The following is a 72,089-nucleotide window of genomic DNA, read 5'->3' as shown; positions in this document are numbered from 1 at the left end:
GTAAACATTGAATTCTAGGCCATTTTTACTCGTATAACCCGTAAAAGAAATCCTTAAGAAGATTTTTACATAGCATGAACCGAAGTGCAGTTCAAAAATATGGCGAACGGAAAATCTACAGTTTGTTTGAAAACTCTTTGCTATTTAAACAAATATGAAAAGTAACAATTTCTACACGCAATTCCTAGTATTTGTTAAAACATGCACTAGTTTCATTTTGTTTTGAAGATAGTAATGTTGGCTTCGCACACCTTTTCCCAACACAATACCAACTTTACGGCTCCAGGAAATGTGGAAAACTGTTTGCATACTACACCAGCAACTCGTCAGCTTTTCCACTGGCACCACCCAGTTTTCCCCGGAAGTTGAACCAACCCTTTTCCATCCCTTCGTCTGCTGGACATAACAAGCCAATATCGATTGCGGCAAGCTGGTTCAAATGGATCCTTACCGTTCACGCACTACTACAAGCCAGTGCACCGTTGACACACGGATACACATACCACTCCGACCAAAGCAAACATCCCCCAGCCTCCAATAAATCAATTGCATTCAGCCTCCCGGCCACCAATCGAAGTGCAATCTTGCGTAACTTTCTGCCATTGTGATGTGGCGCAGACGAGCCGAAGTGTCCTTTTGACAAAATGGCGCACAGAACCATTCCGGTAGCCGGACGGTATCCTTGAGCTGGTCCTGGGGCAACCGGAATGGGGTGAACGTGCATAAATAAACGTTCATACCTCGTCAGCCATAGAACAAAGCATGAAGATTATTTGAGACCGGTTCTTTTTGCAAAAGCAATAACTTTATGTACCGGAAAGTGCTGAAGTACTTAACTTGTTGATCCATTTAATTTATGTTTCTTTTGAATACTCAACCAATAGAAAACGAGAAATAAATTATTTTATTGGGTTGAAAACATATCAAATTCAAAGTAAAAAGGATTGATTTTGTGTTATATCACACATAAAACAACATTGGAAAAACCTACACAAACGCCGCTCATTTATCACGACGAGCGCAAAAGTCTCTGCTCCGGCTGCCAATAGAGTAATTTACGCCAACGTGTTAAATAAACATTTCCCATCAAACGCCCACCCGGCGTTTCCCGGCGGACACCAGGATTCCCGGCCCTTCGGCCCTTTAGCTGGCGCGCAACCCGTCGACCAAAATCAACATTGAAAAATTAATCAAAATTTTAATTCATGTTTTTCTAGCGCCTTCCGGTTGGTTTGGTTTCTCGCTTCACTCGGATCGATTATCGAACTGGCTTTCAATTCCGCCGCCGCAGTTTTGTCACGCTTCGGGCGTGACCCCTTCATTTCCACCCCGTTTTCACCGCTTGCCGATTTGGCGAGAAGTGGTGACCCGTTTTTCACCCCTTTTGGCCCGCTTTGCAGACGAGGTCGACGGATGACTCCGGGAGGTCGAGGTGTGTCTCGGGCGTGATTCGTGGCGGCGGACACCTATTTGCGTTTCTAATCCTGCACTCCACGAACGGAGCGTGCCTTCCAGGCCTTTCGGCCTTTTCGCCTTTTCCGGGTCCGGCTCTGTAAGCGTGTCGGTATGCACTTGTGTGTGTGTGTGTGTCTGTTTGGCCACGGTTAGCCAATGCCGGGTTGGCTCCGACGGATGACGAACGGCTGACCTTAGTGTTGGGCAAGAGTTGAGTTCTTTCTTTTGTCAAAACCAACACCGGTAAATCTTGCACCCGTTGTGTCCTTTTCCCACCACCACACACACACACAGACGATGAAGTAACTTTCCCCGTGTTTCCATTTCCACCGATGGCTTGCGCTGCGGGTTCCCTCTTCGCACCCCACCCCTAGACTTTCCGACGATGGCAATTGTTTTGCTTTAATTTTAAATATTTGAGAAAGGAAAACACTCGTTACGCCGGGATTTGCGACGGAACGGAGGGTTGCGGCCGAAGCGACGTGGATCATCTTGAACGCGCCGGACGCCGATAGAAAAACATTCGATGGGAAAACCCGGCAACTGGTCCCGCTGTAAAAATGGACACTGGCAGGGGAGTACTGTTTGTTGTGTTGTGGAAGCATTGTAGCTAGATTGTGTGAGATTGTGTGAACTCTTTGTCAAGCAGGGAGTGAAGAATAGGGAAAACATGATGCAGTACAAGTAGAAAGGAAAATCGCATTGATGTAAGAAGCCCACGTTCGGTTTATTCAACTACGATAAAAGGACCATGTGCGGATTTGATAAAACATGTACAAAAACATCAGTCTATTCTTTGCAAAACTGTTATGTTAACACACGTTTTCTGAAAGTTTGATTTCAATAAGTTATGGTCAATAAAGTCACCAGTTTAAACATTTAAGAAGTAGTGCGCTGGTGCCTTAATTGCCAAGCTGCCACAAACATAGAAAATTGCGTAAAAATCTCTGCATCATTGATCAAATAATTGTAAACTATTAAAGGGAATAAAGTGTTAGGAAAATAAACACTATACTTGGTGAAGAAATCATAAATCATACATATTTTATGGTATAAATTATACTAGAGCTCTAATAACTAGATCTCTCACAAAGCACATCATCTACTTAAAATATATAAAAAATCCTTAAATGATTGACAGAACCCAATGTAGTTTAAAACACACAAGTACGTTATGAGAGGAAGTAGACATGCTGTGCATATGCATGAAGAAAAATTCCTAAAAAGGAGTTATTGGGTGATCTAATGCGTAATGTGAAACAGAACATAAGCTAAAACTTTGTTCCCATCCCAGGGCTAGCTTAAATGGGGTCTTTAGAAACTCTTTCAATGTTTTTAGGTTATTCATATTCGTAAACGAATTTGCAAACCACATAGAAAAATTTGACTTAGAACAATACTATTTGTTTATTTTCTCGCTTAATTTAACGATATATTACAATATTTTACTATTTGCTGTTATTAGATTGCAATGTAATTTGTAACAGTATTCCCATTGTAGGCTCATATACTAAATACTTCCTCTAACAAGGCCATCTTCAGTTTGAGGTTGTCCGTGTTTACTTTATATATTTTATACTCAAATATCTTATTATGTTTGGATATAATTTTCAAGCTAAATACATTCGAGGTCTTTTAAAGAAATATAAAGAGTTTAAAGACTATAAGTTTGTGAGTATAATTAATGCAAACTTTTAACTAAACTGAAGGTTTGCCAATAACAAAACATCGAAAAAATTGATAACAACAGGAAACAAAAACGTGTTAACAGTAAGAATTGTAAACTGTGTTGAGCATGAGATAAGGAATGGTTAGTTTTTTTATTGCATGTTTTGAAATTGTCTTCAGCTACTAAAGATGTCTCGGGATTTCGCAGTAAATCCGCCATGTTATATCAATGCCTACCTGTTCCCATTCTGCGCGGCTGCCAAATGAGTTTGAAATCCACCGTGAGCCAGTTGTTGCCGGAGTGGCTTCACAAGTCGATAAAATTCCAACACAGCGCTGCCTCGGTGTTTCGCCAGGATCAGCAAATTACCCTCACGAACGGTGTGACTTTATTCGCACATCAATCACATACACACACACACAAACCCACACACAGTCTCACGTGCAATCAATTTGAAACTTTCTTTCGAGTCGACATAGGGAAGCACTTGGTTTGACTTTTGTTTGCCAGCGGTGTTCGACAGAAAACGGGTAACAATCTGTTTCGCAATGAGGAGTAAGGACAAAAACCAGGCGTAGCACTCGCAATGTCGTTCGCTCGATCACAATCTAGGCTGAAGGCTCCTGACACTCTCCACACCGAGCACCGATGGGGCCTTTCGTTTCGTTCCTTTCCTCAACGCGACACACCACACGATGGAACGATTGTTTGACCAAACCGCACACATTAGACACCCGATAAAAAGGGAGGAACTCACATCACACGGCCGACACTTGCATTATTCCTCAAATTCGGCAGGGCCAAAACGTCAGTTGTTCACGTGGTCCTTCCACCTTCAGAGGCAGTTTCCCGGCAACGATGGCTATCTTTGCGACTTCGCAAACGACTGAACCGTACACCCCAAGGACCCCGCAATAGAACTCCACGACGGACACACGGTCTCGTTCATTCTCTCCTACCCGAGGAACTCTCTCACAAGCCTTCACACGTCGTACGGAACGTTCCCGTGTGATCCGGTGACAGCGCGCGCGAACCTACTGGCGACTGGCTGCTTGCGATGAAAGCTGCTTACCGACTGATGTCAAAATTGACTTCATCGTAGTTCACATTGGCTGGTTGGCTAGGTTCCACCCGTGCGCTACTTCATCTAGCCCTCCCTCCACACGGTAGGGATCACGGGTGTGGTGTGAGAACTCATCCCCCGAACCGGCGTGTACTCCGCACGACGGAAGGCGTCAGTCGTTAGCTTCATGTCCTTCCGGTGCCCGCACACAGTGACACACTTGAACATCGCACCCCCTCGATGAAGGGTCGAGTCGGTGCGAACGAAAGGGAAGATCCCATCCAATGTCGACCGGGTGGCCTTATGTTCGGGGTGTCCACCCTCACCCCTTCGCTGTCTTGCTGCACATCCGGGAATGGGTCGTGTATCACGTCGAGAGACCAACCAACGGGTCCGGACGAAGGAGTCACTTCGGCATCGTATGTCAGTTTGTAGCTTCAGTGGACTCTCGACTCCCCGCACGAACTCCAGAAACAGTCCCCAATGCGACCGGACCGATTGTTGTGTAGCATCAACCACAGTTCTTCCCCCTTCTCCCTCCCCCGCATCGGCCCGTATTCCACAAAATTGACAAAAAAGGGCTCAGTTACAAGCGCTACACTCCGCCGCAAACTCTCCACCGGAACCAGAAATGGCGGTCCGGTGCAACTTTGCTGAAATGGGCATGAATTATTGCGACACCTCTGCCACCTGCCGCCAGGTATATACCGCCACCGGTGGAAACGGCCGCCATATCCTTTCACCGTAGGAGGGCGTGGCCTAGGACGGATGAAATATGCACACCGGCTCTCCCTTTCCCAACCACCAACACCAACACATCGGTATCGGCGGGGGGCGTGGCATTGCGCTGCTTGTGTACTTTACCGTACGCTCGAGTGTATCCTTTTCCGCGTACACACGCACACCAGCGCAATCTCATTCATTCATTCATTCGTTCGTTTGCTCGCCGTGGCATGTTTTCGCTACCTTTTCTACGCCGTTGTGTTCATTCATTTACGCACACACGCTCGGCGGCAGGACTCGTTTCGTATCCTTCTGGTATCTGAAATTTTCAACATGCCAAACACAACCACACATACACACACGCTCAACACTTGGGCACAGCTTAATCACAGCGACATACCGCAGTATGGAGCGGCATCGGTTACTTCGTCGCCGTAAAGTCACGCTTCCGAAAGCTGAACGATTGTTTCACGCAAAGCACGCGTTGCTGCTACGGTTCGACCGATGGCTGGTTTTTCGGGTGGCTTTTTTACCTACACCGACCACGGAACACGGTGCGACCCGGTATGGTCGAAAGTTGATTGATGTTGGCTCACTTTGTCACGATTTACGCTGTGGGTGAGATTAGGGGCAATACAGAAGGAATATGGCTGAAGAATGATGGCTTTTCAAGGCTTCAGCATCTTCCCGGATGCGTGTGAACACGATCACGTGCGGTGCTTTGTGAATTTAATATTCACGTTCCGTTTCCCTGCTTGAAGTCAGTAGCGCGAAACATATGCGAAACAATTGTAGAATAGTTTTAACTATTTAGTGAATATCGTCAATATTTTCAGAGTCTTGATCAAATTGGTATAAAGCCCATGAAAATGTACCAATATATAGTTGAATAATCACACACCCACGTTAAAAAAATATATTTCCATATCTCCCAATAAAGCGGTTTAAAAAATCTTTAGCCTTTCAACAACTTCACCAGGCGCCTCCATTAGTTGAAGTGGCAACTTGTTTCTGGCCGCGAATAAATCATAAGAGCCTGAGCCTGAACGAAAAAAAGACCACCTCTTCCTGATTCCGCATTCGTGACGCGGCACTAATTGAGACGATATGTACCACCGGAAGGAGTGTCCTTCTTTTTTTCGCGCCCACCCGAACCTGCGCTTCCTCTATTAAATGTGTTTTACATTTTATTTTTCCTTCCCGCGTCGTCGTCGCCAACCGGTAACGAAATGGTGCTGAGTTTAACGTTGTCTAACGCCACTCCATGGGTATTCCCAATGCCGTGGCTTACCCTGGCCCCCACAAACACCCACCCACTCTGTCGAAGGATGTGATGGATGCGCCCGACGGATCCGAGCCGGAGGCAAAAAAGCACTTTCGTTGCCTGGCGTGCACTTTCTGATGACAAAATTGACGGTATCACGTCACATTAAGTGGAGGTGACAATTTTTTCCCTCGCCCCATGCTCGTTTCCCTTTGCCGAACCAAGCGGGGCTGAAGATGATTGATTGATATTGATTTGATTGTCCGATTATTGCTGGGCCATTGGAAAAGGTATTGGAACAGCTAACTTTTTCCATTGGAAAGTTATAATATATTTTTATAATTTTATTTCCTAACTAAACGTGTTAAAAGCTTGATGGTTTTATGAAGTTTCACGTAATTTTTGATAATTTTCAACCACAAAACTATTTCCGTATAGCTAGTCATTAGATTAATTTTACAAAATATAATTCATCAAATATTCTTAAACCAATTTTTCATTTGAAAAACTCTCGACATGGTCAGAACAAGTGAGAAAAAAACACGATAAATAGCATAAAGCAATCACAAATCATGTTTCGCATCCAATGCCATGGCCTTTTACGAAGGATTGTCGGATTTGCCTAATTGAATTTGATTTGATTTGTTTATGCTAATTATGATGCCGGGATTGGGAACCAACCTTTTTTTCCCTTTTGGCAGTCTATGCTTTCGTTTGTTTATTGTTTTTCCCTCTCTCATGCCATTCGCATTGCGATGCTTGAGGACTTCAGCACGAGTTGTCTATCCCTACGAGTGGCACCAGCCGAGATGGTGGTTTTGTAAACAACAGCAGATCATGATATTCTAATGGTGGGGCGCACAATTAAGTCTACGAGTAAAAAAACGCTGAAACGCAGACAGAAACAACAGACTCACCGAACAATCGGCACTTCTTTTCCGGTAATGAGATTCTAATCGTACCTAAAAACATCAATTTTCGCCTAATTGAATTTCGTTCCGGCGTGAAATGAAACCAACGCCAAAGTAACGACAAAAAAGCGCAACTAGAGAATGGGAAAAGTGGGGAGTTGAAAAAACAGCATCAAGCTTAATTCTAACCCCGACAAGTGGCGTGCAGCAAACGCAGGGGGTGGCAAAAAACCCGATGCTCCATCCAACGAGGCTAATTAATTCGTACGAATCCATGTTACCACGCCGCAACCATTTTTCTCACCTCCCTTGCGGTCGGGAGGGTCCTCGTCGGGGGGTCGGACGGATGGGCAGTTGTACAAAACCAGCAAACCTTAGCCACCGCAAAACCGTCCCCTTCGTTCCCGGACCGCAGTCGGTCTGGAATGGTGGCATGAGCATGACGACTGGAAAGGATGTTTAACAATTCATAAGTCCTTGTCCGTGCCGTGGGCGTGGTGAGGAAGGGGGAGGGAATTTTTGGCAAAAAGTTTCCTCATTAAGAGGAAGCTCCCTGATTTTACCACCGCCTGCACCGGCGGAAGGTGTTCCTGTCCCCCGGGCCGGAAGTCGTAAGCTAAGCTGATCCGGGATCAGGACAACACCGCTGTGTGGCGTGTTCGTTGGGCGTGATGAGCCACCATAAACTCCGGTACACCGGGGACGAACGCAACCCACCATGGTGGAACCGGGTCCAGCTGTTTACCATTAATCATTTTCACCTTTCGCTCGGTGAAACAAACAAACATTATAACTTTCGGAAATTCTCTAATCTGCGGCCAAGGAGCTGAGCTGGTGGAGGTGGGCTGCGGGATCTAGATGGCGTGCCAGTGCCTCCTTTTGCTACCGATGCCGATCGCTGTATTGGGCACACTGGGAGATGCGAGATCCTTTCCAGCGGCAGGGAAAGTAAATGAATTCTGGACACAGTTTTCCACCACGACGAGGGCGTGTAGAAAGGTGAAAGAGGCAAAAATAGCAAACGACAGCATCCTGCTTACACTAGGGTCAACACTAGGGCCAAGAAGAATCACTGTGGTTTATTGTTATTAATAATAAAATCAACCTTTAAGAGATGTGGGTGATTAAAATAGTTAACGACGAAAACATGTAAATCCTGTTTATTTTTAATTAAAACAATGTTTTTCCTGAACATTATAAATATCATGATACACTAGAAACTCATTTCGTTAGGGTTAGCACTAGAATACATTGCTTTGGAATCTTATCCCAATGCTTTTTGGCAGGTTATAACTTCCTCATGTTTGAAGATCCGTAATAGTTCCGTATTCGGTTTTTTATGCCCCCTCCCTTCATCATTCCGGTAGTAAGTTGTAAAGCAAAAACGATCAAATTTGTATTCTTTTCAACATTTTATAGATTTCCTCAATGTATAATTTAAAAACTAAACTACTAAACTAAAGCACTAAACTAAACACTAAAAAGCATTCGCGCATGATCAATTTGGTTTTCGAAACTGTTCGAACGGAAAAATCTAGAATTTTGGTTTTAGATGTAGCTTTAGATCTTCTGGTATGTTTTTTTTTACAAATATTCAGTCGTTTTCGGAATATTACAATCGTAAAGTCCGTTGCAGTCTAGTCTTAAAAAGATTAAAAACAAACAAATATGCACTTGTCTCAACACATACTTTTCCGTCATTCAAACGCGAACCAATTGTTGAATCGTTTATGGAAATTTTTTATATGTTTCATTCGTAATACTTTTTTTAAACGTGTCGTTTTGTTAGTACAATAATCATAAAAATGTCCCAACTTCGACTCTGTTTTACATCCTTTTTCTTAAATTATCTCCATTTTTATGGGTTTCAGCTTATGTCCACTTCTTTGCCAACACTTCATCCACTGTCCCACCATGCAATGGAATTACGGTGAAACTCACGGAACGCCAGAAGCATCAAGATGAGCTCATCTCTCACGTCCGAACATCGCAGGTCGGCCGGTTGCCTTTGGGAAAGCAACAACATTTCCACTTTATGACGTTCCTCCCGGGGCTCTATCTACCTTCCCGCTGAGCGGAAGCAATTTCGCTGGTACGTCGGTCGCTTTTCGACCCTGTTTCTGGGGGAAGACAAAAGGATCATCCATAGGCAACGCTCATCCTCTCGATTTACCAGCGAGGGTCGGTTAGTCGTACACACGGGAACCCCCCCACACACACACACCGGCTGATGATGATGACGCCGATACTTGTAAAACATTATTATTATTGTGAGAACTGCAACAACTGGCGTCGTAGGGCGCGAATCGTCCCAAGATGGTACGGCCGGGGGGTACGGAGGGGGTGGATTGTGCCGTTTGTCGGCTTTCTTGGCGCGTTTGTAGCCGTTGGGAGCCCTGACTATTTCAAGCGTGAAACAACTCGCCAACGATGGGCCCGGATGGCTTTCGTGCCGAACAATACTAACCGGCGAAGAAGCTGATGAGAGATTTTGGCGAGCGAACAGTCAATAACGTTGGCCCCGTTGGGACGAAAGGAAACCATTATTTCGTTGGCTCTAGTCCATGCCGCAAAACAGCCAGCTAATGATCCATCCTGCGGTTCCAAAAAGATACTCTAGCAGAATAAATCCATTTCAAGAGGCATCGTTGCTTCTTTGATGAATACAGCTGATTTCAGAGAGTGGAAATATTGGCGTAATAATGATTGAGTACAAGTAAATGTAGCTTATTATCCAGGAAATACAGTAAAAATAGGTTGAAGATGGTTTTGATAATTTATTAGTTTCAAGTAGCTTATAGTATTAATCCAAACCGACTTTGAAAATGACAAAGACATTTATTACTTTATCGAAATGTTTGTTATACTATTCTTATGTTTGTATCGTATACGATGGCGTTCAAATATTTTTTCAAACATTTATGCGGTTTTTGCTTTCTTTTATGACGTTTACAAATGTTTTATTGGCAAATGTTATCTTGCCTATTTTGAAACATATTAAAGAAAACCGTCGCAGAGTGGTGAAAGAGAAGAAAATGAGCATTTCTTTTACCAATTTCAAGCCTAAAAGTTTCTGGTTTTAGTTTTTTTGTTTTATTTATCGATACTGGTTCTAAAAATACGTGATGTCATTGAAATAAACATGGGCCCGTGTTCTTTCATCTTGTACAAATCTCAACTAATTAGCGCCTCTGCGATTAATTCCATTCCCCGCCACCCAAAACCGCAGGCTCGCCACTCGGTGGCACTCGTCTTTCAGCATGGATGAATCGGCAATTTTCTATAATCAATCTACGGAACGAACTCTATTAAAACTCCCCAGTTCTGCCGCCTGGGCCGGGAGCACAACATCTATTACATATCGATTATTTTCTTTACATCAATATTTCAATCGGGTGAAATTTGGAACCTCGAACGCGATGCGATTGCGATACGACATTATCTTCTTTCGGCCGGTGGCACTATCGACTTGCCGCACAATCAATCTCTGCCGCCCTCGGCCGTACGGATTTGGAGGATTTTCTGCCAATGTCATTACTGGCTCCGGATGCTCCGGTTTTCCCCTCCGCTCCATACCGCTTCTAACGATTGCCCGAAAGTGTTACGTCCGAAATGTGTCACCCGAAGTGCGCTAGGGTACGTGGAGCAAAGAAGTTTAATGCCAAACTCCCTAGAGGCTTTGCCAATTTCTAATATTATTGTTAGTGAACCACGTTTCGTAAATAAATTATAAATTGTTTATATATTGCATAGGTCAGTTAGAGTTAAAAATGGATAACACTGAAAGAAATTTATTTAGGAAACCAGAAAACTTCTTAAAATAAATCAGTAAATTTAATCCTTTATCAAAGTATCTGAAAACAAATTTGATGCAACTTTATTGATATTGGATAGAATTTAGTTTTTAGTTTTAGAAAATTAGAAGTAAAATAATATCGATCATAATTGTCAATACTTATCTTTTAGTTTCCAAAAGGTGATGGATCAATTCTTCCACAGTGGAAATCTAAATGAAATGAATGTAAAAAAACCTATCGTATCCTTAGTTTGGAACCATTTCCAGATCCCTTTCAATACTACAACTAATGACAACGGCGAGGCCTCGCCGCATCCAAAGCAACATCAAAGGTAAACAATTTGTCACGTCCACCGAGTTCCCAGGACTCGGTCGCATAGGGCCAAAGATATTGATGATGTCGAACCGCGAGTGAGAGATACAAAAAAAAACCGTAGGTATACAGTGAAAAAGGATTTCCCACCCGATAGCACCTTTTAGCCGCGGAAAACGTTCCACGGAAAACCGTTCGGTGACGGAGGCTCGAAAGGACACTTTTAGAGAATGGCTACGAAAGGTGGGGCTTGCGGTGGGAGAAAGAGAGAGAGATATGTACGATCAACAGAAGGGAAGAGAGACAGAGAGACCTCAAACCTCTGACGGTGAAGAAACGCCGTGACACGACACTGGGGACACACACACAAGGCAAGCGCAAATCACACTCGATGAATATTCAAAATGGATGAATAGACAACCGGCCACTTTCGGGCGGATGTGACCGATCGTCGGAGTGCCGGAGGGGAGACAGGGCATGGCCACTGGTGGCGGAAGGCAGGGGTTGGAGTTCGCGCTAATGGAATTGTCATCTGCTGTTTCTCGCGCAACCGTTTGCGCCACGTTCGGTCGGCTTCGCGCCAAATGGGTTTGGTGGACGTGGATGATTCTTAAGCTCGATTACACATTTGCCACATTTGCCACAAACCGGCTTCGTCTTCGTTGTCGTTCGCCTTTCCCCCCCCGTTTCCGCTAGTTAAAAAGAGAGAGATATATAAAAAGAATTATTCATATTTCGCCACAAAACATCCCCAAAGCTGAATCCCCGTCCGTAATAGTAAGCGAGAAAAATTGCTTTCCCAGATTAGAGCCATCACTCCTCCGAACAAAAGTTGAACAACATAGGAGGCAGTGAATCAAAGAGGGAAATCGAACAACATTTGCTCGGACCAAATTGTGGGCCACGAAAGAAGGAAACCACTCGCAATGGCATTGTGACCCCATCAATCGGTTGACGTTTGTGACGCCAGAAACCGACCGTATAAACATACCAGGAGGCTGGCAGGAAAAGGCACCCTTCGTTTAGTAGGCCCTGGTCCTGTTGACGTAAGAAAAAAAATCAAGGGTTTGCTAAGTGGGTCTTGCGTTTCCAAGGGTGAATGTGAGTATGCTGATTTTAACGAAATTGCCCTAAAGTCGCGCTAAATCCTGCATGCGTGATGTTTCGGTTAAGCAAATAGTGGAATCGCCTGTCTCGGATTACGGAACAGCGATGAAACTGAGTTTGGCCAGCGGGGACCAAAGTGGAAAAGGGTAGAAAGCCTGCTCTAAGAACTCATTGAGGCGAGTTCAAACAACGTTTACCTCCCGATGAAATGAATGTCGGTACGGTTTGATTTGGGCTTGAAAGTGGAAAACTAGAAACCATGAAAAACGAGACATATAAGAAACTCAACTACAAAATTTACATTTGGCGTGCATCGTACGGCCAAAGCATCTGTTAAGATAATTAAAACCCATCGGTCAGATTACTTTAGAACGCGCGGAAACATCCGAAGCGACTTCTGAAGCCCCATTGCCCAAGCTGTTTGGCAATCGTTGTGGGGTATGTTAATAGATTTCCCAACACGCCTCCGGCAACACTTCCGATACTCATTTGGCATGTGTATTAGTATCTGCTTGCAAGGCGTGAAGTAATACGAACACCGTGTCAAACATCGGAAGAACATTGGACGTTTAGATAATTACAGTCGAACATGGTAAAGGTCGATTTATGTTACAGAAATCTTTTCAATACTGTTAAAAGGTTAACTGTATATTTTTGTCAGATATTTAGTATATTCGGAAATTTCATTGTATCTGAATGGCTTCAAAACGGCTAAGAACTACGTTGAGATGGAAAATAAAAAAGAATATAAATTATACGTTTACCTCAATGAAATAAATTAGTCTTTTTCAAAAACATCAACATAAAAATAAATAAACATATGGTTAAACCAATGAGCTAAACGAACTCGTTCTGCATTGAATTTGTCTTTAGTCAGGTTCGACTGTGTTACATTCTTCATTTATTTGCTTTCTTCTTTAGTACAGGCATATAAGGACTTTAATTGCCTGCTGATAAGTTAACTGTGGTTCGTTAAGAAGAAAAGATTGTGAAAACGCTAGCACTAAAAATATTGGCTTAAACGATGAAAGATATTATTTTAGTTTCTTGCTAGGTTGCATTACAATTTTGTTTGGGAATAGAAAATGTTGTAAGAAAAGAAAATGTAGAATGCTTTTGTAGCAAAACTGCGTGGTTATGTGACCTATATCAAATAAGTTATATAAGCTCTCGTATCTTCTATGACTTGTGAAAGTGCGAGTTGTCTTTACTTGCCATCTTGCTTCTTGACGTTTTTCCTCCCATCCATTCGGGTCACCATAGAAAGAGGCATGTTTATCCATCTCGACTTAGAAGCAACCCCGGTGGCAGTTTTAATCACTTCTCCAGCCGCAGCTGAAGATGCCGAAACGACCACGCACAACGACGTGACATAAACGCCCTGGAAGGCAGTAGAAAAAAGGCCCTGCACGGCCCGGGCACCGATCAGTCGGCGATCGTTGTTCGTGGCGTGACGATCGGAGGGCCCAAGCCGTGAAAAGTAAGTCCAAAGGAGCAGCTCCTGGTCCTCCGAAGGGGGGATGTTGTTTCTTAGAAAATCTAATCTCGGTGCAGTGAGTTGGTTAGGATGTAAAGTATCAGTGCAAATTAAAACCGCAAAAACGATCAAGACGAGAGTTAAGATGCAGTGGAACATGTAGCCGAAGACTGATCAGTGCTTATGTCTAGTGTTGCTTTCACGTTCGTGTCCACAAGTGTTTGTTAGAAGTTTTATCAAACCGTTTCCGCGTGGCATGCGGTCGAATTTAGGCTGGTACCCCAAATAAGTGCTATTTATGCTACCGACGTGGTGATAAGCCCGAAACTCGCATCTAATGCCCGCTGTCGGCAACTTATGCTCTTGAGTTGGGCTGAAACTGTGTTTGATAAAGAAAAATAATGCACATCAGGAAGAAACAACCGAAAAGAAAGAATCTCTGCTACCCACCCGAGGAATATGTGCCGCGTTCTAGAATTGGATCTAGTTCAATGGGAGTTCAAGTGATGTTCTACTCTTTCCAGTTGCTTCCCGATACCGTTTGGGAGTGCATCGTAATTTAATCCATTTTATCCGGTTCCTACATAATTTCCCTTTCCTTGTATTCTCCCTGTCAAGTTATGCTAAAATTCTTTTACACGCTATTTTGTGCCTTCTTAGTTTCCTCACGCTTTCCTCATTTCCCTTGTTCATTTTATTTCGCAGTGAAATCATCCGACACCGGAAGTGACCGGGAGGTGAAGTGAAACGTTCGCCATTTTTATTTTCTTCTTCCGTCTGATCTGTACGCCAGTGTATTGTGTGTAGGAGCTGAAACGAAAAAGCAAGCGTTAGCGGGGAGACGGGGGTGTGCCTGAAGAGAGCTGTTTTCCGTGCAGGGTGAGGGGCGCATACGCACACGGCAGCGTTTATGCGCCAGGAGTGGAGTCTGGCCGTCCCGAGCCGCTAGAAGGCATCCGATGCAACCGACACGCGACCGTCTGCCCCACCAGCGTCCCCCCCGCGGGCGCAGGAAGTGGCTGTGGGGTCCGTCGATGGTGGTGCGCCATGGGGCACGCAGTAGGTTAAGTGAAGCAACGATTGTGATTGTGGCCGTCCTGGGCGGCTTGCTGGTGTGCGCGGGTGTCGCTGCCGATCCTGCCAGCAGACCTTCGATGAGTAAGTGCTTGAATTGCTCGCGTATCGTGAGCCTTTTAAAGTTAACCACACATACATCAAAGTCCTGTGATTACAACAAACCTACCAGGAAAAGTTATTTCGTCTCAAAAGAAGATGAAAAATTACTCTGTTCTTATATTGTTGGGGAATTAAATTGATCTTCTGGTTAGAAAAAGGATTTCCTTGTTGAAACTTGTGTTACCGAAACATATAAGCTATCATCCTCGAAAGATTTTTGAAAAAAGGTTAATGTTTTCGTAACGAAAAAAATATTTTAGAAATGTCTGATCCTAAACCAATTTACTAAAAACTACAAATCACTTACAAAAGTGAAAAAAATCGCTAAATCCAATTGTCTTTTAAAAAGTATGAATTTTTCCTACATTGGGCGAGAAGTGTAAAGAACCTGTTGCATAATTTCATTAAGGTATTTCAAGAAAGAAGGTTTATATTTTCTTGGACATCAAAGTTTAAGTTTATATGAACTTACTCAAATAAAACCATATCTATCTTGAATCCTTCAAGGCAAAATAAATTTACAGTTGGTGTGCTCAAATGGTATTAAAAATATTATTTTCAGTTCTGAGTTTTGCTATGTCTCCAGCTTTAATTGTCTTTAGTGAACAGTTTATTTGCATATGATAATTTTAATTATCCATTATTAATCCAACGTCGTAAGAGAGTCTGTCAATTTAGATTCATACCAACTATACAATTGTCGTATCAAGTCATGTTATGCAATCAAAAAACGACTGAATGTTTGAAGTTCATCTTATGCATAAAAGTCGTAAAATACGCGTTTTACGTTTTTTACATTGCCAAATTACATTTTTGTAGATTTTTCTGGTATTTGAATTTATCATATTTAGGATCGAATGTATTGAAAATAACATTTGAATTGAACAGTTCTTATATATTTTTTGTAACCATCTCAAGAGCTACATTTTAAGGACGTGACACTTATTTTGTGAAATATTTTCTTACTTACATATATTCTGATTGAATATTACACAATATCACGAAACGCACCACGATATGCACCGGATGTTGATCGAACAATCAACCCGCTTCGGGTTAAGCTAGTAATCGTGGGTGATTACAACCAGAGGCGATTCTATTCAACCATGATTGCGCTGAACGATCTGGAGCGGCACGTTGTAATCGTAGTAATAATAATGATAATCATGTGTGTCACGCATTAACACCAGTCCTTCCCCGACCGAAGCTGCCACCCGGCCGTACCAGCCGTGGAAAATGCATACGGTTAATCTGCGTAAACACGCGGCCAACATTGGCCGGGCGGAATCGGCAGTTGGCATCGACGTTCGATGGCACGATTCGCCGGCAGGCGGTCAACGAAGGCTTATGGAAATTTATGGGTTTTAAATCATCAGCAGCATCGTCAGCGTCCACCAACTCCAACTGCCATCGCACGGTGTTTGGCCATTTTGCCGCGGGATGGGACAATGAAAGAGTGACACTTTGCACGCTGGCAACATTGTTACATGTTGTAATCGTAAAATGAAAATAAAATAAAAGAACACATGAAGTCATCCCGTCCACCAGCTTTAATGAAAACCGATTTGTTCACATTCGGAGTTCGCAGCTGGTGTGCTCCCACTTAGACGAGTCGAAATAGGTTTGATTACTTTCGTTAATGTACTGTCATTTATCCTGTAATCCTACAAAACTGGTTCATCAGCGTGACTAAAAAGATAAATATTGTGAAAAACGTATAACGAGTAGTTGGCGAGTCCGTTTGAATTTAATATTTTATTTCCTAAGCAAGGTGTATAAAATACAGTAGCTGGATTACTTCCTAAATTAATAATGATCTCTCCATTGGTTAGCAGCAGATCCTTTACACATGTTTTGTTTTTGTTCTCTGGTTCTAGAATTTAAATTTAGAATTGGATTAGCGCTGGGTAGACAGAAATAGTTTATGTTTTGTAGTGTAGACGATTTGTGTTTGAGATGGGTTGATGGCAAATTTGTTTAGTTGAATTTTAATTTCAAGAACTATGTTTTGTGATGCGATCTCTACGACATGGTGCAACTGCATTTGAATTTAAAGCGTACAAAACGCTGGGTGGGGTGTTTTAATTTTAAATTTGAGATTTTAAAAGTATTTCAAATCGATTTTACACATTCCAAAATCGAGGAGGTTTTGTTTCCAAACAATCACTTTAAGAAAGTTCATTTAGTAATCTCACCCGAATGAAAATGATGCTGATGAGTCCCACCGCTTACCCCAACACAGGTTTGAGAATGAAGGAGTTATCTTAAGATATTTGTTACACACTTCAAAGCAAATCACGAAGTGTTGGTATCAAAGTGACCCTTCACGAAAAAGACCAGCCAGCTCTCTTTTCCTTGCGTACAGTGGTTGGCACAACTTCCAAAAGATAGAAATCGTGAAACCACTCTCCGGAGTGCACGGCTAAAAACTGCTCTCAACATATGGAGGGGAGTTACCACTTTCCAGGTTTGGCTAATTAAGCAAATTTTATCCGTGAGACAATTGGTCGCGTCGAAAAAATCATCAATCAGTTCCTACAGAAAGCTAAACTAATGAAAAAAGTAAAACAATTACGAGATGATTTGATACGAATTGCTTTCGTTTTCTCTTATTCAGGATAGATTGTACTTACGTTAATTAAAGTTGAAGTATTTACTTAAATATATGGAACAGATTTTTCTCAAATTCTAAAAATCCGTACGCTTTCAACACTTTCCTATAGTTCTAATGCTTTCTGGTCACCTTCGAGTTTTGTTTAGTATGGAAAACCATTTTGTAATTAATACTTTTTCCTTTGCTTTATCCCCATTGCAGAAGGGCTCGTGGACATGATCGAGCAGTTCGGCATGCCAACGTTGCCGTCCGGCATTTCACCGACGGTCGGTATGTGCAACGGCACGCTCAGCCCCTACCAGACGCACCCGGAGCCGGCCTACAACCTCAACCAGGACACCGTACTCAGCATTCCGACCGCGACCAGCTTCCCGGAGGGATTCCCGGTCGACTTCTCGCTGCTGGTGGCACTCCGAGCCAGCCCGGGCCTCGAACGGGCCCCTCTGTTTGCGATCTACTCATCCGACTCGGACGAAATACTGATGCTGATGGTGGGCCGCGACGTGGCGTTGTACTACTACGACGGAAATCCGGAGGACGACGAGCAGGATCAGTACCAGAACATGATCAGCTTCGGTGTCGGCATCGACGACGAGCGATGGCATCGGCTGGGACTGAGCGTCAAGGGTAATTCGGTAACGTTGATCGTGGACTGTGTAACGCAGATCACGCGGCCGCTGAATCGACGACCCGGGGCACAGTTGGTCACCGACGGGTTGATCCTGACTGGTTTGCAGCTGAACGAGGAGAATGGATTCTTTACGGTAGGTTTCGTGAAGAAAACAATTAAAAACAAGGAACAAATACTGGTATCCACGGATGTTCTTCAATAGGACTGCTTTGATGGTATTTTATCCACAGTCTAAATATGTCAAAGATTTATAAAAGCTTAGTAGGCTATTCCTTGCAAAGAAGTGTACCTAAATAAGTTCCATAACAAGTAACTTCCCGTACCTTGTCGCCTTCTAGGGGGATTTACAACTGTTTTTAGTAGCCAACACTCCGGATGAAGCGTACAACATCTGCACGAAGTATGCCCCCGACTGTCCAGGAGGATCGTCGGGCTCGTTCCGTACCGTTTCGGTACATACCACTCGAACCACGACCAACGGCACCACCGGGACGGTTACGCACACTCAAACTAGCACCAGGACAACGACCAGCGGCGGAGTGGGAGCGCAGACAGCTGGAGCAAACATTCGCGACCAGGTGCTCCGTGAGTCGGTGGCTATTACCGGCGGTGGAGGGAGTTCGGGAAGCGTGCGCGGTGGAGGAAGACAAACGTCAGCATCGTCCTCTTTAACGGCAACCGGAGGAGCTGAACGGGACATTACCGAGCTGTACGGGGATGTCGAAGGGTTAGAGGTGATCGGAGACGATGAGGACTACTACACCAATCTAGAGTTCGGTGGGGATATCAGCCGGGGACGCGCAACGGAAGTGCCCACGGATACCGAACGTAACCAGAATCGTACGGTTGTACTTCCTGGAAGCTACGATCAGCTCCGGCCCGGAGTTCTGCCGCTACCCGATCCGGAGTATGATGCTTCGGCCGGTGGTGGACAAAGACCACCAGGTCGAGGCCCTACAACACGCCCAGGAGGAGACGCAACGAACCGAACACAAACGGACCCAGCGAACGGCTATGGCCCTGAGGCCGAGGAGGAAGAGGTACGAGAGGAGTATTTCCCCCTTGTCAAATATTGTGAGACTAACATTCTCAATCCCTCTGTTTGGATGATTCTAGGATCGTTCGGTTGGATTTCCATCGCAGTCCACGGTCATGATTATTGGTGGTGTCAAGACGGTTCGTGGCCCTCGTGGACCTCCGGGAGAACCGGGACCAAAGGGAGACCCGGGTCGTGATGGGCTGGGCGGTCAATCTGGACCTCCGGGACCTCCGGGGCACGTGTTCATGATGCCGCTGACGTCGGCCGGCAATGAGAAAGGTCCGGACAGCCAAGCGGAGGCACTACGGCAGATGCTTTCCCAGCATATGACGGCAATGCGGGGCGCTGATGGTCCGATGGGCTTGACCGGAGTACCGGGAGCGGTCGGACCACCTGGATCGGAGGGAGCCAAGGGTGAACCGGGCGAAGTCGGTGAACCGGTAAGGTTTGACCATCGTCTGCATAGTTTGAACCATGGTGTGAATTATGTTATCTTCTTTGCAGGGACCCTTAGGACCTCGCGGAGCGGTTGGAGCTAAAGGTAACGAAGGACGTCGTGGTCGCTCCGGACGGGACGGTGAGCGCGGTGCAACCGGACTGCAAGGTGTTAAAGGTGAACAGGGTCCCATCGGACTGCCCGGATTCCCTGGTGAAAAAGGAGAACGTGGTCGACAGGGTATTGTCGGTGAGAAGGGTAGCCAGGGACACGACGGAGCGCAAGGTGAGGACGGCCCACCGGGACTACCGGGGCTGACGGGCGAATTGGGACCCCGAGGCTTTCCGGGACCCCGAGGATTCCCTGGCCCATCGGGAAATCCCGGACTGCCCGGATCGGAGGGCATACCGGGCTCAAAGGGCAACCCGGGACCACAGGGCCAACCAGGTGCACCGGGTCAAACCGGGTCGACGGGACCGGTGGGGCCACCGGGACATCAAGGCAACCTTGGACCACCGGGAATACCAGGTCCACATGGGAAACCCGGCCTTCCGGGACTTCCCGGTGCCGATGGACCTCCAGGACGTGACGGGAACCAGGGTATCGCCGGCCCCAAGGGCGACCTTGGACCACAGGGTGTTCAAGGTCCGATCGGTTTCCCTGGTAATCGCGGGCCGAAGGGCGACGACGGTGAACGCGGAACCACCGGAGATAAGGGCGAGAAGGGTGAACAAGGGCACGACGGCGACAAGGGTGACATGGGACCACCGGGTGAACGAGGCCACCAGGGAGCGACGGGTGTGGCGGGATCGGAAGGCCCGGAAGGACCGAAGGGTTTTGAGGGACCTCGCGGAGAAACTGGAATGATGGGACTTACCGGCGACAAGGGTAAGCAGGGTGTTCAGGGCTTCCCTGGATATCCCGGTCCACCTGGTGATAAAGGCGACAAGGGTTCTGGAGGAATGGGCGGACGACCAGGCGAGAAGGGCGAACGTGTAAGTACACAGGAAGGACGAGCTTTTGAGAACTCCTATTAGAACCTTCAATTCTATTGCAGGGAAATACCGGACTTCAAGGTGAACGAGGCGAAGTTGGACCGAAGGTGAGGAAGCAAGTCAAGCCAAGAATGTAGTCTAAACAAATTGATTAACTCACACCGTTGTGATACGTCTTTCAGGGATTCCGTGGTCCTCGTGGACGACGTGGAGCTGATGGAACTACCGGCCCGAAAGGTGACACCGGACAACCTGGACCACCAGGAGCACAGGGAGAAATTGGCATGCAAGGACCGGAAGGCCCACGTGGTTTTATCGGAATGCCTGGACCACCGGGGAATAACGGCAAAGATGGCCCTCCAGGTGCATCAGGAGAGCGAGGACCGCCGGTAGGGCACTTAAAAGAAACCATGTTGACAACCTAGTCACTTTTCACTCTGAACATTCTTCTTTTTTGACAGGGCGAAAATGGTAATCCTGGACCGATTGGAGCTCCTGGTGTGGTGGGTCCTCAAGGGCCAAACGGTGAACCAGGCCCGGTCGGCGAACCGGGTATCCCTGGACTGCCAGGATTACCCGGTGAACCGGGAGTTCCGGGCGATACGGGCAAGGAAGGACAACCCGGTCCGCCGGGTCCACCAGGAAAGAACGGGCCTCAAGGAGGCCAGGGTCTGCCTGGATTCCCGGGTGAGCGAGGAATGATGGGCATGCCCGGATTACCTGGGCTGAAGGGTGAGCTAGGACTGCCGGGTCTAGCGGGTCCGGTCGGCGACAAGGGACAACCGGGCGAACCGGGTAAGGAGGGACCACCGGGTCCCGAAGGACGCCCTGGTCCACCCGGCCCGCCCGGACCATTCGGTGCGAAGGGTGAACGCGGAGAACAAGGACTCATTGGACCGGTTGGACGTGACGGACTTCCGGGACTACGTGGACTCACTGGCCCCGCGGGCCCCGTCGGACCGCCAGGGGAGGACGGTGACAAGGGCGACAGTGGACCGCCGGGAGAGAAAGGATTCAAGGGTGCCCAGGGTGAAGCGGTATGTGGCAGTTTTTTGGAACAGACTGAACCACAACGAAAGGAGGTACCTTACAACGACTATGTCTCTTTTAATGATTTCAGGGACCCGTAGGATCACCGGGATCGCAGGGAAGTCGCGGAGAACCGGGTGCTACGGGCCCGGCCGGTGAAAAGGGACCGCCGGGAGAGATTGGACGTACCGGACCAAAGGGTGAAGATGGTCCAACGGGACTACCGGGATCTCCAGGACCAGCAGGACCTCAGGGAATGCCAGGACCGCCCGGAATGAAAGGTGGTCGAGGGGATGATGGACCACCAGGATCGGTTGGACCGGCTGGACCCCCGGGCGAACCAGGCCGACGGGGACCTCGTGGTGCCGAGGGAGGTCCGGGTGCACCGGGATCTCCAGGACCGCAGGGTATTGCCGGTGAACCGGGCATGCAAGGACCCCCCGGGCCGATCGGACCCGAAGGCAAGGAAGGCGAGAAAGGTGCAATGGGACCGAAGGGCGAGGAAGGAAAGTCGGGCCCACCGGGACCACCGGGAAAACGCGGCCAACCGGGGCTGGAGGGTCCGAAGGGAGTCGCAGGACCACCAGGTTTCCCGGGAAATCCCGGCGAACCGGGACTGGTCGGACCGAAAGGAGACATCGGTAAGGACGGAGAAGATGGAAAGCAGGGCGAAGCGGGCCAACCGGGCGAGCAGGGTCCTCCGGGAGCACCGGGTGAACATGGACCACCGGGCAAGATTGGTCCGGAGGGTCCAGCCGGACCGCAAGGGACCACGGGGCTGCCGGGAGAGAAAGGCGACCGAGGGCTTGCGGGTCCACCCGGTAACCAGGGACTCACGGGACCTCAAGGCATGCCTGGATCGCAGGGATCACCGGGTCTTCGCGGATCGCCCGGACCTTCGGGCGAAATCGGACCGGTTGGAAAGCCAGGTGAATCGGGCCAACCGGGAAAGGCGGGCGAAGTAGGCCCGAAAGGACCGAAAGGAGATCGTGGTCGTCGCGGACTGAAGGGTCATCGGGGAGAACTTGGACTTGTTGGGCTGAAGGGTGACGCAGGCGAGAAAGGTGACAAGGGTATGCGAGGCATCGCCGGTCCAGAGGGTGCCAAGGGTGAAACGGGTCCACTTGGACCAGTTGGACCAAAAGGTAACGATGGGCCACAGGGAACGCCAGGCAACGAGGGACCACTAGGACCGAAAGGCACGGAAGGTATCGCGGGTCTGCGGGGTGAACCTGGACCACCGGGACCTCCCGGACCGCCAGGACCCCCGGCCGACGCTCCACTGATCCCACCGGAGCTTCTCTTCCGCATGAACGAGTTCACTCTGACCAAGGGCGAAGATCGGCAGAAGCGAGACGCCGGCGATGCCATGCCCGACGACGAGCTCGTTCTCGACGATGACTTCGACGAGGAAATCCTGCGGGTCGAGCCGCGCAAGAAGACCAAAAAGAAGAAACCCAAGTCGAAGCCCTCGGATCTCGGGCCGAAGTTCCTCGACATGTACAGCTCAATCTACTCGATGCGCCAGGAGCTGGACCGCATCCGGAAGCCGGTCGGTACGCGGGAAAACCCGGCACGCACCTGTCGCGACCTACACCACGGCCACCCGCAGTTCAAGGACGGTAAGTGAGATAAGGCTCGCTAGGAGTCACTGCTCCTCCTGACTTGTACCACTTACTCCTCCCAGGCTGGTACTGGATCGATCCGAATCTCGGCATGGGCGACGACGCGGTGTACGTGTTCTGCAACATGACGGCCGAAGGCGAGACGTGCGTCTACCCGGACATCCACAGCTCGCAGATGCCGACCATTCCGTGGCGCAAGGAGAACGACAAGACGGACTGGTATTCGAACCTTCGTGGCGGCTTTAGGGTGAGTACGATTGCACTTGAAATAAAGACTGATTTGTTTTTTTGGCTCTCTTCAGAATTTGTTTTTTAGCAAAGTTTAGTGATTCAAAGATCCACTTCTTATAATATTATTTATTGCAAATTTAGCCAACTTTTATGAATGTTTATACAACTAAACATAGTTAGAATTAATTGTCAAAAAAATGCCCACGGATTCTGGCTAGTTCCATGGTATACGATTTCTCCTTTTACCGATCTTAGTTGCTATGGTTACCCACATATTTTTCTCTTATCTTGTGGTTCATCTACAGCTTTTTTTACCATAGCAATCACCCTTAAATTTATCAAACTACTCGGTTATGTCATTTCTGCATATTTTACAATCTCCTCCAATTATCCACAAAATGTAGACAGAAGAAAATGCAAATCAACGCAAAATGAAAGTAACAAATAACCTCATGCCACTGGCTTCCTTGCAGATATCCTATGAAACCATCGGCACGGTACAGATGACCTTCCTTCGGCTTCTATCGCAGGAAGCGTATCAGAACTTCACGTACGCCTGCATGAACAGCGTTGCCTGGTACAGCACGCAGGACGAAAGCTTCGACAACGCACTCCGGTTTCTGGGCGAGAACGAAATCGACATCGGCTACGAGCACTCCAAGATCAAACCGACCGTCCTGGTGGACGGATGCAAGACGGGTCGCAGCAAGAGCGAGACGGTGTTCGAAATTCGCACCCCGAAGCTGCAGTATCTGCCCATCATCGATTTCTACCCGGTCGACTACGGACTACCGCAGCAAGCTTTCGGTTTCCAGGTCGGACCGGTTTGCTTCAAGTAGCGAAAATCCATTCCCAGCGGAAAAAACACAATAAATGGAAAAGTACACGACGTAAGCACCGTTATGGTATCCACTGTATAGGCGTACTTGGCTAAGCTAAAATAAGGATAGGAATATGTATACGCAGCACACACACACACACAAATTTGCGCGCGAAAAACGAAGAGGAATAAGGTAAGAAACGTAACGATTTTAAAATTAACATCGTAGAAACTACACTTAATTTAAGGAGCAGAGCAGAGCGTACACATACCATTGGACTGAGTACATCGTTAGTCAGGAGAGGAATCGAAACACGCGAAGTCGAACATCGTTATTGTTGTTAGCTTTTCTTAGTTGTAAATAGGACCAAAGGACAAGGGGCGTACGTTGTTTGTATGAAGGCATAAATAAGCACACACACGCGCGCGTTCGCGTGTATTGAAAACGAAAAAGGATACAAGTGCATCGATTACCAGAGCACTCCAGCAAACCCAGCTGTAAACTGCCAAAGAACGTTTGTTGTTGATGAATAAAAAATAATTGAGAAGAAATTCAATGTAAACAGGTCAATAATTCAATTCGGGACGATGAAGACAAATTGTGAATATTTCGGAGGGTGTGCATTTTCACAAAAAAAATATTAGCAATCTGAATTTGCGGAAAACAATATCAGTTCGATTAGTTTTTCCATCCAATCGGTTTGGTTTGCTTGCCAAAAGATGGTTGAACTTTTCATTTACTGATATGTTTTGGAATATTTCATAAAACCACTGCTAGAAACCACATCGCCCAAAAATACCCTTAGATGCTAGGAATAACAGTAACAAGGTGAAATTTCATGCCTTTTCTGTTTCACTTGATAACCCGACCCTCTGTTTGATAAGAGTGCACCATGATTCATACCATTAGGGAGCCTACAATCATTCACAACTGCTTGCTGGTAGTTTGATTTGAACTGTTGCCGACCATGGTTAGAATGTTGTCCTTCACAATTGCGTATGCAATTATCTTCGGTTTTTTAACCAATATTGGTGAGTTCAGTGTTTCAGTACCGTTTCGTATAGAATGTTTTCAGTAGATTAGACGGCACATGATTTGACACTTTAATTTTTAACAGTTTGTGCTACCCAGTGTCCCTATTGCATTGGAGTGGATGCTTGTGCCCGGAACATCACAATGATCGATTGTACGTCCGAAGTTGTTAATGAAACTGTGTCCTACCTAAGCACGCTTATATCCAACCCGGAAAAATATACCGCATCTGATACGCCTCACGCTTGCGTGAATGTATCGTTTAGTAAGTTTCACAAATTTGCGCCATGTTTTGTACACAATTTAAGAAATAGTTTCCCCATTTTACATCCAACAGGAAACGTTGTTAAACGCTACAAAGTACAGGGATGCGTCTCGGCCTCGGGGAATTTTTGCGGCGGTTTTAAAAATGAGAGCGAATACCGTCTAATATGCTGGGGCCCAGGAAAGTCCACCAATGCACTAGGACAACGGTTGCAACCAGGAGCCTTGCTAGTCGTGGTGTTGTTTAGCATAGCGTTCGCGTTGATCACTTGACCCCAAATGCTGTAGAAAGATACTTTAAAATGGTTGCTCTCAAAATTTTGCGGATTCTCTAATTATGTCCGAAACGTGGATACTATTTTAAAACAGTGGATAATAATATAAACCGAAATAAATAAATAGCGTAACCGGTGGACCGGTTAGGTAAATTTCAACATCCGAAAAGATTTAAATATTTATGAAACGTGGTTTATTTAAAATAAACACGTGAGTTGTTTGGTAAACAACAAAAGGGAAACTTTCCGTCAATTATAAACACCGCGATAGAGCTCAACCGTGTCGTACGCTGTTCATGTCTTCCAGGCTATCAACAATGACCTTTCGACCACCATCAGTATAGGGTACACCAATTGCAGGGGAATAGAAAGTGGTGTTGCTTGATCGTCTCCCCAATTATCTGTTGAATCTCGATGACTACTTGAAATCCATTTTAACTAGGCTAAAATAAAAACAACAAGCAACGTGAAATTGTTCCAATTGGACACATTTTACCAAACGCCAGTCGAAACGATTTTTTCGTTCCACGAAAAAGGATTTTCAATCGTTTAAACTCATTTTTAACGGTCACCATCGGTTGTTTCGTTTGTGATAAGCAAATTGTTCCGAAATTGCAATTGTTTATGAAATATGATTGTACGGTAATAAGCATTGCTAGAATGCTAAAATGCTACAAAAATTGCTAAAATGCTACAAACATCGAATAACGCGCTAGTGTTTGGCGTACCCATTGCAACGTTATGCTTCAATTGGAAATATTTCACCAAACGCACAAATCCTGAAAATGTTTCGTAAGCAAACGCTTGAACCTCCCTCTATCGGGGTTCAGCAAAAACAACTTATGGTGGTTGATCCTGAATTCAGGATCCTGATCCTTTTTATGTGTTACAATTTAATTAAAGCAAGTAACATTAAGCACAGATGTTAGAGTACAAAAACAAAGAATGGCAGAACATTCAACATAAGGCAACAAGATACCACGGCATTCGGAAAAAAACCTTCCCTCAACACATTCCGTCTGAAATAACAAGCATCGACACGATCGTTGGTTTTTTTTGAATAATGTTGTGTTTTGTATCTATCATTGAGCCTCAGAGTTCAGATTTGTTGTTTTGTATATTTTTGTTATAATTCTCGCAGCGTGCGGAAGCACACACTCACACACAATCACACCGTGGGATTTGCTTAATCGCCAACATATGCTCACTGTAATTCGTCAGTGTTTTAAATAATTTTACATTCCGCTCGAGTTTGCTCACGTGCGCATCACAACGCGGTACCACCTTGTTCTGTCCAATACTGTGTCCGCCTCCATCCAGTGGGACGCTCATCTTTTCCATGTTTCGCATGTTTACCATAATGGATGTAACGGCTGGAACGTTCGCCACGGCGGGACACGGAATGTGGCGGTAGAATATTTCTCTATCGCTCTTTTGCTCGACAACTTGCTCGAATCGCTTCACCTCTCTTGGAACAAACTACAGGGAAATTGCTACGACAAAAATCCGGACAAACTTTGACGATTGGTTTGAATGTGAATTTGCGCTTGAAGACTGTTTTGTTTTAACTATTAACTCGTCAACGGAGGAGGGTACTGAGGGGAGGGTCTATGAACAACAGAGTACACAACGTAGGAATTCGTCAATCAATGCTCCTGTTCTACTACGATGATCGATCCTCGCTATGGGCCTAGAAATATCACCTTTTCTAAATCCTTTCGGTTACCTAATATGTTTTCGGTAGAAGATGTTTCAGTGGTTCTCTAAACGGATGCTAAAAATATGATTCTCTCTTAGAATTTGTTCTCCTCTGTGAACTTGCGCGTAAATGTCACCGAATACTTTTACATTACACCTTTCTTACTTTTTCGTTCAATTTCGAACATTAAAAAAAAGAACGTGCAAAATCATTGTCCAATGTCTGGTGATATCCATGCTGACTGTCTATTGCCTCTTACTGTGATAGAGGGGACCTTCATTTCTCAGATGCATACATAACACTCTCTGCCGTACAGTTATGTTACAAACAATACTTTGACCTTCAGTTACGAGTCCTTTACGAGTTAGGGTACTCGGGTCATCCGCCATAATTTTATTATTTTTCAACGTCCACTGTGCTATTGTCCACGAGTATGTGTTTTTCAATGAATTGTGATACTTTGCGCTGCCCAGCTTTTTAACACAACATATTGTCAAACAAAAATGGTCCGTTAATTGAAGGTGGAAAAAGGTTAAAATAATTACTATTCGAATGTTACATGAACTCCAAAAACGCTCTTCGTGTTTGACACAAGCGGGGGCAGCTATTTTGCAATTGCCAAGGTCAGCATTGGAAGCAACGGACGAAACAGAACCTGGCCAAATAGCAAACCAACAGTATGACTTATACTCTATACACAATGATTGCTAGAGAACGAAAAATAAATCACGAACTGAACCGATGGAAAATTATTTAAAATAAATGTCAACAAATTTAATTTGCTTTCTTTAAATTTTACGTTAGCTGGAACGGATAATATAAAATAAAAATAACATTAATAATAATAATCATAATAATACCACCGCTAAAAAATCGCACGTACAAAATCTGCCTTTTCTCGGTTTTACATGCGTACTATCGCTCACATTCGCACACCATCTCTTTGATACCCGCGCCACGCGCGTTTCGTATCGCGCCCTGGCTATATCACGTCCGTCAGGACACACTTCGACTTGGACTTTGTTCTGGCTATATCAAGCTTTCTTCCGGACCGTGGTCAAGTTAGTTACTACTCTCACTTTGCCCACTTCGTCTCGAACGGGTTGTTTCGATTGCTATTGCTTCTGTCGATCGAGAATTGTTTCATGTCGTTCCATGATTCTATGCCACTTTTCCACTTTCTTTTGTTGTTTAAAGAAATGTTTGAGTTTAGTGGCGAGTGTTCTACCGGTTTCTCGAATCGCTCTCCCTACCTTCGTCAGACACCAGTAACGGCACCAAACCGGACATGCTTTTACAAAATCAAAAAAAAGTTCCCTAACTATAAAAATTCCTATACACACACACGCGCGCACACATACACACACGTACCTATACAAAAACAAAAACAGAAAGTACCACCAACTACCTAGTTCCTTCAAGGGGTGCTGCACAAGTAGAAGAACCGAAATAAAATCTGTAACCCGTTAAAGTTTATCACAACATAATGGCGTATGGCATTTCTGGCGTTCTTCCGTTTCTCGATTCCACTACCTACCTAGCTTTCTGCTTTCTGTTGTTTGGTGCGGTTTCAAGTTGGGGCAATTAGTAACGAAAAGCGTTAAACGAAACGAAAACAAATAGGTCTAACATTCTACAATGTACGGCCGGGGGTACTCTATTAACTCGAGTTGAAGAGTTGAATTTTACACTTTTACGCTATCATTTAGTTCTTGTTTCGAATGTCTAGTAAAAACTTTTGTGGACGCATCGGCTTTGTCCTTCGGGTGGAAGTTACATCGCAATGGGATCCGTTTTCCCGCCAGCGACACGGAGATTTAAATTCAATCCAAAACGAAGCACCAACGCCCAACAAACTGGATAGATGGTTCCGCACCGGAACATATAATAATCACACGCAGAACATATGCCGCATAACGCTTCGTACTCTCAATCATGACCACGTGCAAATACTTGTGCCTAAAACCCTTATAGCTACACGGTACGGCGTGGCGCCTTTGCTGACCGAAAATCACACCATGTTGGTTCGTACGTGCACGGTATGGCAAGTACATATCGGATCGGTATCCCCCCACCAGTGGATGACCGCAATACGGGGTGTTGATAAAGGATGCCGCAGGTAGGATGATACGATCGCCGGCGCGGTGTGCTCGTATAGGAAAGTGCCCCATACGCCCGGTCAGGCATGCGCGTCCGTGCATCGATTCGCCGATCAGGGCTCGCGGTCGGCGACGGCGTGTCCGGCGGTGCTACTGTTGCTACTATCTTGGGTTTTCCATCACCACTTGCTTGAACGCTCCGGCCGGCATCCGCGAACGGACCTCGTGGCTGCCAACCATCGTCGTACCATCGCTACTGATGTACAGTGCTAGTCCGGTGGGATCTACAAATGGAATGGAATGTTAGTCTTCGGTCGGTGAAAAAGGGTACACATTCTTCTACTGCCCACCGGGGGCACTTACTTTCTGCATCTTCTAGGTGGTCTAGTTTGGTGTTTTTAAGCAGCTCGTCAATGATTAAACCGGTGTTGACCCGCGTGTCTTCGACGCGCCCGGATAGCGTCGGCGCCATACCACTGTCCTCGCCCTTTTTCCTTCGCTCCGCCGCCGACTTCATGCGATCGAGTGAGCCGGTTTCGCTCATTGGTATCGAACTAGAACTGGGATTTCTTAACACAGTGTCCACAGCAGTGAGAGTGAGTTGGCAAATCGTAAGCCGAGCCGATCAAATTATACGCCGATATGGACGGGGGAGGGGACACAACGATTGAAATGAGAGAAGGAAATGAAGAAAAAAAATATTTTTTTATTAGTTTTTTCATTCGGAACACTCGCAACTCTCTGTCTTTTTAAAGTTAAAACAACAAACTGCCAACGGTACTGAACAAGCACAACGATTAAAATGTACTCCATTGAGGCAACTTAAACCGGGATGGTGCATTCCGGGGATCAATCTAGCTGGGTGACCACCCACTTCACCATTCGTGGCACCAGTGATTGGTGGCGGCGGTGGGGGGGAAACAACACCAAACGGATCGACAATGGTATACTGTTAGAGATTAATTTACAGCTATTACGAAAAACAGGAAGGCAGATTAATTGGACAACAACCGAACAACGATTCCAATTGAGTGTGAAGAAGGAGTGGTGCAGGTGAATAATAAGATTAAGTAAAATACCTTATAAAGACCTCAAAAGCGTAAGCAAAGTGTAAACGCTGACAAACTTTTTTATCTTCTTTAATAACATGCAAAATGAGAACCCCAAACATAAGAAACACAAAACAACTGCAGTTCAATACCAGCTCAAAGAAGTTCTATAAAAATAATGCAAGCAAACAGTAATATACACCGCAAAGCGCTTGAAAACTTTCATTAGGATTCTGTGAGCTTTTCATACATAATTTCTTCTTTTTTGTGTATACATTCTACAACTATTTATTTGATGTGATTCTGCGCGAAATTATAGTCTGCATTCATTAAATTTAATTCAAAAGATGCTACAAAGCATTATTTACATATTTAAAAAATATGTTTGCATTATTCGATAAGATATGTAAATTTGATATATAATATTTTTATGGAGTTTGTAACCGATATAACAACGATTGAAGCATTTTTTACAACATTTTTGTGAATCTTTTCTGCAAAAAAAATGTCCAAGGTAATGAAAAAGAAACAATGAAAACGAAATAATTTTCCTAATATAGTTCAGCTTTGACGTTATCTGTTAAATAACTATAAATAGATTTGTGCGGCGTGTGAAAGCTGAAATTGTTATAATACATGCATCTACTTGGCGTATTAGACTGTTTTTTTGTCTTCCTTTAAAAAAAAAACGAATTAACGAACCATACATACAAAAACAGTACTTCAAACCACCACAAAAACGCAACAGCAAATATGCAAGGGAACACAGATAATACGAGGATAACAACAAAGACGAATCGTTTAGAGGCAAGAAATAACAAGTTGGCAACGGTACAACGACAGTATTGATTTAGTAGTACGTTGGCAAAATAGTAGAGCAGAGTAGCAGAGTAGGAAGAAGTAAACACAAACATGTTAGCACTTGGACGTCGGAGCGCAAGCGAAGATGGTAGATTGAGGGATGATGAGTTGTTAGTGCCATTGTTGAGCATCGACTCGCAGCCGGATGATGAGGATGATGATGCGACAACGCACAGGGGCGTTGTCACGGTGCACTGTCCCGCCGCCATCGCCCCGCCCGGACCCGTCGCAGATGCCGCCCCCGCCCCTGCCACGACACCGGAGGGAACACCCGACAACGCGCCGGAACCGGTTCCGGAACCGACCGAGGGAGGAAAAAACCCGGCGGACGATCCGTGGCCCGGCGTTGATCGATCGCTGCCCGACGATACCATCATGTCGGTACAGTCGGTCATCGATGGACCAACGGTCACCGGCCCCGGATGTCCCACTCCGGTGGGCGGAAGGATGCCCGCGCTCGCCCCAACCGAAGTGCCCGTCGAGGACGGGCTAATGGCGCTCGAGCCGGACGAGGACGTACCACTGGCGGAGGCGGCCGCACCGGATGTCGCCGGTGTCGCTAGCGTTAGGGAGGTTAGTTGACGGGTGCTACCGTCCAGCAAGCGCCGGTGTAAACCACAAATGTTCCTAGAGAGGAAGTAGTCGATAAACGGTAAATATAGAGGACGAGCAGCGTACGGATGGAGCAAAGGGAGGTAGCGGTACAACGGGACGGTGAAAAAAGGAAAACGACAACGAGGTGGAACATAAAATCTAACCATTACATGGAAAAAAATCAGGGAAAGGCAGCAAAATCAACAACCAAAACCAAAGTAACATCGAAACGACACAGTTCACGACGGAAAGAACAGTATCGACCACTTTCCACTGGCTACAGTCCACTGTCTGGGAAAATTTCTAACAAATGATGTCGAACGGTTTTTTACCAATTTACTGCATGTTGTTTTTTTAATCGAAGAGGAAAAATCCAGAAAAATACATCCCATTTGATACGACATTTGAGAAAAGATCGAAATAAAAATCAAGTCGTATAAAAATACTATGTAGTCGAACATTAAAACACAAAAAAGTTACTGTACTTTGATTATGTACATTTTTCAGTAAAAATGACCAGATATGAACATGAACTTTACAGAGATTAATAAAAAAATTATCAGTGCTAGTTGTTAGTTTTAAACAGTGCATATATCACTTGATATTCACACAACCGCTGATTTGTGATGTGCTTGCGATATGGGATGGTAAAAACTCGATAATATGATCGGTGTACCAAACTGTTTGCTTCAGCATCTACGATTATAGTTTATGATTCCAAAAAAAATTGTGGAAAATTGAGAAAACAAATGGTTTGGAATAGCCAAAGCTCTACGTGTGCAAGAAACAATCCCCTCTTTCTTATTGTTGTAATCATCATAAAAATTTTAGACAAGTCACAAACTAGCATATTCTTGCCTACATTTCTACATAAAAATACACAATATTGCACTCTGCAAGCCTATTCTACCTTATCATCATACATTTGACGGTGAAATGTTATGTCATTGTTTTGTGTGTTTTTTTTCTTCAATTGTTAGTTGTTCAACGACTTTCCTGGTTCTGGGTGTTGAAAGGTGTTGAACGAAATAACAACCTCCCCACACGTGACCAAGTGAGTGGGAGTGAGCAAACGACAAGTAATTAGAAAATAACACACCAAAAACAGTGAAAACAAGGTAAACCATTAACGACAACACGAACGACAGCAAACAAAAATCCGAACTCGTGACTGTGTGTCTGTTTGTGAGTGTGTATGTGTTTGTGTGTGTAAATATATCACAGTGGTGGTGGTGATTGGGAGTGAACGCTTGTGTTTGGCCAATTTTGAAGAAATGTTTAATTGTACCACACACACACACACGTGCTAGCCTCTGAGTACTAATCCTTACTTTAGCACCGTCGCACTGGTAGAGGTGGTGGTAGAAGTGGAAGTAGAGGTAGAAGTAGTAGTAGTAGTAGTAGTAGTAGTAGAAGTAGAAGTAGTATTTGCGGAAGTTGTAGTAGTGGTAGAACTAGTAGTAGCTACAGTAGCATTATTGATCGTGGTAGACTTATGGCAATCGTTTGTCGATTGGTTTGACGTATGCCCCTTTATGATAAACTTAAGAACCACCCGTACTACCGAGCGGAATCTAGACGGCGAGATGTTGGTAGGAGAGAGAAAAAGAGAGAGAAAGAGAGAGAGAGAGCGAAAAAAAAGAAAGAAAACACAATAGAGAAAACGATGGAAATAAAAAGGACACCAATTAATTTAATCCATTTTTTATCGAGTGTCGCATCTTAGCACGAGATGCGTCACTGTGCAATTTTAAAGAATAAATTATAATTTTACTTTAATTTAATTCTAGCGAAAACTTTACTAGATGTGGAAACCAAAACATCAGTAAAGAAAAAAGATCAATCGCAGGATGATGCAGGAACGTTTCGTAATCAATTACAAACGTCACAATAGTTAATTAAACTAAACATAAAAAAAACAAAACCAAACAAAAATCAAGTTAAATACAAAGACAAACACACCGAAAGCCTGATAAAAGACGATGGTTAACACCCTGACAAACGCGATGACACAGAAGCGTTAAGGAAAGAATGTTTGAATTGCGATGAAGATGGTTGAACAACTTCTCATAAATGAATGGTTAGCAAAACATTTTGATGTTATGTTTTGATTATCAAAAACCATGGTAATTGATGAAATAAGGACGTTTTGTATGATGGGAAGAGTATAGCAGCGTGAGACCAGTCGAACAAGTGACGTTCACAAGTGGTGACAGTCTCGTATGTCAGTTGTTTGTGTTTTTATCCTCCGAAGGTATTCTCTAGAAGAATTTTATGCTATCCCCTTTGGAGCTAGTATAATAGCTTGTTCTCTCTATCGGAATTATTCCTACTGAATTGACTACTATTTGTTCTAAATTCTACCCGTGCTAGCGTTTCGAATAGGCAATTCCTTTCTCAAACACCAGCCAATGGAGGCGCATGGTGGTGCACGTGGAATGAAGTACCGGGCGCCTCCATTTATGCTCGGTGATAATTTACAAACAGTTTGGAGACGGTTAGAAATGCTTGAAACAAAACATCAAACCATACGGAGAAACGAATAACTTTAAGTTGTGACTGTGTTTCGAACATTTCATGAAGTAATAGCAAAATGGAAGAATTGTTGTAAATTGTTTGTTTTACAAAACATTACGTGAAGGAAAACGTCCGGTAGCCTAGAAAGGAACCGTGACTCCAATGATTCAAATGGTCAATTAAATTATCCATCTAATGGAACAGGAAATTATGGTACATTATATCACATCGATGTTTGTAGAATGAAACCAAGTCGGTTCTTTGCACATAACCTGCATCTATTACCCTCAACATAATGTACAAGGCAGCACAGAAACACAAAACACAACACAAACGCGCAATGATGCGAGAGGACCATGGAGGAATGCGATATTGCGAGTTCGAAAACTGCGTTTCGAAGGGGTTTGGTTTGTTTTCTTTTCAACCCACGAGATCATTCGTTTGATCTTTGCAAAGAGGACAGAGATGATGGAACAGGGGGACACGCACACGGTATGGCGCTTCGGAGTGAAGGAGCGCACTGGAGAGCACAGACCATATGATGGTATTACCTATGGTAGACACGATTTCCCGCAATCGACGGTTGCGCCGGCACAACGCCCGTCACCGGAACGACGACACTCTTTACCGCATCGACGCCCTTCATCACAACCCCTCCAGCTCCTCTAGGCAGGGCTGGAGGTTGCTGTTGTTGCTGCTGCTGCTGCGGTTGGTGGGTCTTCAGACTGAGCGGGAAGTTGTTGTACGACGAGCGGTGCTTCAGCGATTCCAGATTGGCGGAAGACGACTTCCCGATCGGGTAGTTGCGCACGATGTTGCTGTCTGACTGCCGGAAAAAGCCACCGAGCTGCTGGACGGATCCGGACGTAATAGAACCGTCCGCTAGCGAAAGACGATCGGTGGCGCCCTCGAAACCGGACGATCCGATTGGGGCGCTCTTGCGGAAGTTACGTTCGAATGGATTCGCACCGCCTGCTCGTGCCGAGTTGCGGGCGATCACTTTCGTCGCCATGCTGGTGGTTCCCGAGGCCGCCGACCGTGGCCTCGGCTGTTCGCCCTCTTCCGGACTGCTGCTGCTGGTTGCGCTCGTTCTGTTCGTCGTCGAGGTGGACGCGAACCGTTTCCGGCCAATGTTGGGCGTCAGGAAGGGTACGTGGTCGACGCGCTCACCCAACCCCACGGTGGGGATCGTACCGAGTGAGTTGATTTTCGTGAGGTTACTGCCACCACCGTATATGCTCGGGCAGGCACTCGCTGCCGGATCATCGTCGATGCCGATGTAGCGCGTGTACCCGATACCGTGCCGCTTCCGGTAGACACCGTTGTGGAAGGAGTTGCGCATCTGGAACGGCAGCAGCCGGTTGGCCAACTCGCACGCGCCAGCAATACTGGCGGGCGGTGACAGCTGCGACGCCTTGGTCGACTCGTCCGACGAGCTGCGCTCGGACTCGGCCGCCTCAAGCTGGCGCCGGCGGCGCACCAGCACGTCGTCCTTCTCGTCGTCCACCGTCAGATCGGTAAGTGACTTCATCTTGGCGAAGCTGAACCGCCGTGTCTCGAAGTCCTTCTTCAGCTTCAGCAGATCGACGGGCGTGTCGCCGAACTCGCGTTCGTACGCCGACAGATTGCCGAGCGATTTCATGCGGCTCAGGTTGAGCAGCAACCCTTGAGGCGTTCCAGGCGCTAGCGTGTGGTCATCCACGGCCAACCCACTGTCGAACGATGGGTCACCGACGGGCAGCCCGAAATGCAACGCATCATCCGCATGATCGTCCAGAAACATGCTGCCCTTCGGCACCGACAGGTTGTTCATGCTCTTGATCTTCACCAGCTTCGAGAGCGGAATCTCCGCCGTCGGAGTGCCGAACTCCTCCACGCCCGATTCGGTCCGCTCGTCGCCCGTATCGCCCCCGCCGTCCGACAGCACCGTCACGTCCGGCGTCACGAACAGCTCGTCGCCCGAGTCCGACGTCGGGCTCTGCGGTATGCGCAGCTTCATCAGCAGCCGGTTCGCGGTGATCGTCTTCAGTGGCGCTCCGGGGCCGGAGCCGAAGCTGCCCGTGCTGGTATTGCTGCTGCTGCTGCTGAGCCCGCCACCGCTGGTGATGTGAAGTTTCTTATTAGCGATCGCTACCAAACGGCCCGAGGAGCCGCCGTTAACTAGAGGCTGTGCGATGGTGGTGGTTTTGGTGGTGTTGGTGGTACTACTAACACTAGACGATGCGGTGATGTGGTTGCCGGAAGTGGCCACGGCGGACGGCGGCACCGTCAGCACCGTGATCGGTTTGCCATGAAATGCCGTCCCCGAGCGGAACCTTTCATTTCCGTCCGTGTGTGTATGTGTGTGTGTTTAGGTGTGTTTTTTTTAAAGAGCAATTTCATTTATTTGATTTACAGTTCAAATAAATATTCCACGCGTCACACAGCAATAAATGGAGGGAGCGTGGAATCACAAAAAAAAACATCGCTCGATCGAACATTTTCGAACGGTCGATCAAAGCGAAACACATTTTCAAGGTGTTTCCATTTCATCGCATTCGGTGACATAAACAACAACAACAACAACAACAAAAAATACGTTTAAATGGCAGGTTTTAAAAGGATGGAAAAGGAAAGGGGAAGAAATAAAAAAAGAAAAAAAAGTAATAAAAAAACGGGAACATAGCAAAATGAAGAATACACGAGGAGCTAGAACTAATCTCTATTCTACGGCATATGGCCATAGCTGTTGATGTCGGGGACAGCTGTCAAATGGGGTTTCGCAAATCGCTAGGGCTGGGAGAACTATATCAGAACTACTATCGAGAGCGTTCGAGCGTACCATGAGTACGGGTTTTGGTGGTGTTGAGGCGACTAATAGAGCGACCTACGGCATGGATGTGGAACGCTTTAAGGCGTAAAGAACAATTCAAACAAGGTTACTAAGCTTGCACTGCTCGAGCGAGCGCTACTATCGGTTACGAGAAAGAGCTTCCCGGCACGATCGCAAACACAATCTATTTTATCTAGACATTTTAAAAGCATGTTAACACACATAAAATAAGAGCGGTTAAGTTATCATACTGAGGAAGAGGGAGAATAAATCAAATTTGCATCATGACAATTGAAATAGATTTTTTAACAGCGGGTTCTTCTATCGTACAGCATAAATAAAAACTGTTTTGGTGAATCCAACATTTCGTTGAACAAATTTATGCTTTCACTTTTCATACACATGCAAACTTTGAATGGCATGACTATCCGCAATTTGAAAATATTATTTAAATCAATTTCAAAAGGCCACTACCCATTAAATTGTGTACATGTTTCGCTGTGGAATTGATTTTTTAATTTTCACCCTACACTATTTGACCTTTGAGGTAGTTCAAACTGACCGGCAGACCAATAACACTAAAATGAACCAGTTCAAATGAAGGAAACCCTTCTCTTGGACATGTTGATTGTAGTCACGTTCGAGCTACATTCTAGTTTCGCTGCTTCAAACTAATCATTTTCGTCAATTTGAACCGTTTCATTCACGCGCATACACCTTCCGGCGGCAACTTTAATGGAACGAATAGATGGTTCTAGGTTGGCAAGCCTTCCCTCCGGAGGGAACCCGAGAGCCGGAGCTAATCGTAACAATGATTTATGGCCCCCAACGGGAAACTCCGCCGACGAGCCAGCGTCCGCAGCTTATCGGGGTGAGCGATCCAGCAGTTCAGCATAGCGTGAATCATTAGCATAGCAAATGAATAAGAAAAACGTAGCAAAGTTCAGAAATTGCTCCCCGGTCTCGGTATCCAACGTACATAAATGTGGTCCCGATGGTTGGCACGATGATAAGGGAAGTCGCTGAACTTTCAACCAATCGCATGTCGAGCAACGGTACTCTTCTAAGCTGCCATGCAGTTTATGCATTCTCGACAGTTTAATTCCAACCAGACGTTAAATTTATCGCAACAATGCACGTGGAGAAACAATTTAATAGTTTATAAACTAATGTTTTTCTCGAGTATGATCTTGGCTGTTTGCAAGGGAACATCTTTTGCCGCATATTTCCAGTGAATTCCAGCTCTACCGAAAATACCACGAACTGCCAATCAACCGTAATGGAGATCAGATTTTTTTTTCGGAAACAAATTTCGTGTACATTTATACGTTTGCAAGGGTTAGAAACCAAACGCCGTCCAATTTCGGCATGAAAGTGATGCCTTCCTTCCACGAAGGGTATCTCAAAAGACTAATGAAAAACGTTTCGTCGAACACAGGAGATAAAATGGTACCACCATTTAAGATTTTCATCACGAAAAAAAGGACGTTCATCATTCACAACTAAAATGCTGAGCAAAAAGAAAAACAAACCATTTCAAAACAGTCGACAATACAGACTTCAATCAATTGTATTGTATTCGCCTGCAATTATCAACAAAAATATAATAAATAATCCCACTTGGCAGTTGACGGAAATATCAAATACACTTGTTCCTTCGTATAGGCCCATTACTTCCTTCATAATGCTTTGGAAAAGGTTTATACGAGTTTAAACCTTTTTTTTTTTTGAATAAATAAACAAACCGGGTTAACAACACTAGTCCCATAATACCACAAAAGAATTAGGAAATTTAGCACAATAGACGTGAGGATTTCTACAAACCACGTTCGGATGGTAGTTAGTGTTTTGTTCAAACGCATATCGACTGGCTGTGAATTCTCAATCGATGTAAGTTAGTTCTGTTAATCAATGTGAGGTGATGAGTCGTTAGTTTACGAAAGAGTTATTAATGCTGTTAGTGACGCATACGGGCTTGAAAGAGAGTAGATAGAAACACCAACATATTTCATTCGAAGAGATGGAAGCGACAGAGGAGAGAATCACGACTAACGGATCAACCGGAATGGCTAACATCAACAAAGAACAACAGTAATGATCCACCAAGTTCTAATTTATTCCAGTTAACAGTGAATGGAACGTAATTAAAGGTTGTAATTTAACCTTCTAGATTTGAGTAATTCATACTTTTCACATTCGCAGTTCATCGAAATGTAAAATTAAAAAGATAAACGAACAAAATTAAGAAGAAAAACTTCGCAACATAACATGTTGCCTCTATAGTTTAGAAATATAAATAAAAACTATATTTCTCATGCTCCAAGGACCATATACTATTTTCAAACTGTTGAAAATGAATAGGCCCTGGAAGCAAAAATTGGATGCTTCCTTCGATGGATGCGAAACATTGGGACAAGAAATTGTCTAAAAGAAACAAAATATTCATAAAAAATAACTGGATAACATTGATCCATCTAGCGAAAATCGGAAAGGGACACGCTGGGCTAAAACTAAAACTAAACGAAAACAACACCTCAGAAATGGTTTCACACCTCTCAAACGCCTTAGGTGAACTACGGGTACATCTATTGGGAAAGTACGGGAGTGGGGGGAAAGTCGTCAGTATCGCCTTTGGAGCTCGCACTTACCTCTGGTGACCGGAATCTCCCTCGGAGCTTTGCCTCGAGTGTTGACTGTGGGAGAAACTGCTGTAACCGGAACCTTTGGACATCTGTGTGGGGTGGGAAACGGTGTTAGGAGATAAGCGTTGGATGGAGGTGGACTTTGTTTCGGTAAAGACGATCGACGAGTGGCAGGTTAGTACTCGCTCGAGGGCGATGGCGGACACTTACTTGACTAGTATTGCTCGAGTTACGGGAATGACCCATCTCAACCGACCCCACGACCGTCGTTCCGGTGCCGGTAGCGGCGACCTGGCCCGCCGGCACATTACCCACCGTCGGTACGGTGCTGCCAACGGAAAGCGCTGTCACGACGGGCAGCGAGGACTGCAGCTCCAGCAGGGACAATGGCGGATCGGAAGATTCGGAGATACCGGAGTCGGTAATGATGAGCGACTGGTGGTCCATTTCCATCGATATCTGATGATCTGTGGATGGCGATAGAGGAATGTGTGCCGGTTAAGGATGCTTCCGATTTGATTGCCGCGCTCGATCGCACGTACCCAACGTTGGAGGGAGGACCTGGGCGGGTTTCTTCTTCGTGAGCGAATCGAACCCGGGTGCGACGGAAGTCACGACTGGATCGTCTTTGGTAACGCGCGCTACGACGGGCGTAACGACGGGCCCGACCGACATCGCCGGATCGGCGGGCTGCAATCCGAGCGCCAGATTGTCCTGCGGCAGGGCCGTTTTCGACTTCGGGCTCGGGGAAGGACTGAAACGGAGATTGATTTAGTTAGCACTCATTTTTCGAGTAGCGCACGCCGGACTACTTACACTTTGAACAAAATATCACCCTGAATCATGTGCATGCGCAGCGACACGTTCAACATCGAGTTGTCCTGCCGGTGCCGCGCGTCGTACCCCTCAAGGAGACACTTTCTAGACGTAAGGCCCGAGCCGGCAAACTCCGCCAGGTTCAGATCGGTAAAGCCTAGTTTCTGCTCGCCAAGCCAGGAAACAGGGAAAGAAAGAAGCACCAGAAACCGGCATTAATAATTTACCGCTCGACCCGAATGCCGCACAATGAAAAGGCAAATTTAAGACGTACCTGGTAACTCCTGCCACCCTTGATTTCCTTCCGCACCGATATCCGCACGGTGCACGGATCAAGCACGCCGGTCGACGCGTTCGACGTCATCTTGCAGGGAAACTCAAACTTCTGGCCCCATTTGACGGTGTGGTTCCGTACCTCCTCCCTGCGGAAAGATGGCGGAAAAAGCGGAAGATGCTCATTAGTGACATTCATGCTCGAAATTTGATTGTATCGCTTTATTCCCCATTGCTTCGGAGTCAGTATCCCATGGCATTCAATCTTTATTTTTTCATTTTGGTTCTTTCAAAGCCCTCCGGTTTCCTATATGCCCGTACGGATCGTTATTTCTTGCAAAGACGTACAAGATTTTTGATCAGATTACTCAACCAAGATAGAGAACGAAACAATTTCGATAATATTGACTTGAATAAAACTGAGTATGCCAATCTGCAAATAAAGAACATCTAATATTCTAACTGGAGGACATCCATTTTTTTGAACTGACGCTTTCATTCTTCACGGATTAAAAGGCCATCTGAAATAGCTACCCTTGCCTGGTTTGCTAATTAAAATCAAGTGTTCGCTCTGTTTGTTTGACGAACCTGTTTCAACGTTAAATGTTTGCTATAAAACATTTTTCTACACAAATTAATATTCTCCACATGGAACAGTGCAACTTTGTAACCTGAAAACGTTTTACGTCCTATAAATAATGCTAAACAAAGGAGGAAATCCCGACAGAGTGGCCCTTCGTGCACAAAGATCTATGATAAAACGAACTCATTTCGTGCACCGGTCAGAACAGGGAACCCAAGGTTGACATCGCTGTCACGCCACGGAGTGACCTTTTATTTATCGTTCAGTCTCTATCCGTAACGTTGTGTGAGTGTGTGTTTGGATCGTTATAATAAAAACAAACCAAAACAGTCAGTATCCCCGATAACAAAACAGTGTATGCTGGGCGCCGAGAAGGAAATGGACATTGTACAAAGCAGTGAGAAGCAGACGTAAACAGACAACTTCGACCGATAAGATGCCCGGAACTCTGCCACCCAGGGAGCCGGGTGCCGGTTTGCGTTCTATTTCGGTGGCGACATCAGAAGATAGTGTTTGACATTTTGAGTACACACAATTTTTTACACTTCGAAGGAGTTCGGTGCATTTTTAAAGCTGTTGTTTCTTCTGCTTTGCACGTATGCAGGATATTACTCACCGCACAGGGGTTGTCCTTGACCAGCGGTCACACTCCAGGTGGCGGTCACAATCATGCTCGGGCATGACATTATCGATCCCGCGACACACAATAATGCATCGGAGGGAAGTTCACGGGCAAAAAGAGGCCGACCACGTTGTTCCGGTCGAAGTGGTGCATTACTGAATTAAATTCCCAATTCACACACAAACAAACGGTGTATGTGTGAACGCAGCAGTTTTACGTTTTCCGTTCAAATTCAATCTACGAACTGACTGACGATCGAACAACCAGTCGACTCTTGTCATTGATCGAATTCAATTTTTAGCGCATATTCGTAGGATGCAGACGACAGCGTGGCATACACAGAGTGTCACAGGGTCCGGGAAGGGAAATGGATTCGAACAAACCCAACGGGGAAGACTTCCCCCGCTGCCGCCCGGTTCGGTCGCGTCTCGACGGCGCAGAATGCAATTAGTGTGACATCGCGTTTGTGCCACGCCACGGGAAGCCAAACAAAAGCCAGTCCTCCTCTCATTGGTTGTCATTGTCGTTGTCGTCGTCGCGCAGCCATTGAACAGTTTCTGGTCGAATGATTCGGGCGAACGACGGGCAACTAATAAAAACTAATCACTGCCACCGGTTCGGTAAGCCGACCGATGGGAAATTGATCGTACAAGGGATGAACACTGAAGCGGTACCGAGGAGCTCATCGTGGTGATTATGTTGTTCGGCGGGTGGAATATGTTTGTACGTGTCACGCTTGATTGCGGCATTAGTTTAATTACACGTGCTGATTTTACAAAGATATGGGAGTGCTCAAGTTTTATGTAAGCTTGAGCGTGAGGCAAACCGACGAGAGATTTCACAAAAGCAGTTCATACTAAGAACTTTGGCACTGCTGTTTGCCACTTTTTATTGCAAATGAACCTATGCTCAATATTTATGGCAACACACAAGAAGATTGATATGATACGTCAAGGTTGATGAAAACAAGGTTTTTTTTTAAAATAAATAAGATGCTATTAACGTTGGCAAATCATTTAAGAAGGTTTATAACCATCAGGTTATAAATGATTATTACAATAGAAACGACACTTCGAAAGATAGATTAAACATTATTAAAACCATCATCAGATTCAAAACTTGGTGGCGCGTATCCTAAGTATATTAAGTTTGTTTACAGAGACATATGTAATTTTTCGTTATTTTTGACAATCATAAATGGTATATTTGTAAAGAACGTTGATCTAATGCCAGAGGTTCGGTTTTCGAATCTCGTTTGAAAACTTTTGTCTAATATTTCATTGAATATTTTTTCTTTAAATTTGACGCCTAAAGTAGCGATTATAATATCTAGCTTATACTAAGGTTCCTCAACAATTCTAAGGCTTCACTTGTGATACATCTTGGTTCTAGTGTCGTTTCTACTTTAGAGTTCAGTTGAATCGATAACAGCATGCTTCATGTGTACTTTAAAATAGTACTGTGTGATAGTTTACTATTTTTATTTATTTCAATGTTCTGTACTGTTATTTCCGATTTAAAGCAAAGGAAAAGAGCGTTTACTCTTTAAAGGGAATCATCTATCAGCAACCCACTTTACAGTACTGTTTTCGACTGACCCAACCAATCCAATCAAATTGAAATATCGAATGGAAATGTTTGTTTAAAGATATTATAAGAAAACTTCGATTACGATCACTGCTAAACGCAAAAGCTTCAGACAGTAGACCAAACTATCTATTTTTGCCGTTTGCAAAAGAACTTCAATTTCTAGATAATTTTCACTTCTGCGGCCTAATCTTTCGTGATCTTATCGTGTTGTAAATAATATTTCAGAACATACAAGTGTCGTTGCAATCTTTAACATTTTGCATCGATCTCACCAATTAAAAAAGCATAGGAAATAATGTAGCTTAAGCACAAAAATAGTTGGTTTCGAAATTACTTCCAACCTGGCTAGGCTTTCACATATTTCCAGGAACCCAAAAGAACACATTTTTATTACAAAAAAAAAACTCTAACAAACCTGCAACAATTGTGCTGTACCGCTACGATAACTAGCAGAAATAATAAATGCATGGAATATTGCAGTTCCGGATACACGCGCCAAACCATTTCCTATCCAAAGTGCATACCAACACTCAACAAGCTTTAGAAAGTGAAATTTGCGCATGCCAGCGGACGATATGGGCCTCGAGGTCCATTTACGCGAACGCATTTCACTCAATGTGTGCGCATCGTCGCTCACCCAAACGTGACACGCACTGTGTGTTGGGCAAAAAGTTAGGTGCAGCCAATTTCATTTCCCGCCCGACGTCGACGCACCATCATCCGGTGTATGTGTTGTACCGGAAAAACGGTTTCCAGTTTGACGGTTTCCACCAACCAGCCGTTCGTCTGGCAGTTGGTTCGCTGACGGTGGGGAATATTAAACAAAATAAAAAAGAGTACATTTCCTCCCGCGTCCTACGCTTCATCGTTCCAGCTAGACGAATGAAATGGACACCAATGTAAGCCCGCCTCGTCAAACAACAAACCAGTTGAACAACGACAAGCACGCACCGCTTCGTACATTTGTGGCGCGAGCTGGAAAATATGGTCGGTGTGCTATGTCATAACCGGGTATGCATTAATTATTGTGCGAGGGCACGTGCGTTCGTTCATCGCGTTTGACTCAATTTGTCACTTCCGTTTCGATTGTTCACTTCCACTGGGGTTCACCAACGACATCCGACTCTGCCTCTGCCAGCGGGAAACAATCAAAAGGGAAACTGACGTGACCTTTAGGGAGGCATTGGAAAAGTACATACTTTGGCCGACAGCGATTTGTTTTCGGTTTTTGTTTTTGTTCCGTTCACATTACGGATTTGTGATTTATTTGTTCACAACATCGTTGCTGACCTGGAATTGGTGTCAAGTCAATCTAATAGCGCTCGACTCCATTCTTGGCCGCCACACCTTCGTCTTACACAAACAGTTCGGAAAAACGAAAAACATCTCCCCAAACGTGCCCAATGGCGGGACGGGGTGGGAGGGGAGACAGGGAAAATCCATAAATCACCCATCCAACCAGAGCACTCCGTTTCGTTTTTACGCTCTCAAACAAACAACCGAACGCACCGGGAAAAGAAAAGCGAAGGCGAAGATGGAAGGGAAAAAAGCGTGTCATTCCGAAAACATAATTGGCCACATGAAGTGATATGAAAATCGAATAAATTTCAGTCAACAACAACACCATCGTCGGCATCAGACGATCTAAGAGCCGTGTACGCATTTGGGAGCTTTGAAAAGGACTTCAACAAGGGCGACGTTTACAGGGTAAGGTTCGCCGATACTGGGTAGGACCAACACCGATAAAGGACCTTGGCTCGCCAGGACTGGGCCAACCCGTCTCCATCCTCCTCCCTAGCATCACAATGGGTACGGTCAGTGACTTTTTTGTGGGTGGCGGCGCACACGCCACCAAAAATCGTGCCAGTGAGCATAATAATTTATGTATGGGTGGGCGGATAGGTGGCGCTCCCGCCCGCCCACCCGGCCGCGCGCGGTCTGCGAAACGGTGTCGAATCATTGTTGTTTGACATTTCGTTTCGAAGGTGTTTGACATTCGTGGCGAAGGGATTCGAGCGTCCGGTCGCTCGATCGAAGGACCCCACACTCCGCCATTAATCATTGTCGGGGAAATAATTGGACGCGAGGCGCGGGGGCTGAAGCCGGCGGCGACGGGTAGAAAGTCAAAGGTACGGAAAGCTCAAGAAGAACGATAATTTGTTCAAACACCAACGGGGTTTTAAAAATGCATTAAAGAAGATTGACGACGAGCGTCGGCACGTCGATTTGGGAGCATATTTTCATCAAGTTTCTTTCCCCTGTCAAAACAAATACCATCTACCCAATGAGTACTCAGGTGGGGTTTTAATAGAAAGGAATTTTTGCCAACTAAAACTTTGATTTTAAAGAATATTTAGTGCAGGTTCAGCTAAGGGTTATTGTCAAATATTCCTATATTACTATTAAAACTCCACAGTAGACTGTTTCATCCTCGTCTAGAGAAAGAGACTAATGAGAAACAAATTTGTTGAACAATTAGTAAATCCACTGCACTTAACCTTTTTATTTAGAAAGGCTCACAATATTCGGGAAAATAATATTTTACATAACATCGAAACAACTAAAGCCGACCGACCGAACTTTCACCACGTCCCTTCTAAGCTCTAAGCTTCTGGACCCAATTTAAGCGGTCCCCACGCGGTGGGCGCCCATTATGCTGATATGCTACCAAAATAAAGTGCCGGTTCGTCCTAATTAATGAGAAAAGTTACCACACCCTTCCAGGAATCCAGGAGATTGCTGGTGCAATGGGGGAAAATTTGGAAAATGTGGGCGCACCACACCTAATGCAAGCAAAATTAGGTGCGTTTGGTTTTTCTTTTACTTTCCGCGTCGCGCCACCATCGTCGATCTCGAAAAGTTTCGTAACGAGAAGCGACAGTAAACGACATTTTGTGTGCGGTGGAACCAAAAACCCGGTGGAAGTAGGTTAGTTTACGAAGGAACACACAAATCGATCATTTAGAGTCCATGGATGTTCTTTACTGGTTTACAGTAATAGGAAGAATGTGTTGAAAAATGGTGCTACTTTTTCGATAGACTCGTTGGCTAAAAGTTATAAAATTTATAAAGTCGCATTGTCAAGTTATTGGCAGTTTTATTGGGAAAATGTACTTTGTGAAACAATTAACAAAATATATTGTCCCTACAAAAAACCGAAAATAAAGTAGAAATATAAAGTCGAAAGAGATTCATTCACATTTAGCGTTTATATTTCAAAGATCTATAAGTATCATAAAATGTTTACCATCCGTATAAATTAATAGAAAAAATCCAAATATGAACAACAAACCGATGGGATACGTGGTTATTTATTTAAAAAAAAGTACAATTACTGATCCACTAACGATTAAAGGCGATGTTTAGATATGTTTGTATAAGTTAATTCTTAACATTGAATAAATTGCGAACATCAACAAGATGGCAACAAAGATACCAGCGTCTGCTCAGACATTCTTCAACGACTCTCGATATTCAAATAAGTCTGTAAACCGGCTTCGGGTGAAAAGGGAACGGACTCCCTCAACCGCGACGATCGATGATGACAAACGCGCACAAATAGAGGAATCGTTGTCATCGCGACCAGAACAGAGGCTTACGCCACCAACCTCGTGTAGATCCCACAGCCAACCCCGGTTAGCCGTGAGTCATCGGGGATCAAATGTTCAAGAAGCTGGGTGGATGATGTGAAGAAACCGTTGCCGTGTCCGGGTGCAATGTAGGAGAGATGCGGTTCGATTACATCCTACTTCTCGTACATCGACCGGGGAAGGGAATGCCGTCGACGGTTTTGTTTACCACACATTCCTCAGTGGCTGAGAAATCAAATAAAAATAGTCAACAGCGCACCACCTCGCATCGACGTGCCCGAGAGCGACCCCTACGCAATCGAATCGAGTCGATCAGCTGGTAACGATGGAAACGGTGTTTTTCGTGAGTTCGGTTTCGGAAATGGTTTTGTGTTTTGGTGGGTTACAATAACTTACTGCCGAATCGACGAGTCGAATGTAACGATCTAGGGTGGATTCAATTAACGGTCCCGCATACAAATGAGTTCCAAAATGGAGCACAGCTAGCGTTCAGCTGGATCGCCGCAAAAACCCAAGATCACCATCGCCGGCCAAGGCACGCCTCACTCTTCCGTGGTGCATGGCGTCAGATTTGCATATTTATTTAACACCTCCACCCTTTGCCGTGCACGCGCCGTGCATCCCATGGCCGAACTTAGATGGACAGCATTGAACTTGAAAAGGCGAATGCAAATTCGTTCCACCGTCCGACATCCGCGATGTGGTGACCTTTCCGGATGGGTCTCCCTACCCGGGGGGGAACTTGAGGGAACCCAATGTTTGCACACCTTGATGGTTTCCAGCTGCTGCCGTTGCTGCTGAACCTAGCAGGGGTTGTGATGCGAATTCTTCGCTTGCCTACACATAATTTGCCAATCAACAATCTTACAATTGGCCAAGAAGGGACCGGACCAGAAGAAACTCAAGATGAGTGGAGGGAGTGTGGGATCCACATCAGCCATTCGTTAGTGATGCAAAACGGTGAAGGTTGCGTATTGTTTCTATCGCTGGAACCGGAACCGGCAGCCTTGGTTGGTAGCTAGTTCGTGCGTAGCAAACGCGACTCAAACGGAGAGAAGGGCACAGCTGAAGGTGGGGGTCGACTGGGTGTCAAGACACCGACTGATTGACCTCTTCGAGTGGCGACATGATGACAACACACGATCTTCCACTATGGTTTATAAATATTTGTTTCACCTAAAAATACATTCTGAAATGATTATCAAATGGTTTCAACGATTGAAGCAAAAATCACAAACTCAGATAATTTGTCCTCAAATTATTATTCGTTTCCATCGATTTGCCATTGTCAACATACCGTGTATCAATGAATTTCGAAGCGCCAGGGGCATGTGAAATTGATTTTCAACATTGTGAAAATTGAAACGCTTTTCACATACCCCGGAGACGGGGCGTATAAACGATTCATGTCACGCCTGAACATTGATCGCCAATTAGGCACCGGCGGTTTGGGGCAGCAGCATTTTCGGGCGAAACAACACGCTCGGCGACGAGTAAATGCGATTCGAATCGCTTCGCGGAAGTCGGTAAGCGAAGTCAGGGCCGGTTAGGGCTGTAGGCCTCGACGGCAAGGCTCCAAAATGGCCATGCAAAAATGCACCGTCTGCACCATCGCGGTTGGCGATCTCCCACGGTTGATTGCAATTTATCACCACCCCGATGCCATCGCAGAATCGAACTGTGAAGTTTTCGGAAAGATGTTGCACAATGCCCGCTTGACATTGTGGCCCGTGAAGGTGGCTCAATTAGAACCACCACTTCCGGACAGCACTTCGAGTAACGAACGGTGGTGGATGGTGGCAAGAGTGCCGTCATCTCGTCCGATGATCCATCTTTGTAGATATTCTGATTCTTAGAGAATGCAGGCAGGAAGGAAACTCTTAAAAATAAAATAATTCATTAAATTAACTTTCAAATGTAAACGGTATGCAAAACTTGAGTTAATCCCAGAGCATTGCTTAGTCGATATCATACATACGGATCTCCATTACATACTAGGGCGAATTTTGTCATATTTCTATAAGCGATGAATTACCTATAACGAAACAAAAAAAAGTGAAATAAATATTAGTAAAATCCCATACTAAACATGAAACACTCTTTTTGTAGCAGAAAATATGATAGCAATACCAAAGTAAATGAAGCAAAACACATTATAAACATCAAGCACCCAACGAAAGAGCGATAACATGGCTTTGGTTTCGATAGCCCAATCGACGAGAAAAACGGTGGATTTACATCGCAAGCAAATGAAACCAAAAAAAAAAAAACAACTCCCGTCGGCATAACGATAGTTCACAAAGGTCTTCCCATTTCGATGGGTGTGGGAAAATGCCCGCTGCTGGCGACGCAATAAAACTAAGATGATTTACGGTAACGGCTGGTGTTTGTCAGTGACAACCAAGTATAATAAACCATTCCCGGGGGGGAGAGCGAGGGACACGGCAAAAAAATGTGCTATAATGTGTATCGACATCGTCGAACCACATCATCTGCAAGAGATTTTCTATCTTCGGACTTCCGAGAAGAGGTTGGATTGTTGTTTTTTCGCCTTTTTCACATGTCGGTAGGTGTAGCATGAGCATTTGGAAAGAGTTTGGCCCGATGGCTCCGGTTCGGAGAACGGAAAATGACGCAGACCACCAAAATCTGTGGGAAAGTTCATAAGAAACTTCCGATTCCCACAGAAGGGACGAAAGTTGCGATTCCCCTCTTGTTTTAAATGTTAAGCAAAAATTTTATAATTAGGTTCATACAGAGAAGATAATTATATATGTTAATTGAAGGTTACGTAATCTCTACGAAAGTAAGTATATTGACAAGAAAAGATACATAACGTCGCTAATCCAAATGCCTTTCATTTAATCGATCACTTGTTGGGAAAAAATATATACCCCACACCCATACCGCAAAAGCAAACGGCGAAACAAAAAAAAAAGCTCTCACTCTCCATTTCTCGATGATGCGGGAAACCAAGACGCCATAAACACTCAATCACACGTTAAGACACTGCCACCGTGTGACGTTAAATCACACTTGCTTGGCGATGGTGACGCAACTTCATTAGCTACTAACTCGGTCGAACGGGTTACACGCTGGGTGGAAGAAGCTCGGGTTGTTGTGGCTCGTGGCTCTAGGAAATGATGGAAAACGGTCCGAAACTCCCTTTGGCCGGCGATTGAAGGGAAAAGTGTTTCCAGAGGAGGCACCAAAGGTCGAGCCCAGGGATTGGCATTATTTATCAACCCCGTACGTCTTGTTGGAGCGTGTGCTGACGTCGTTGCCGTATCCAAAGGTAGAGGCAATCGATGAAAATCACCACAAGTGATACACCATTAGCAGTGTTTTTGGGAAAATCGTTACGGTATTATAACGCTCCGTTAGTTTTCGGTACAACCGTTTCCCGCAATTTCACGCTGGTTGTTCTGAGGCAACAGGATAATCAATTTCATTTTCTTCATAACCTACCATCATTCACTAAGCTATAATAATAACAGAGGAATGTTTCTGAAAACAAAAAAGGAAACCCACCACCCTGCAAATGCATTGTCCAAATGCAAAGAAAGCACAGATTCCATTCGTCTCACTTGAGCCAGCCATGTTTCACTTTCGGCCAAGGAATGCCACTGCGCATCGCGGAACACTGGTACCATGGCAGCTGGGTAAGGGTTCCGTTTCGGCGGATTTCGTATGTGCCGGATGATAAATATTTAACTAACCCATTTTAACGCGACCAACGATAGAAAACACACTCCGGCTTCGAGCGGGGTGTGTAACTACAAAGAGATGTCGTGGAATGGTGGGACGGGAGGCGAGAAAGCGGATAAACAAAAAAAGCCATAACCCTTCTCCGCGCGAAGAGGTTGCCAAGAATATCAAAATATATGTTACACTACTGACCCACATTCTGCACAGAATGGAGCTCAGTGTTGGTACCAACCATGAAGATGATCACTTTACGGAATATAACTATTATTCCACTTAACACTTTGCCTGCCAAGCGACTTTAGCACACTTTAAGATAATTTTTTTGATAAACTTTGTTTATAAAATTATTCAAACAACAGTTTTCGAACGCTAAAGACTTGACTTCCTGAAGAATTCATTCTTGTTACATTTTTATTTATCTATGGGGTATAAACTTTTTAGAACTGATGACAGCTGGCTATCAAAAATGGTTTCTCTGACAATGTCAAAGTGTTAGTTGACATCATTAAATAGTTTTTACTGCAGCAAAACACGTTATATTTCAATATCAAAAAATATTTATATCCAGTTCCGAACAACAAATTAACGTTTTAAAAGGGTTTTCGTATTCTAAACAGTTTTACCCAATGAAAAAGAAATAAAATTAACTCATTACAAAATACTAAGTGAACGAGTAGGTGAGCATTCTGACTTCAATTAAAAATAATTCTGCTAAATTGATGTCGACTTGGGCTGATTCGCTTATCAATTTATTGGATTTGAAAAATATAATATATCTTGGCTTGGCAATCTTAAACGAAAGATAAATAACTACATTGAAAATCGTACAAAAAAAAAGAAACAATTTTTACTAACAATTACAATGTAAGTGTAAATGAAAGTATTCACCGCAACAGAAGACAGAATCCACTCAATAATAAGTAAACAAACACTATAATGTGCTATATGAAAACGAAAACAAGCTCAAAATAGTGGCAAAGGAGTGTACGACGGTGCAGTAAAATGGTACACTTAAAAATCTAGTTCATTCGCTTTTTTATCGAGTCAAGATTTAAAAGGAGCGTTCCTTTCACTAGTTTCAGTGCTGGTCTTCTACTATTCGCTCCAGTTTTGATCCACTGACGAAAGGCCCATCCCATTTAGCGGCACACCACTCATCACCACCATCATAATCGGCACCTTTGGACGGAAAGTCGGTGCACTTTAGTTCCAGCTTAGACACGCACGCACATCCAACTCCGGCTACGGGACCGCGTAAAAAAACCGAGAGCTGGTGATGCACCATCTTCGGGCACTCTTAACTTAAGTAGTCCGACTCTTGATTTCACTGCCTTTGATTTCACCCTCGCCTGGTCATTGCAAAACGGCACGCACGTAACGTGAAAAGCGGTGAGGAAGTGCCGGGGAGAGGAGATCGGCGTGCATTCAGGCAGCAAAACGTGTGTCCGCAACCCTACCGACTATCGCGCCGAGGTGCGCCGGTTCACTGGACAAACCAGTCCGCTCCAACAGCGTGCGCGTTTCTGATGCGTTTATCAATAAAAACAACCTGCCCCATGAAGTCGCGAAACTCCTTCCAAACTGCAACAATTGCGTCCGCTTTCTTGCATGGGGCGATATATTGTTGCTTGGCTGCTCGCATCGAGGGAAAAACAAGTGAAACACAAGCCCGGACATTCGCGTTTGTACAGCTGCAATTGCAATCGGCGCGTGCTGCACGCTGGAAAATCGCCATTTCGGGCGACACCAGGATGAGAAAGTTGTCAAGAATGGAGAATCCAGGCGCGTTCAGGTTCGCTATCAGCGACAGCAGGGCGGTGGAGGCAATCAAACGTGTGTGCTGTTTGTCCAGTTCGCGGTTGTCGCGGAAGCTCCGGAGATAGACACCGTCGAGGTGGAGCCATTTCCGGCGGCGAGCTTGTGGACATAGCTGGAAATACCAAAGGAAGCGGGAAGTTGTTGCCATGTGATAGTACGGGTTATTGATTTGCCAGACTGGCCAAACGGGTAACCAGGAATCTCGTATACAGTTTCCAAATTGGATGTTGTACCAGATAACCGTCCACGTGCTCTTAGACACTTTTATCTGACATCCGGGAGCGGTAGCAAATCCAAAATGAGCAGAAAAAAACCTCAATCTCTCGCTACATCCCAGTGTTAAATGAGCACCTGAGCCTTTAAAAACGATTACCAGCTACAGCAAAGCCAATCGAGATTAAGCTATCCACCGGTTGGAACACGTGAGCGGCTACGGTCTGGACGTCGGACGTGCCATAAAAGGGCACACGCGGGAAAACAGAACGAACACAATTCATCACGCGCTCTCATCAGCGGGATGAACCGTCTGACGGGAAGGTGTGCTGCAGGAGGAGGCAGCTAGATCACCTCCACTCTCCCCGCCCTTATGCTATCAAACGGTCACCTACCTCATACACGACGCGAATAGGTCACATTGCATGTTAGTTCAGGCGCGTGGATAAAATACGACGCTTTCGGGTGGATTTTCTTTGGAAGAAACATCGTTGCGAAGGCACTGGTTTACTTATCGATAGAGATAGAGAGCTGTCTTTACATTCGCTCAGGAATAACATTGCCGCAGAAATGCATTCTCCAGTTATTTCAAATTGTTTCATAAACTGATTAGAAACGGCTACAATTTGCAGTATTTTGACGAAGTTGATTCAGATTCAATGGCTTACAAAATTGATGTTGATAAGTATTTTGTAGTTATTTTAAAATTTGATTGTACACTTTATTATTATGAATACAGGCAAGCAACTTAAATCCTAATGTACTCGTAACATTATCAATTTATCACGTTGCCAGCCACGCTGGTTTAGTACAGTTTTTTGGTACAATCACTTCGGTAGAATTTGGTTTTAAAATTTGTTAAAACCAACGGGTTTCGAAAACCCAACAAAAACTGGACTTCTCGAAGGATACATTTTAGTAATTTATATGGCCTACCATTACATAAGTCAACTAGTATATTAGTGTAAAGAGCTAATGAGCATTACTGCTGTCATCCGCAAAATGGATTACGTGCCAGGCAACGTGTTTACGTTTGTGAAGAAATGTACTACATTGTTTTAAAGTTTCTTGTGAATATTTTTTACATTTTTACTATTATATAATATAAAGTAATATAAATTTGTTACATGGATTTCGTACAAAACAAAAACCGAAGTTCATAATTACTACAATTCCTCTAGATTTTAGAGAAGCACCCGTTTACCAATATTTTGAAACGTTTTTAATTTTATGCTTGCGTTCTGTACACAAACTAGTCAGGAATGTCCGTCAAACATTGTTATCTAAAAAAACAGTCGGAAATGTTAGAACTATTTTTTTATGTTTAAGGTCTTGTGAACCGAAACATATACGTTTATAATCTACCCTCTTTTCGAACTTGACTTGACGAAACCTTAACCACTTTAGTTCCGATATACTAAACACGCGTTATATAACTCACAGGTTCGATTTAAATGCTTCGAAAAGGCAAATCACACCGACAAACCTTTCCGAAACCAACAGAACTGGAACCCTACCAGTTTCAGTAAAAAGTTCAGAGAAAAAGGCAAATCGTTCGCAAAACCCAGCGCAACGTGACCACGTGGACCAAAGGCAGCTTTCCTGCACGAGCCGTGCCCGGAAATCGGGAGGTAAACAAATGTGTGCGCTGAGATTTTCGTTTACTAATTGCGTTTGTTAGTGCCGGCATCTTCTTTCCATTCCTCGCTAGGCACCCATTGTACCCGGCACGTCAAGTCATCAAAAAGGGAAGGTGGCGTGAACAGATCGAAAGCTTGTAATGCTCCTTTGGTGCTTGCGGACGGAAAATGCGCCAGAAATGCACACGATTTTCCTGCCGAGCAAGAAATGAGAGCGAAATGGAAACCGAAACAACCACAAAATCCAAACGTTCAAGATGAAGCGAGCTCTATACCGAAAGGTGGCATTTCACACATTAATTACCTTCAACGGCCGGGAAGGGGGGCCCCTTCGAGTTACTCGGCGGTTGCGTGAGCAATCAAAATGTAAATCAGAGCACGATTGATTTTTCTCGCCATTCGCAGCGTTGAAAGTGTTTGCCTCGTAAGTGCGGCCTAATGAATGAACGAATGACCGAGTGTTATAAGCGTTATTTATAAACCGCTTGGAGGGAAAAAAAAGAATGAGAAAAAACCTAACAATCGTAATACTTCTCCCACGCCATGAACGACAAAGTAATTGCATCTGTTTTTCGTCTTTCCACGTTCAATTAAATTCTAATCAAAATCGACTGATGCAGGTAATTCAAACGCTTGAAACGTTACCGGGGCAACGAAAATGAAATTTTCGAAATGACAACAGTCAATAATGGATAGTATATGATGCTGGTTTATACAAGACAACAAACATCAATCCAACCAAAGGACAACGTTTCAATAATTGGATCAACAGACTCGGAAAAACATATTTTTGGCAGAAATTGAGCATTAAATTAAGGTACATGTTGTATATTGAAACAGATTTAGGAAAACCAGAAAAAGATTTGTTAAAGTCAAATGTAAATTAAGTTACAGCAAGAAGTTGAATTAAGAATCATTTAGCCGTATTTGAACGATCTGGAAGGTCACGATAAAAAGGTGAAAAACGAACCATCATGGCAATTTTGAACTTCGAGCACATAAGCTGTGATGTAAAAAACACTTAGGCCTTTGAAGTGAGACGTTGCCAAGAACGACCAGATAATGAGTTACATAAAGCGACACATTTCGTGGACTAATGGAAAAACGTTTAACTTTTGCGCCAACCATTTCATTTGCGCGTTCCATATCCGGAAGGTTCTTGTCGCAGTATGACGTCAGCAGCAACCCGTACGATTCGATGACGTACTTACGCTGCTCGTTATCTTTTTTTTTCTCCGGTGGTTCAGTTCCACTACCAACGATTGTTCCATCAATGGAGCCATCTCTACAATAAGTTGTGCACCATTGAAGCGCAATGGAGAACATGCTGCATTTGACAACCCGGCTCCACAATCTGCCCAAATGGTTCCGGACGGTGTACAGGAAACATAAAAAACCGAACAAACAAACCCTGATGACTTAAAAATGTTTCGGGCAAAAGCAACTAGAAAAAATCAAATCGATAGCATATCGCTGAACCAAAAATAGTTCCAAAATCGACATGTTATTGACAAAAACCAACGCTTGGGGTGTTCCGGGTAGAAAGGACAGGCACAAAAAATGTTGTCAACCCCCCGAACATGCTATTGCTTTGCAAAGCTGCATCCCACAATGCATAACGATTTAGTTCACCTTGAAAAATCAGGTCGAGAAAGGACTTTTTTTCTTCTTCGCTCTTCTGGCAAACTTTCCCCACTAGAGCAAAAAAAAAAAAAAAACAAAACAAAAAAACACATTCTTGGGCATGAGTGAAAAAGTCCGTAAACATGCAATTAAAATACAGGTGAAAGAGCTAGCGAGCGGGTTTTATGGCACTTGCAGCCGAAGCAAATTGAATACAAGCATACTGAGCAATAACAGCCGAACATAAAAGTGGCAAAATGTCACGTGCCATCTTTGCTGGAGCTGTTTATTATTATTTTCCTTATCGATACCGGTCCACCTAACGACGGGTTGGCATACGGGCTTGCAGCATATGACAAGAAAAGGACGACAAACAGGAAAAAAAAAACATTTGAACAGCTTTTTGCTCCAGCGCGAAGCGTCGAGAGTTTGCTTCATCTTAGTGTTCCCCGCACACGTTGGGATAAGAGGCGGACATATCGGAAAGAGTCAAAGTGTTTGTATGTAAATTGTATAAAGTTTAAATGATACCCAAATAGTTAAATAAGATGTCTTAATATCAATTCAATACATCGCTTAATGTTCAAGCTGTGCTATGCCAAAGATAAAAACGCAATGCAAGTTTAGTCAATTCAACACGAATTTGAATTGTAATTTTGATTTCAGAATTTTCAAAAGACATACTTTAAGAATCTATTCCAACTGAGACCGAAACCTCCCCTGTACGAGAGGACTGACTATCCACGTGCGCATAGGGTAAAAAGTCTCGTAAGCCCTTAACGGGCAAGCATGACCAACACAATACGGTCGTTACGCCAAGAAGAAGTATCAATCATTTTCCATAATACAGTAGCGCTAATCAAGCAAATAATTATAAAATGGATTTTTAAATGTTTTTGAATCACTTTTGGTCAATCAAAACGATCAAAATGGTAAAAAAATGTATCAACAATATGCCCGCTAGGTTGTTCTACCTTATCTCACTGTGCCGCGTGTGCATCGCCATTTATCGTAATCGCTTCGTTAAGGTAGCCGATGGAGGAGTTTCTTTTATCTTTATTTGAAAGCTGTGACATTTGCTTCGCGATTTGCAGCATTTTTTTTTTTTTTGCTGGTTTGTCGTTTCTTTGAGCGATCAGCGTTTGTGTCAATAGAAGTGGTACACAGCGAGCGGCGTTATAGGTTGGCGCAAACAGCCCAAGGCCGATCGCATCGAGGGCTGTCTTGTCAACAAACAAGGACAACGGGGCCGCAAAGCAAGGCATTTTCTATTTGCATTTACAAAACGAAAGGAGAACGAATCCGAAGCGAAAATGTGTTAAATAATCCTTATACGATGAAAGCGAGGGACGCGATTTGTGTCAGAAATGGAATATTTTCGTCACGTGAGATGATGGCGAGGTTGTGCTTGACTGAATGTGCAAAAAGGGCACATTTTACAAACATTTCTGAATCATTTCCAAATATTGTTTGACACTCAATATTTCAAACATGGCCCTTGATAACTCTAAATCTCCATCAAAAGTTTTAAAATTTCGGATTCATTTGATACCCTGATGCCTGACGCGATCATTTTGAAGTTTGACCACAAAATCTCTTAATCTTATTTTGCCAACCAATACCTACCAAGGAATTCAACAACTAGAACAGTCAACCACAAACCTGTAGCACCTTGAAGTGTGGTTTAGCCGTCGGGTTGAAACCAAAAACGAATATAAAAATCCTTATGACGCAACACGATCCCCCATCAAAGGGGGTTGGCTTAACGAGAAGGTTTTGTAGTATGAGCACAGCTCAGATGGACTATATTTTTGGACACAAACTGCTCTTCAGACCAAATGACAGTCGATACGCCAGCGGAGCACAAACTGGGTGACGCTCTTGAAGGGTGTGATGGAAATATTAATAAGAACAACAATCAAACTGAGCGTTAACATTCCGTTTGACACACTCCCATAAAGTTGGCGCAGTGGAGGTAAATCACGTCCGATCGGAAAGACATCCGCAGTGAGCCGTCAGCAAAGTAATGTTGCAACATGGTGGGGCATGCGAGGGCAGCGATTGCAGAGTATCAGCTTACTGGCTGGCGCTTTGGTAAGCCACGGGCGCCACAACCTGTCGAACTCCACTCCAAAGCCAACAAGTAGGTCGTCGATGGCTTCAAGGGTAGCCAGGAGTTCTTGGCAAAAGCCAGGGGTGTGCTTAGCAACAGCTCACGTGCGGGTAAGGCTTAGTACAGGTGTCGTTCTAGAAGTCGAAGGGACTAAGGCTCATAATCCAGATCAGGTTCATATATCCGTATGTCGCCTGGTGGCTGGTGAATGACCGATTGTGAATGTTGATCGTGGCGGTAAAATACTCCTGTGCAAAGAAACGCTTCTTTTTTGGGCCACGGTGGCATCATCGACAGCGGCACTAAAATAGATGATGTTGTCCAATCGCGACACCGCCAACTCCCGTCTTCGGTCGTAACTATTTTGAAAGACGCTGTCTGTCGCTTGAAGTTAAAAAATTCCCTGCGACATCGCTTTACCTTTTTCCACACACACCCGGCGGCGTGCGTATGAACCAACCGCCTCTCCTGTGCCAAGCGCGAGACACATGAACATAAATATTCCAAAACAGAACGACGACGTGGATCGGAAATCGAAACGACAAGAATAGTCTCCGCACTTGTCGGACCGCTCGCTCTCGCGAGTCCCCGGCAGACGGCGTAGGGAACACATCCATAAAAATAGACCAACGTCGATCGCCATTTGCTTTCCGCTCCCATTCCGGATTGTGGTTTCAGTATTTTCAGTGTCACATAGGTAACATATGCCACGTGGATTGATTTCAAACGCGCGTCCTAGGAATGCTTCTTGCCGGATGTTTGTTTTGAAGTTTTCGAATAGCACTCCGGTGTGTGGTACACCTCAACATCGGACCCCGGGTACGACACCCGGGGGCGTTGTTCCGGTGGACTAACAAAATATGTATGTTGGACAATGTTCCACCACTTAAGATATTGCTCCCCCAGAAAACGAGACACACATTCTCGGGCACATTATTCGACCGCGCCGCTCTTTATCTCTATTGCCGCAGCAATAAATAGTGCCTTGCTTTCGATCGTTCGTCCATTTGTTTTAATTTTGCTCGTCCTTTGGGTCCAATAATCGTGGAGACATGTACCGTCGTGGAGCAACGAAACGAAAACGCACAACTTCCCGCGTGCAACCCCCTTGCCTGAACGAATGTGGAATTTTTGAAACCGACCGCCCGGTGGATTGCGGAAGTCGAAAGTCGTGTCCAAAAAAGTCGTGTAATCCGATTTGTACGCACCGAAAAGCCAAACCACGATCGGGCCGGTCCCGAATTCCGTAGTTCGGTAAGAAACTTGAAATGCTAAAAATAGTTCAAGGTCCAACGCTTCGAGGCGATTCGCGATGAAATATGGAAATTTGGAAAATAACAGAAAAAAAAACCTGACTCACAGTTCACTCAGTAAATGTTCTCTTTTATGGTGCGAATGTTATGCTAACAGCTTCATTAAAAAGGGAGCCAAGTGAATGGTCCATGTATGGGATGTCAGCAAATAATGTATGGAGTTGCGAAATTTAAAAGTAGAATAAAAATAAACTTCATTCGGTTTTAGTTAGTTGCCCAGCGAAATTATTTTGTTTAGAATGGTTAACTTTTATTAAATATGAGATTTTAAAAACGAATTCTAAATCAAAATCTTTGGAGACGAAATTAATTTTTTGGTGATAAATTATGTGAACTATATGCGATCTTGAACATAGTTCGCACTCAATTTTTTGTAAATTACAATCCTTTTCAGTGCTTCCTAACAAGAGGCTTCTCTTCGTTATATCCAATCGAACCGCAGTTAAATAAATCCTTCCAACTTCTGTTATAAGCAAGCCCTAATAATGGCAAGGAAGTTTGAAAAGTTATGCTTCAAAAAGGTGCTGAACTTGAAACTAGACTCATTAATCTATCAAAAAACAGTTTGTTCACATTTTCAAAACCACAAAATACAACAAATCGCAGCCTTCGCGTTTGAAGGTTTGCTTGAATTTAACGCATTGCTTCGACAGTTCATGCATTACGATTGCGTTTCATTGATAAATGAATTCATTCAGTCCTCCCCATCGCTATGCTTATTGCTTAAACCCTGGTCATGGCCGAGGAAGCTGGCCCGAGGGGCGGGCACATCGAATCAACCGAGGGTCAACCGAGGTGGGGGGAGGGGGAGACCGAACGACCGAACTGGGTCATTTGGTCATTTACGGACACATTCGAACGGCGAAGCAATGTCCGGTCGCAAACGCTGGGGACAGGGCTTTGAAGCCGGCATGGAACGCTGCTCGTTTATACCCTATTGGTCATGTGTTTCCTTGCGATCTACCGGAGTTTCTTAGTTTTACGAGCTGCGTATGCCTTTTCTTTCGTCGTGGCATCGTATTTATTGCTGTCTTGGCGTCAAAGTCGAAGCTGCCGGAACCATGAGCTCAAGAGCCACACATCCCCGGATTAGGAGAGCGGGGAAAAAAGAGCCGCATATTTGGACAAACCCGGCCGAGGGAGACAGGGTGGGTATTAAACAAAAAGACATCAAACGACAGAACATCCGGCTTAGCAGCATAGAATCGTCGCGGATGGAGTCGCACTCGGTGTTGGTGTGCGTGACGGCGGCGTTCGGCTTCGACGACGGAGGCAATAAAATGAACGGATCATACGCTTCCATTGCAGGCGACTTGATTTCAGGTTTGGTTCTTTTAATGCCACACTGTACGGGAGACTTTCCCGAGAGCGAACCCCTGAGGGCCAGATAAACGCATGCATCGCTTATGCAAATGAACTACCGGTGGGAGGGGATTGCATACCGGTTGTCGACTCGTGGGGCCCGGGCCATCCCCGACCGTCACGGTTCATTGACACGTGCGCTCCTGACCCCTTCCCGAGAGGCACGTAGTAATCTTACGTGAAGTGGAAGTAGCATTTTCATACGTCCTCGAACGTGGCGTGTCTTTGCTACAACAACACAATCCAGCCGCGACCTTCCACACTGAGCTGTGTTTGTGTTCGTACATTAATGAGTGGTGGTTGGACCACCGCTCGCATATGATCGGATCCGGTTAACAGTAACTTTGTCTAAACCATTACGCTGCGAAGAATGATGGATCATTCCGTTCTACGAAAGGAGATTGCGAAGCGTTTCTTTCCTAGAGGAAAACAAATTTCCACATTCTTTCTCCTCTCAAATCTTCTTTCAAGAAGAGGTCTGTATAAAAAATTACCAAATGGCTTTAAGAATCTATTTTCCTTCAGCCAAATTAAGTAACCCGAAAGGAATTAACTTGAAAATCTAAGAAAACAAATTTAAAATTAATTTGTTTAAAAAGAAAATTAGTATGAAATGCACATTTGTTTTATTCGTTCGTTTAGTAAAATGTCGACACTTTCATTTGTTTACATTGCAAAATGAAGAATTTAATAGATAAACTTATAAAGTTCAAGTTCTTTGATCAAACTATTCATTAAATTATTCCAAACACAACTTACAAAAGAACTAAATCAAACCGATCAAACCTCTTTGCGGCTGAATGTTACCTTGAACACGTTGACTGCCAAGCGTTTTTAGCACACTTTTTTAGTACAATATTTTTTTATAAAATAAGTTTAGAACATTTATTATACCTATGGTTTTTGAGGGCTAAGCAAAGACTTAGCTTCCTAAAGAATTGCTATTCAATATTACTGTAATTTTTATGTTGCATTTTCATTTATTTCTGGGGCAATTTTTTTTAGAACTAATGACAGCTGGCTATCAAAAATGATAGCCATGGCAGTGAACGTGTTAAGCTGCATCGAAGACAGCGAAGTTTACGCATTTCAATTTTAAATTTATCGAAAATAAGCCATTGAAGTAATAACTGCATCCGGTGACCGAACGATACGATCACGTTGACGAGGTGCCACGACCTAGTAATAGGCTGTTGAAACCAGCGATAGTGGTAGTCCTTGGCGTGTGCCTTGGGCCAACGCTAGTACTTAGCGGAATTGCCGGTTAGTAATCGCTCGAGCAGCCTTTATCTACCACGCCGTTTGCATCGGTTAGGTTCAGTTAACACGGACCCCAACACGACCCTCGGCTTGTCAGAATCGCTTCGCACGAGCAGCAGAGTCGGATCACAAACCGATCGCGAAGAAATCGCGTTACGCACTCTTTGGGGAACGGTGATGAATCGTGCGCGGTTGGAGGAAAAGTAGCGCGAATCTAATGGTTCTATGTGTGAACTTTCTAATTCCACCCACAAGCACTCGCGCAAGCGGCCATATCCCGGCCGATGTTCAGCGATGTCGAACGAAACGTTGATGCTGGTGCAGTAATCAAGAGCGGCACATCGAACAAACACTACGGTGTGGCCATCTGCTGCTCTGCGGGAGTGTGCGTAGCCTTCCGACCGATCGTAACGTGTCGATGACCATTGTCGTGCAAACACAACGCGGGCCAGAGTTTCGCGTTTCGCTCGCGATACGTGAAGGTTGGCGCGTTCGAACAAAAACAGTTTAACCAGCGGATGACGGAGGGAAAAATACCAGCAACAGTCGGTTGCTCAATTATCTTCACACTGCTCTGTCTGTCGGACAGCTGTGTGCGTGCGTCTGCATCTTGCCATAGTGCAATTGCATGATATCGTTTGGGTGCATTTTTTTTATTGCCATGATATCAAAGGCGGTCTCGTGGCGCTTCATACCTTCAGTCGGGCGTACGACAAATAGAGACTTCAAAGCTACTGCTGCAAAGCTTTGTAACAAGTATCGTAAGCTTCAGCGATTGAAAGAATTGATTCGATTGAAAGTTATCAACTTCTTCACATTATTTTTTTATTTTATTTTCTTTGTTGTTGTTTCCTTTTTCGGTTTCCTTTTTTTTGTTTAATTCATTTTTGAATGTCTCCCAAATATTTCATGAAAATAATTTTTAGATATACAAATGGGCGTTGGCATGGAAAAGAGAGCATCATCGAATAGAGAAAAAAAATCATGTCAATGTTGCATATCAGGCAACGTTTCTAGTACTATAAAAGTGTATTTAAAAGAAGCTCAACCCCATGATTGGTTTTAAATATGGAAAACTGCAGAAGGTTTAACACTGATGTTCTTGGGCTTTAAAGATATAACAGAGTGATAAATAAACAAACAAGTTAGGCAAAAGTGGTCGAAACATTATCTACTTGTGTTTTCAAGGAGCCTGTCAAACCTTTTTTATCGCAGTTTCTCGCAGAAGGCGTTACTTTTATCCTCAGACGGTGCAACATTTTTTCTATTTAAGTTCTTAGGAAAGTATTGGATGAAAAATGCTCATAAAATATGCTCAGAAAAAAAATGTTGCCATCGGGATCGTAAAGGTTTTTTCCACCTGAAACTTCACCGATTTTGTACGACTTCATCGAATCCAAGGCGCACGTTCAATCAGTTGCAAAATGTCGAACCCTGTCCGGGTTCGGGATTCCCCCCCGTTGCGGGTTCAGTTTTTGAGAAATCGATAAGGATACACGGGTTTCGGGTTTACGTCAGATTTCGGTCACTTCGTTCCTCTATTTGGAGCGCACCCAACCATGTTCCGGGACAAAAAATAAAGTTGGCACACGAAAACCAGAAATCGAACCACCAGGGACCATCCGGCGGCACGACGATACAACCGAAACCACGAAACCCGTCACTTTGGGACAGTGTGGAGAAGGGGGGAACGAGCTAGTAAACTGGTTTGAATTTTACACTGACGCAAGGTTGACCGTTTCAAGGTTGGTCTCTCCGCACTTTTACCCCTTCGGTCGGGGTTTGAGGCCATCGCCATCCACTGGCGTTGGTCGTCGGTCGGTCTCGTGACGTACTCGTGACACTCTATCTCTCTTTGGCAGCCGGTTCGATGGCGCTACGTTCCACAGGCAACGCAAAGCGAAGGAAGGCATTTTACATCGGACGAACTGCAAACCAAACGGAGCCTTAATTTTGCACGACCTTTCGGACTACTTCCACCACTGCTGGTTGCAAGCACCCTACGCAAAACCAAACGTCCTCGAAGGTCGGTGTCTAATAGTATCATGGCAGACGGAAAAGAAAAATGGTGGCCCGTGCTGCTGTTGATGGATGGCAACCGGTATCGTTCGGAAGTGAACTTTTCAGGTTATAAAAGTATGCGGCTGCCAAGTAACGTCACGTGGTCCGCGAATGGGTTGATAGTTTTTTAATGGTACTAGGATTTTAGCGAATCTCCAGTATAGTTGTTGTGGTGTGGCCGACGACCGGAATTCACAGAACAATAAACTGCTTTCGGATAGGCAACTACGAAGGCCTGATTTAAATGTCATAGGAAACCATTTAGATCTAAAAGTGATTAACGGAATCATTTCAGAGGTTTTGCATCTTAAACAAAGTTATAAGGCGTAGACATGTCTATATGTGTATATTACTCTACAATACTTATATCTTCATCAGTAACTAATTTGGATTCCTAAAAATGTACGATAAAATACTGGCTACGAGCCATGTCTGGAAAAAAATTAGCACTCCAACCTGACATCCCTGTAAACATTCCTTTGCACCTTATATAAATTTGTCAAGCAAACAGAGAACAGCAAAACCTACCAAATTTAAGGTTTAGGATACAGAGACACAGATAACATTCCAAAATTGACGAACCTGTGCTAAAAGAACGATTGATTAGCGCTGACGTTCCAGGTTTGTCCACTTTCAGAACGATTAGAATAACGCATACGCGTATGGTTTAGTATTGTTCAGCAACAGTTTATGTAGACAATCAATATCCTATGGACTAAATAAACAAATACAGAAATGCATGCAGCGTAAACAGTGGATTGTTTTAACACGTTGAGTTTCAAGCGTTTTTAGCACAGTTTTTAGTGCTATATTTTTGAAAAAACGTTTATAAAACCAAACAATCATGGTCTCTATTTGGAGAAGTAAATTCTGGAACATAGTCCCTGTGAATCCTCATTCATTCAAAACTTTGTGCACCGAGCAAGGTTGACACAATTGCCACTAAAACGTGCGATTTATCGTTAAGGTACTTCACCATTATCAAAAAGAAAATGAATGTACAGTTGCTCACTAAACTCCATTTGTTATGTGCTCAGGTAAAACACTACGCCCTGCAGTCACCAGTGACAGTTGTTTTCGCTTTGTTTGGCATATTCTGTCATCCGGTGAGGCACGTGCGTGGCAATGAGGAAGTAAAACCCGTTGACCACGTGTGTGTTGCAACTCTTCCAGACAAGTTGTGCACACACGAACGCTACCATTAGCCTTCGTTCCGTAACGAGGCGAACGCCCATCATCTTCATCGTCACGTCAAGAAGAATAATGATCCCCGTTGGAAATGTGTCGCGAAAATAATGTCCACCTTGCCCTTTTCCTTCGAAAGCGAAGAGTATTTATGACTGTTGGAGGGGTGAGTGTCTAACATTGTGTGAATATTTTTGTTACTACAAGACTCCTCCCAAAGGACAACCTCCAACGAGCAAGACGTGCCGAAAAACCCAGGCTCAACTCACCTATTGCTGTGCTCCTGGAAGGATCCGCCGTCCAGCAGACGAATCTTGGCGAACAGGACCGCGTTGAGGAACGGTACCTCGACCAGCTCCTCCAGCCGCAGCTCCACCGAGAACTTGTACTTTTTCTTCTTCATCATAAATGCCATTCCTGGGGCGCCCGGCCCTATCAGTGTCATTCACCACGGTATGGTATTGCTACGGAGTGATGACTGGGAAAAACCGGTGGGTGCTTTCCCCCCACGAAATGTGTGCTACTTTATCTTTCGCCTCTTTGTTGTACTGGAAAACAGGCTACTTTCGTACAATTGCAGCGTGCTCAACGGACGTTTCTTTCTAATTTTTCTTATAAGCACAAAATCACAATTGCTATATTACACGTTTGTTATTTCTGCGGGTTTTAAACACTTCAAGACGGGATGATAATCAAGCAAGATTGCTTTCACTTTAAGGCGCACCAGCACTTTCAAAGCCTACTATTGGGGACTTCCGGGGACTTTTCGCGTTCACTTAAACACTCATTCCGATTTCCTTCGGGAGCCGCAAATTTCCTGGACCAATTCCACTTTTTTTCACTTAATTCACTAATTTGCACAAAAACGCAGTACCAGCTGTCGTTTTATTTCTCCTTCTCTGTTTAACACGGCTTCTTTGCCCGGTCTACGACTTGTCTCAACAGTACACTAGTGTCGCTCGTGTAGGTCGGTCAATTCTGTAAAGATAAAAAGAAGAAAAACATTAATAACAAACCGACAACAATTCATTAAAAAAGGAAACATTCAGAACAGAGGAAAATGTGTTCGTTACATTGAGAGATCCGTATGGCAACGTGATATCATTTCGACTGAACGGAACGGCCAAAGCTTTCCCCCTTTTCGAGACCCATTACAATCGGACCCCGTTATCACAAAGTATCACCATCAACCAGGGCGATAATCTGGGCTGCCAAATCCGACATGTAACGAAACATTCCACTCGCGCTTATCGGCACCGAATAGGAGACAGAATGTACGGGGCACCAGGATTTTTCTGCAAACTGGAACACAAAATCAAAAACACGAACGAAGCAACCCCCTTTGGAGCTGTAATGCGAACCGGATTCGGTTTGGCCACTAGACACGCGGGGTGAAAAGTTTTGCAACTGTGGAAGGCAGCAGTAAATGATTTCCGGTTCCGATAAAAGTCGCTTATCAAAACGTGCGCGGGGCTTCCCTTTGCGATGGGCACCAACCAAATAGAGAAGGTGTTTTGCAAACAGGAAAAGAACGGTACTTATTTTAATGATTAGATGCCCGCCGGCGGAGATAAAGAAGACGCTTCGCTACGCCAGGCCGGAGGTGTCAGCCTTGCTGTCATTAGTTACGATTCGATCCATCCGGAGACGGAATTTGGCCAGACCACTCCCGAGGGGATTACGAAAGGGAACGAGATAGTTGATAAGAAACGCCGTGCCTGAACCTCATTTGGGCAATCCCATGTGTACCCTTTGCCCCGAACAGATCGACGGGTGGCGAAGGAGTGCGAATATGTGGCAACGAGTTTTGCGATTAGAAAACAACGATAACAAAATCAGTTCATTTGTGAAGTTGCATAATAACAACACTGCGATGAAAGACACAATTCACACGTTTGTTTATAGACAGGGGAAGGAAGGGCAATATACACCGTTAATGCAACAAAACTTATTTCTTGCAGTTCACTGAAGAATTTCACTAACTACAAACTTTGGCAGATTTTTTAATATTTTTACGAAGTATATACTAGAAAAGTAACCGAGAAAGCCCGTGGAAAGGCCTAATTCTAGGGAGGAAATGCCCTAAGAACAAAAAAGTCAGTTAGAGCATGCTGGCTCTAACAATACGGCAACGTCCGTTATACCATAATAAATAAATAAATAATAAATATACTTTAAAAAAAACCATAAACAACACTACACTCTTTTGCATACGTTACTGTTGCAAAATGAACCGAATCGTGAAACAGAAAGCACTAAAAAAAAAGCCATGCTCATTGAGGTTGTGAACAAGTCCAAATTTAATGTTATTACCATGAGAAATTAAACAACATTTATTTCAACCAACCAAACAAATGTTCAATTCGTTGCAATCAGTGTTCGAATGCATGCATCTATTATTTGTTTGTTGCGATGGCAGAACACCGATCCATTGCATTTTATCTAGTTTTGTGTGCGAAATCGTAATGCAATGTCAAGACATTCACGTAGCACCCTACAGCTATATAACAAGTTTAAAAAACTTCTAAACAATTTTTTTCTTATGTGTGAAGCATTTTACCCCACAGTGCACATTGCCCCACATTCATCAACATTATTCAATTGGAATGGTAAATACTACCAAGATTAAATGTTGCCATAAAATCATTTAGATATTTTTTTTAATAACTTAGTTGCACTATTCACACATTTTACATTTTCATTATGAAGAATTTATTTTTATTTCATCAAGAGAAATTATGAAAAGCTGCAACAATGTTAATGGTTTTTTGCACCTAACTGTAAACAAAAACAAACAAGCGAATGCTCATGTTCGGGGCTGAATCATCCCCGTTCCCTTTTAAGGAAAAACTGTGGACGCTTTTGGGCATAACAATTTATCAACAACATTTATCAGCTGGCCGTAAATTGGCCAGCGCCATAACATTTTGCGGCGATAAGACTTCAATGTACGCGGTCGTGCCGGGTGTAAGGTGTGAAAAATGAGAATAAAAAAAAACACCACTGCTAAGTGCAACGGTGTACACGGGATTGTGTGAGTCAGTGCCGAAAAATGGCCTTCTGGTAGTTTCGAATCGATATTTTGTTTACTCCGGAGACGCTATGGATCGTTCCAGACGGCGGGTTCGGCCGTTGGTATTTCTTTTTTTTTTAACTATACAAAAGGATGTTAGGATGGAGGGAAATAACATGGAGAGCTAGTGGGGGGTGGTTTAGAACGAACGGCGAAAAATTTAAATTAAATAACCCCAAATCTTGAACCTGACTTGTTTCCCCGATGGCCACTTCTTCATAGACACAATCTGCATTCAATTAAAATAAATGCTCTTTTGCGCGACGTGCCCGAGAATCGGGACAACACGGAACGGACTACATCTATATTGGGTTGGTATGCGAAAATTGCTCCACCATATGGTTAAATTGAAAAATGGCTCAAAAATGTGGACCGGCCGCGATCATTAGAGCCGGGCGCGAACCCGGCGACACTTTATCCGCCTGCACGGATGTGTTCTAAATTACCATTCCAGAATGAAAAAGAGGATGATTTCTTTCCTCCCCGCCCGGCTCTTTTGTGCCTCCCCCGGTACGTGGCTTATGGCGTGATACAAAATCATTTAGATTTTCCGTCGGATTTTTTCGTCCCCGGGTTCTCCTCCAAGGGGTATCATTATGCCGTTTGCGTAATGTGTATGCGACATGGAATAAATCATCCCGGCAAGTGGCATACCAGCGCGAGAGAAAAGACACACACACCATTGCCGATACTTGTTGCTGAAGTCATTAATGCCATGCAAATACGACCATGCTCCTCGGACTCGGATTCGCGTGGGGCGTTGTAAAGGGGATAAAAGAAAAATGCAAACTATGCCGCAATACGGAAATCAGATCAAGAGCAAGATTGAGCAGGCATTTAGGTCACGAGTGGCCAGAAGAAAAATAATCTCAAATCGAGCTGGTAAATGGATAAACTGTCTTCGGTTGGTAAGAACACGAACGATAGCAAAGATGGATGGCAGATTTCCGGAATAAAAACGAAAACGTTCTAGGACATGGAATTTTTTTCGCTCCTTACGCATCTCTCCCGCAAGTTGATTCCTGGTAAATGCCTTATTTTTAACACAACATTGGAAGCTCTGGCACCGTAAAAATGAATTGACACATGGCACAAATAGGCCACCGCCAACTTAAACAAGTAATGAAACGTCAACGAATGACAAACATGAAGGGAGAAAAAAACAACAACGATAAACAGCTGGGAAATACAAATGGGAATCGTTCTGGAACGACACCGTCGAGACGGACGGTTCGCGTCTAGCGGCGTGGCGTAACAAAGGTTTGCGTTGCCAACGGTTGCCGCGGTCCTGGGATCGGTCAATGTTTACGGCCGGAGCCGGTCTGCTGCTCCACTTAACGCCGATTTCCCACAATGGGCAGCGTGTAACATCTACACGCAACGGAGCCCACTCGGCAGTGCAAAACACTGCTGGCACTAAGTGTAAAACTGAACTCCAATGAGCAAGTTACGATCGATAGGCATTGCCGGCTTAGTAATAACATTGGTTTGGTATGATTGTTATTTGTATTAATGTCTATTTGGATGACGGTATTAACTTATCTTGCTTTCTTTTTTTTATGCACAGTTACAACCAAATTTTAAATATTGCTATTGCGTGGTAGCGAATATGAGAACAGTACGAGCTTCGTTTGTGCAGCTAGGATTGCATACTGATTGGTTTTAAAAGAAAACGACGACATATTTAAATTTATTTATTTTTCAGAAAGGACGGCCGTATTGCTAGACATATTTAAATAAACGTGATACAAATACTAAAGTAATATAAATAGTTAAACAAAAAAGAATAATCCAACGTCAAGAGATGGTAGAATGAAAATACTATTAAAACTCTTTTAGGTGTAAACGCGCTAAGATTGTTTTGACAGTCACATCAATTTAAGTAAATATTTCCTCGCCGAGGTACACATACTGGTTTGCAAACCATAATTTCGTAACTCGCAAGGTTTTTATACGTTTTCATGATATGATATCAGTATTTTTGGACTTTAAAGACAACGTCAGAACTTTTTGAAAATTCTCTAAGCTGTAAACTCCATAAGGTGGCGGTTTCTTCGCTTATTACCCACGGGAGTCTTCGATATAATGGTGGAACAGTTTGCAAACCCTTTTGATTATGCCAATTCACAGGAAAAACATTATTTTTGTGTAGGAACTTAGTTGATGACAATCAAGAAATAAGAGTTATCCCATTATCCCAAAGGTGATTTCATTTGATGGAAAATGTAACCATAGAATGACTAGTTGAACCATACAGGATAGAAGAAAATCATGATGAAATACACAGCTAGAATTACACAGACAACCACCACTGTATGGGATTATGGGAATTGAACCCTGACTTTCGACGCGGCTCGACCCAGCGGTGGTCGGCACGCGATTCGTTCGGGAGTTGAAACGTCGACCGAACACACTCCAATTACGACGCGTAAACCCCAACACACCACAACCGGTCCATATTGTTCCCCCAGCGGAGCAAGAGGTCAGCTTCGCGATATGTTGCTACGACCCCGGCACACTAAGGATTACATTTTTTTTTGTGGTCGCACACAAGGATGAGTGTTTGCTTCTAAGATTTATCGTACTTTTTTATCGATTCGTGGTAAACACACATCCTCGCTTGGCGGGTAGTTTACAAAACTTATGCTTTCCTTTCTCCTGCAACCGACACCAGATATTAGCAGCGGCCGAAACCGGAAAGCACACAAAACAAAACAAACACCAAACAACCGCGTGCCTGCGTGGGGAAGCGCGCGAGCCATATGGCGACGATAATTATACTAATGTCGCCACGCAAAGCCGCTTTCGGCGGCCCCAAAGGGACCGGAGCCTTCGCTCCGTTGCGTTCGGGGAGGTGAAGAGGTGCAGAAGTGTTCACGTTCGGTGCTGAGTGTCCCATTATCATTACGTTCCTGCGTCAGTCAAACCCAACGCCCCACCGATAACGACGAACGTCACCTCCACCAGCCGGAAGATAGTGGTTCCAGGCGTTGGGCGTGGACTCCAGGCCGCCCGCCCGCCCCATTG

At 44.5% G+C, this 72,089-nt stretch overlaps 3 protein-coding genes across 3 annotated transcripts in view; 1 reads left to right on the top strand and 2 right to left on the bottom strand.

The window, feature by feature from the left end:
- The window catches only part of LOC131293253 (protein dissatisfaction), an 18,783-nt gene extending 15,413 nt beyond the window's left edge, over positions 1–3,370 (bottom strand). Inside the window, exon 1 of the mRNA XM_058321332.1 lies at positions 3,361–3,370. Within this exon, the coding sequence (XP_058177315.1) occupies positions 3,361–3,370 (10 nt within the window). The remainder of the gene's footprint in view (positions 1–3,360) is intronic.
- Positions 3,371–14,812: 11,442 nt separating this feature from the next.
- On the top strand, positions 14,813–24,393 carry LOC131293252 (collagen alpha-1(XI) chain-like). The gene is made up of 11 exons (XM_058321331.1): positions 14,813–14,936; positions 17,770–18,332; positions 18,538–19,239; positions 19,316–19,678; positions 19,743–20,669; positions 20,732–20,776; positions 20,852–21,058; positions 21,131–21,706; positions 21,790–23,320; positions 23,386–23,570; positions 24,028–24,393. The coding sequence occupies exons 1-11, from the start codon at positions 14,813–14,815 to the stop codon at positions 24,391–24,393; spliced, it is 5,589 nt and encodes a 1,862-aa protein (XP_058177314.1).
- A 4,950-nt stretch (positions 24,394–29,343) lies between these two features.
- On the bottom strand, positions 29,344–66,434 carry LOC131282258 (nuclear pore complex protein DDB_G0274915). The gene is made up of 13 exons (XM_058311675.1): positions 66,259–66,434; positions 41,310–41,457; positions 41,036–41,199; positions 40,762–40,973; positions 40,430–40,686; positions 40,226–40,308; positions 37,024–37,080; positions 35,317–36,978; positions 33,580–33,822; positions 31,909–32,281; positions 31,706–31,848; positions 30,108–30,313; positions 29,344–30,028 (listed from the first exon to the last, which is right to left on the bottom strand). Exons 1-13 carry the CDS (start codon positions 66,432–66,434, stop codon positions 29,907–29,909), a joined length of 3,846 nt encoding a protein of 1,281 aa, XP_058167658.1. The 3' UTR covers positions 29,344–29,906.
- Positions 66,435–72,089: the final 5,655 nt, after the last annotated feature.

The sequence above is a fragment of the Anopheles ziemanni genome, chromosome 2 (genome assembly GCF_943734765.1).
Source record: "Anopheles ziemanni chromosome 2, idAnoZiCoDA_A2_x.2, whole genome shotgun sequence".
Classification (NCBI taxonomy): domain Eukaryota; kingdom Metazoa; phylum Arthropoda; class Insecta; order Diptera; family Culicidae; genus Anopheles; species Anopheles ziemanni.
This window is presented reverse-complemented; position numbering and strand designations above follow the sequence as displayed.

Bases quoted from the DNA above. Each gene is read 5' to 3' on its own strand.
- LOC131293252 (XM_058321331.1), top strand. From the start codon at position 14,813: ATGGTGGTGCGCCATGGGGCACGCAGTAGGTTAAGTGAAGCAACGATT. The intron at 19,240-19,315 runs GTACGAGAGGAG...GGATGATTCTAG, and splicing joins CTGAGGCCGAGGAGGAAGAG to GATCGTTCGGTTGGATTTCC. The intron at 23,321-23,385 runs GTAAGTGAGATA...TACTCCTCCCAG, and splicing joins CCACCCGCAGTTCAAGGACG to GCTGGTACTGGATCGATCCG.
- LOC131282258 (XM_058311675.1), bottom strand. From the start codon at position 66,434: ATGACACTGATAGGGCCGGGCGCCCCAGGAATGGCATTTATGATGAAG. The intron at 40,974-41,035 runs GTAAGTAGTCCG...TCTCCGTTTCAG, and splicing joins GGTGATATTTTGTTCAAAGT to TCCTTCCCCGAGCCCGAAGT. The intron at 32,282-33,579 runs GTAAGGATTAGT...CTTCCTCTCTAG, and splicing joins ACCAGTGCGACGGTGCTAAA to GAACATTTGTGGTTTACACC.